This window comes from the organism of the source record quoted next, unplaced genomic scaffold (assembly GCF_019419815.1).
Source record: "Pyrus x bretschneideri cultivar Hongxiangsu unplaced genomic scaffold, Pyrus_bretschneideri_v1 Contig2, whole genome shotgun sequence".
Taxonomy (NCBI): domain Eukaryota; kingdom Viridiplantae; phylum Streptophyta; class Magnoliopsida; order Rosales; family Rosaceae; genus Pyrus; species Pyrus x bretschneideri.
This window is the reverse complement of record NW_025999501.1, coordinates 3,141,808-3,213,896: the sequence shown is the minus strand read 5'-3', so window position 1 is coordinate 3,213,896 and position 72,089 is coordinate 3,141,808. Positions and strand designations below refer to the sequence as shown.

General features: G+C 39.9%; 3 protein-coding genes across 3 annotated transcripts; all 3 read right to left on the bottom strand.

Moving 5' to 3' along the window:
* Positions 1 to 8,065: 8,065 nt before the first annotated feature.
* On the bottom strand, positions 8,066 to 8,623 carry LOC125476685. Its single transcript, XM_048583020.1, has one exon. It carries the CDS (start codon positions 8,621 to 8,623, stop codon positions 8,066 to 8,068), a length of 558 nt encoding a protein of 185 aa, XP_048438977.1.
* Positions 8,624 to 21,129: 12,506 nt separating this feature from the next.
* Positions 21,130 to 26,214, bottom strand: LOC125476684 (the record flags this gene model as incomplete). Its single annotated transcript, XM_048583019.1, has 3 exons — positions 21,130 to 23,003; positions 23,478 to 24,834; positions 25,723 to 26,214. Coding segments are annotated over 3 exons (3,723 nt in total), but the record flags the coding sequence as incomplete, so codon positions are not given.
* Positions 26,215 to 37,511: 11,297 nt separating this feature from the next.
* Positions 37,512 to 45,175, bottom strand: LOC125476683 (the record flags this gene model as incomplete). The annotated part of the gene is made up of 4 exons (XM_048583018.1): positions 37,512 to 37,716; positions 40,296 to 41,964; positions 42,439 to 43,795; positions 44,684 to 45,175. Coding segments are annotated over 4 exons (3,723 nt in total), but the record flags the coding sequence as incomplete, so codon positions are not given.
* Between the last annotated feature and the right edge of the window lie 26,914 nt (positions 45,176 to 72,089).

Below are 72,089 nucleotides of genomic sequence, written 5' to 3'. Positions count from 1 at the left end.
GTTCGCATCACTAAATGCAAGGAAATAAGCTATCAAAGTCGCATAAATATGCTTCTATTAGCGGCCGAGGAAGGAACATGTCTCGGTCTTCGAGTTTTAAAGCCTGAAGACAAGGTTGCTAGTTCTGCGAAGTTCAATATCAAATTCAGCTTTCAATGTGCTGAATGTAGTAACCTGTAACACTTCACTTCACCAAGAAGGCTAATGAGATGACCTCTGCCAATAAAAATTTGCAAATCCTTCTCGACCGAGACTTAGATAGATAACAAGTCAGCCTCAACGCAGTGTTGTGTATCCAAACTGAAGGTGCTCCGTATACGGCTAATTCTACGATAACAGTATTGTTTATCCAAACTGAAGGTGTCACTGGTTGCCTACACAGTGCTTTGTATCCAAATTGAAGGTGTGTTGGCAGAAAAAGAAATAAAAATCTCAAGGTTGTTGAGAGATTTCGTGTAGAGTGAGAGTTTGCGCAGGGCATTTTGTGTGTTCAATTGGAGGGCTTTTAGAATGATGCATCCCTTTCTTATTTATAGCAGCCAATCTCGTCACGGACGAGCCATAACTATACTCGGATTAAGATTCTTTATCCTAATCCAACCAACTCTTGGCCAATCCTTCCTCGATTAGGACATTGAATCAAACTCTTTATCCGGCCACATTCATTTCTTAAATCCTAGCATCCTCATCCCATTGAGACTCCTTATCATGCTAGGGTTCGACTTTCCATCAGTTCTCCTCATACTAGGACTTGGCCAATCTCATTTGAACAGCCTAGTAGAATTCGCGATAATTCTAGAACCATACTGCCAGGCCGAGAACAACTCCTAACTCGGCCCACACCAATATTTTGGGCCTAAACATTGCCCCCTCGCTTCTGAGGTCTTTGGCTTGAAACCATTTGGTTGGGTTTCAACCTTGAAGAAGTGAAATCAAACCTTAACTTATCTTTGGAAGACTACGAAAAGTCCCGAGTATCCCATCACTGAGGTGCATTTATAAAGCATGATTGCATGATCTTAATTCCTGCCATGTGGCGACTCCTAAGCCTACTTGTCTGCCATCAATAATGACCCTTGAAACGTGCTACCATCGAAACATTTCTTCACTATTAAATCCGTCGTCACACGTAAACGTGCACCCTCAATCCGCGAGTTTTTCGTTCTCTTTGCCTGGATTTTTTGAATTCTCATCATGATTATAAAATCCACCGGTTGTTTTTACCTTTCCAAAAACCGTTGATCTTCCACCGAAACATATATAAATACTCTGTTATCCTCTACTCAAAACTTTTACGCTTTTAGAAATCCTGAACCCTTCTTGCCCTTTTGCCTTCGATCCTAGAAAACCCAAAAACTCTCAACCTAGAAACTCTTCGAGTCTTCATCAATGGCTTCTTTCATTTCCAAGCTTTCTGACGAGTGTAACAAATGCCAGGGCTTCATTGATCGAAGCGCCATCAAGACTCTGCGCTTAGAAGGTGATTTGACCGCCTCCTACCAGATCTTGGGTCCACTTTTCAAGGACTTCATGCCATCGTCCATCACCATCCTCCTCAAGGTTCAAGCCCCAAAGAGCCTGGCCTTCGACCACCATAGCCTAGGCAGCTTGGGTCGAACAGATGGAAAAAATCTTTGCCCAAGAATGAAAGACTCGTAGTATCTATGATGCCATTAAACTCTTAACCATGGAAATTGAATTGGAAAAAGAGCTTTTCATGGTAGCTTTGAGCTTCTGGTGCTCGGCCACCAACACTATGCTTCTTCACCTTGGCCCTATCGACCTCACTATCCTTAACGTCTCAGCCATCCTTGGGACCTCCCTTTCTGGCCTCCCAGTTGATGCTGCCCTTTCTGGGTACCCGTCTAATCTTTGACCTCAAAGCATTATACGACGAATGGGTTGTCGAGGTGCTGAGGAAAGAAGGTTAAGAACCTTTGAGAGAAGAAATTTAGAAGCTACATAAGAACTTCTTCAACTACAATACCCTCATCCTTCATTTTGTTGGCCGAGAGGAATAAAACCTTTGGAGGAAGCACAAACCCTTCCAACTTTACTCGTATAATAAATTTATTTGTTGTACCAAGTGGAACAAGTGGTTGGTCGAGAATATGCCGGTGGTTGAAACTCTGGCAAGTGGTCATACCTTGGCTCTTAGTTCGGCTGTCCTCGCCAACCTTTTACACTGCCTGGCCGAAACGACCGTCAACAAAATTCATCCGCACTAGAACGGCCCTTTCTGGGTTTTCCAATTCTGGCTGCAGGTCTATTTTGCCGCCCTTCAACCAAAACTCCTTAACTTCCAATCCACTGAAATGCTCGGTCTTCAGTTTCTCGACCGATACCTCCTCACTAAGTCGAAGAAGCGTCCAAATTCTTCTTCGACTTAGAAGACTTATCTGATGACGAATTTCTAATATGTCGTCGTCAAAAGTGCCCTTCTTCTGTTAGGCTTCCATCGTCAGTGTGGAGTGAAACTGAAGATGCTGATCTTCGCCAAAGTTGGGGGTCGTTCGTGTTAACATGCGACCTTCCCTTCGGCTGTGATACTCGTTGAGTGAACTGGGAAGTCTATTATCCTCATTTCACTGCTAGGCAACTCGGTTACCTCCAAGGTTGCCCGATGCCTCTACTCACTTCCCGTTCCCTCCTAAGCTGATGATGCCTCTTTAGTTTTTCAGAAAGAGAATGAAAGGAGGCAGCACATGAATTTTAAGAGAGGTGCAAAAAATTTCGTCTCCGACCTATTGTCCCTAAAACCCTTAGTACCGACACCTTCACCGAGATAGCTTAAGGTATTTGTCTGCATCTATTGTTTCACTTTGGCAGTTTGTTTAAACTCTTTTCTGATCTGATTTGATTTTAGCTTTTTAGACGGTCATGCAACCAGACCCTCTCGTTGGTCAGGCACCTGAGGTTCATCCTGCTCACTGATAGGAGCATATTTAGGCGACTTACTTAGCTTGTTTTCGTGCATCTATGTTGGTAATTCATAGTTATTTTAGTCCTTTATGCTTCTTTTGTGTGTTTTCAGGTTCTAAGGGCTTAGGGAGCAAGAAAGTGCATTTTTAGGCTATTTGGAGCATTTTTGGGCATGGATTGGATAGCTTATTCATGGAGCAAAGAGGATGGACGAAATTGAAGCCTTGTATGCTCTTTTGGGACATCAAACAAAGGGCCTAGCCCAATCAAACAAATCCTTTGAGCCATGGAAAACCTCTCGCCCAATCAAACATATTATGCCATGCAAACCAACCTATTTTAGGCCCATTCTATGTACTTAAACCCTAGCCCTTTAAACTAGCCTTATTATCACTTATCATACCATTCACTTATCACTCACCACATATCATTCATTTATCACTTAACATATCATTCATTCATCTCCTTATCATAACCATACACTCATCTACTTATCATAACCATACATCTATCACTTATCACTTATCACAACAACAATCTTCCACATGCACTCCCATCCTTTTTCCCTTAAACATTTCCAACCACATTCTTCCACTTCCCACTTCATCATTACACCACCTAATTCACATGCAAAACCACCATTAACACACATGCACCCTTTATTCTTCATCATTGCAACCATTGCACATTTCACACAAACAAACACCCCATGCCATGCATCTCCACAATCTCATTCATCAACCCACATGCACTTTAATCATTCAAACATGTAGCCACATAATAATTCACCCACCATTCATTCTTTATTCCACATACACTCATCATCCCACAAACTAGCTAACCCTACATGCATTATTTATTAACTCTTCATCATGCATCAACATTTTAAATCATCAAAAACCAACTCCTTTGCCGTGCATTCCCATTTCCTTTCCAACATCTCACATGCATTTCCACCTTCCTACTTCATCATTTCACCACATTCTCCCTCTTTAATTCACATGCCTTCATTCATTCTTTATTCCACTTACACTCATCATCACAAACACCTTAAACAAATAGCCATTTACACCTCCACTCCTCCTATAAATACCCTTGCATTCCCATCATTCATATCATCTCATTCACAACACAATAAACCACAAACACTTCCATTTCCTTCTCCTAGCCGTGAGTCTCCCTTAGAATCCAAAAACCATCTTTCATTTCCATCCACTTCCATAATTCCACACTTCCATCCCCCCAACCAACTATCCCTAGACCTTATGCTACAACGAAGAGGAAGATAAGAGGGCCTAAACGTTCATACAATTCAAGTTTGAGTTGTTGGAATGTTTAGGCGTTTCTTTGATTTCAATGCTTAATTTCAATTCTCTTTGTTTTGTACGTATGAGGAACTAAACCCCCCTTAGCTAGGGGGTGATTCGAAATATATGTTTATGCTTGCAATATGATTTGAGTACTTCTAATTACGTTTCATAAGTTGTGAATTCAATTTGTTTAACTATTTGATTGATAACCTATTTATGTATGTTTATTGAGAGTCGACGCTTAATTTTCATGCATGAATTTGACGCTAGAATATAAGTGAGTTTCACGTAATAGTTATGAACTTATATTCACAAGTAGTGGAGGTTGCTTATAAACAATCGCGTTAAACATATTCTTGGCATAAGTTTCATGCAATCATAGTAACGAATGCCTCGTCAACACTTATAGTTTTCATGTTGCTTAATGATTCTTGCTTGTATCTCTATTATGCAATTCATGTAGGGAACTTGTGAGGAATGCTTTGGGTTGTCGTATGCAATCATCCAATTCATTAACTTAAGGAAAACTTGACGGTTAATTTAAGCGGACCTAATTACCCCGGGGCGTTGAGAATTCATAGTTTATTGAAAAGCAATTGGAAATCTTTTTATTATGCAAGTGTAACATGTGTGGAGATGAACCCCTTAGCTAGCAATCCCATCTATTCATTTCCGTCACATTCATCTTTATAATCTGTTTTTATTTCCAAGTTCCCATTTTAGTTTAAATTCGTCCAAATCCAATCCCCCTTTATTTTGTTTAAGTTTTAGTCTTAATCTTTCTTACTTTTAGTTTTGCATTCTTCAAGTTTAGTTTAGTGTTTTATATTGTTTTTACGTTTTTGAGTCAGTTTCCAAGAGGTTAACAATCCCTCCTAATCCCCGGTCCAGAACGATCCCTACTTATACTTATACTACAATTGATAAAAAGAGGGTTTAATTTGTGCGCGTATAATTCTCGCATCACTCACCACATTATGGTCGAGCCAACCGTTGCTTTGGTAGTCAAGTAACCTACAGTTCCAGGGCCGACCGTTGCCCCTGTCTTGGATGAAGTGGCCACCTTAGCCGAGAAAATTCTCCCCCCCCCCCACATCCAAAACCAATGGTCATTCTGGAGGAAGAGGTATGATTATTTTTCTGAATATATTTTTTTAAATTAAATTCCGGAGGCTAATTTCTCTCATTTCAGGACGACGACAGCGAAGAAATCCTGCTAATGAGTCATCCTCGACCAACTAACCCCCCAACCACTAATCCGTCACTTCTGATGGAAATGACTAACGAGGTCAATCCTCTTGTAATCGATCGCGGAAAAGGGCCTTTTCTCGAGCCTGAAGTGACAGCGGAGACACCAATCCATCCGCAGGATCAAGACCTTAGCATTCCTCCTCAAGAAGTTACTTTGGCTTTTGTAAGACTCAATTCCTTTCTCTCATTACTTTTTACTATTAAAATTCTAAACCAAAAAATATTAAATGCCAGGTGCTTGATTATTAATTTCACCAAAAATTTTATGCGCTGAAGGGTGTTATCTACAGTTCCTGGCCACCTTAGTGGCCGTCGAAGGTAGATAACCTTCATTGGCCGCATGAACTGAGAAGTAGTCTTAAACACTAGGCTCGGCCATTAAGCTCTCTGGGTTCAAGCAGTGATCTCTCCTCTCGGTAGGTCTAAAACAAATTTTCTCGTGACTATTCTTTACGATTTTTCTTTTGCCTAAAATTTTTTTTTTATGTGTAACCTTCATGGAAAGTTAAGCTCGATGTTCTCCTTTCGAATACTTCTGGAGTAACCAGGTTATCTGCCGCGTTGGCCGAGTTGCAGGAACTCCTATTCCTTTTTGCCTCATTAGTCCTTCGATGTAAAGGCCTCGACTCTATAGGAGAGTGCCTAAACGATCTTGCAGCTAGTGGTTTGCTGAGTACCGAAAATGTCCGTCCATTTATCCAATCTTCTGGAACGGACTCGGCAATACTTTACTATTTTTGAACAGGCTATTCGGGCCGAGGACGACCTAAAAGTTGCAATGATTGCTCATAAAACTAGTCGGCTGGAGGTTAAGGCCATAAAAGCAAAGAAAACGCGGTTGGCCGACATTGATTATCAAATTGCCGAATTTCAACGTCAAATTTCTGAGCTTCAACGGCAAAGGTCGGCTGTCGCGTCAGAACTTGAAAAGGATTTTGAAGTGCATAAGGCTCGTCTAACAGACTTCGCAGCTAGCGTAAAGTAGATCTAGCAACTTCAGCTTAATAAAAGGACGAGGCAGGCTAAAATCAGAATGGGTGAAGTAATATGGTTGGAATTGAAGGCCACTTTTGAAGCTTTCCTTCCTTCGACCCCTTAGGATTTTGGCCTTATGAATCTTTTGTAACTTTACTTGTACGCCCTTTTTCAAGATTAATGAGATGATCTTTTATTCTCGCATTTCCCAAGTGACTGGATAGTATTTCTTTAAAAAATTTCCGTTGATCGGCAATTTGTGAATCAAACCAGTCTGATCCTTAAGGTATGCCCCCTTACCAAGAACTTTGTGAACGATGAACAGTCCTTCCTAATTCGGTGACCATTTGCCGAACCTGGGGTTTCTAATTCCTACAGGTAGCACAGTTTGCCAAACCAATTCTCCCTCTCCGAACATTTTTTGTCAGACTCGCTGATTGTAGGCTCGCTGGACAATTTTCTCCTGTGCCACCAATAAATTATACATGTTAAGCCTAATTTCTTCCAAGTCTTCTAACTCTTGTCTCATGGCCTGATTGTACTCAGCACTTAGTAAACTACTTTGTTCAATTACTCGCAACAAGTTTATACTTAGCTCGACCAGTAACATCGTGTCATGTCCATAGGTTAATGTGTATGAAGTCGTTCCGGTGGCTGATCGAAATGAAGTTTAATAAGCCCATAACGCTGCGTTTAACTTTAAATGCCACATACCATGCCTTTCTTTTAGCATTTTTTCGATAATACTGATCAAAGCTTTATTACTTGCTTCGGCTTGTCCATTAGTCTGTGGGTAATAAGGCGCAGACTGCTCGAGTTGAATTTTTAGATTTGTCTTATACTCCTTAAACCTATCGGATGTAAAGATCGTACCATTATCTGTTATTATTGTTTATGGTACGCCGAATTTGGTCACGACGTTCTCTTCTACAAAATTACAACTTCTATAGAAGTTAAATCAGCATATGACTTGGCTTTGACCCATTTGGTGAAGTAGTCTATTGCGGCGAGTATCTATGCATACTTTGCTGACCCAAAAGACGGTATAACTTTGTCGATTACATTCATGGCCTATCCTTTGAGTAACCATGGTTTGGTGACCAAATGAGTGATTCTACCGGGACTCTCTGTATAGGCCCATGAATTTGACATTGTACACATCCTCGTGTGAACTCAATACAATCCTTCAATATACTCGGCCAGAAATAACCGTGTCGACAAAGTAACCATCGTATATTTCGTCCGGAGTGATGAGCCCCGCAGATTCTTTCATGAACCTTTGTGATTGCTAGAGCAGCCTTCTGCGGGCCGAGGCATAGTAACAATAAACCATCATCGCCTTTGCGATACAACTTATTTTCGTATGTTACATAATTCGTGGCATGAACCCTTATTTTACGATCATGTTTGCCATTATGATTGTCGAGATACCGTATAATTGATTTTCTCCAGTCATCTCGTATTACCTCGACTGCGCAAACCTTTATAGGGTCATTCCGCTCTAACAACGAGGGTAAGGCCATGACTCGTGTACGAACCAAGCAATCGCGTTGGAGAACTTGGTGATTAACCAAGGTTAGTTGTGCTCATCGTGACATAGGTATTTCTCAGCCTACTTTGGCCCCTAGGAGTTGCGCTCCGGAAGCTATTTGAGTTAATTCAACCACGTCAGTGTTTCGAGCGCGTGAAATATGTTTGAAAGTAACGCCGTCGAAAGACTCGGTCAAATAGTTGGCCACCTTGCGATAGTGCGCCAGAGTGCAACTTATGCAACGATAAGTCCCATTAAGTTGGTTCATCACAAGTTCGGAATCTTTGAGAATAAGGACACGAGTTACTCGCAAATCGTGTAGGACACCGAGGCCGATGATAAGGGCTTCATATCCAGCCTGATTATTACTACAGTTGAAATCAAGCTTGAGAGAAAAATACCAACGGTTGTGATTTAGGGATTGAATAATGATCCCTACACCAGCTGAGACCAAAGTATTAAAGCCATCAAAGTACATCGTCCAGTAATTGTCACGTGTTTCTACCATGCCGATTTCAACATCATTGCCCCCAAAACCGTATGGTGAGGGATGTTGAGCCAAGAAATCTGCCAACGCTTGGCCTTTGATAGCTTTCTGGGGCACATACTGTAAACTAAATTCAGACAGTGCCATAGTTCATTTTTCGATTCGGCCTTTTGCTATCGGCCGAGTAACCATATAACGAATGACATCGGTCTAGGAAATGACCTAAGTGACCGATGGGAGCATGCAATGTCTAAGTTTTGATGTGGTGAAAACTAAGGCTAGGCAGAGCTTCTCAACGACAGAATAATTAATCTCCGGTGGATTGAGATTTCGATTAAGATAAAAAAATGGCTTATTCTCGCCCAGCATCATTTTCTTGTGCAAGGAGGCATCCGATGGATTCTTTGGCCGCTGAGATGTACAGTTTGAGAGGTCTGCCACATCGTGGTGGGACAAGGACAGGTGGAGTCAGACCTTGATCTGGGTAAACGCTTCTTAGTGTTCTGCACTTATTCGAAGATGTCAGAATCCTTAAGTTTCAAGAGCGTGGAGAAGGCTTTCATTTTTCCCGCCGAATTGGCAACGAATCGTCGGAGGAAGTTAATCTTGCCTAGCAATGACTGTAGTTGTTTCTTAGTCATCGGGGGTGGAGCATTGATGATTGTTGGAGCCTTATTTTCATCTACCTCAATACCACGATGATGTACAAGGAATCCTAAAAAATTCTGATAGGTCGAAAGCACATTTGGCGGAATTCATTTTAAGGTTGTGTTGGCGCATACGTAGGAAAGCCTAACGAAGATCATCCAAATGTGTCTGCCAATGTTGTGATTTGATTACAACATCATAAATGTATACTTCGATGGTAGTACCAAGCAAATCATGGAAAATAGTATTCATGGCTCGTTGGTATGTGGCACTGGCATTCTTGAGGCCGAATGGCATGACGACCCATTCATATGTGCCAATTGCCCTCGGGTAATGGAAAACGGTCTTATCAACATCAGCCTCGGCGATGAAAATTTGGTTATAACCAGCATGTCCGTCCATAAAGGATAAGATCTCGTGATTGGCTACTGTGTCAATTAACAAATATGAAATTGGCATTGGATATTCATCTTTGGGAGTTGCAAGGTTCAAATTTCTAAAATCGATGTAGATATGTAAGGCACCATTTTTCTTTAAAACTGGGATGATGTTTGCCAACCATTCGACGTATTAAGCTGTCCGAATAAACCCAGCCTTTAAAAGTCGAATGAGTTCATCTATTATGCTGAGCTGTACTTCGGTTGAGAAATGTTGAGGTGGTTGGTGAAATGGTTTACACCCAAGTTTAATACGTAATTCATGTTTGACTAGTGTTCGATCTAAATCAGGCATCTCATGGTAACTCCAAGCAAAACAATCCTTAAATTCTTTGAGCAAATTACAAAGCTCGGTTTTTACATGTTGGGGTAACAAAGCACTAACGAATAAAGGTCGTGGGTCTTCGATCGTTCTAACAAAGGATCTTTGACTTGACTTGAGGTTGATTATCCTCGAGCTCGCCTGGTGCAACCTAAACTTTGTCTAGTGAGAGTACTAGGCCGTTGTCTTGTTCAGCCAAAAATTCGACTAGATTTATGCTCAAATTTGGTTGCTTGGAAATAACATACCAATGGGCCAGCAGTTGTTCCATGGTAAATGAAACCACGGCCCGGTGTCTGCCCTGGCTGTCTTCAGATATCAGTGTTTGTGATCAGATCGACCAACCTAAGTCCCGTCGAATCCTAATGGACAGTCTCGGTGCCTACCTTGATTGCTTTCTGTATCGAAATTTTAGTCGGTCGTCCTTCCTCGTGCAAACCCTGTAGGGTAATATAACTGACGTGATTATCATAATACCGTTCCTAAATCATATTGGCTTCAAACGGCTGATTGTCAGCCAAATGAACCACAATTGATTTGCCGTCCCAAAAGATAAGAACGTGATATAATGAAGAGGTAATGCAACTTGTTTGATGGATCTAATCTCGACCGAGCAATGCATTATATTCGATCTTAGAGCTGACGATAAAGAAGGTGGTCATGTGATTGTGACCTGCGACACTTACCTCCAAAGGAAACACTTATTTGGTCTGGAATTTGTCACCAACAAAGCTGTTCATGGTTATTCTTGATGGAATGAGTTCGTTGCTAGATCGTCGTAGTGCCTTCATGATGGATACGAGTATGACATTGACCGTAGCCCTACAATCGAGAAAGGTTTTGGAGATTGGATAGCCTTCTATATGAGCCATAACATACAACGGCTTCAAATGTTGAAGATTAACCGAAGAAGAGTGGGGAAATAGTACGGCTATAGCTGCTTTAAGTTTTTTATCTTTAGGCGTGCCCATCTTTTTCGGTGGCGATGAAATCAACTTGTGTTACTTCCTCGGCAACTACGTCCCCATCCAAGAAATTTGGTTGGTGTGTGGTTAGTTGAAATTCAGCAGGTAGAACATGGACCATGCTTATTTCCATATTTTCAAGGACTGAAGGGCCTATTGGGTCTTGGTCATCGTCCTCCGAGTTGTCGAGTGTAGTATCATGCTATGGAGCATCATCGACCTGATCATTTTTTCCAGTATTGAGTACTTGCTTTTGTGGCATATCGACCGGACCTATTTCATTCTGGCTGTCGTCCTCGAGCTCGTTCGTTGATGAGGTCTGATTTTGTCCCTGCAATGTTTTACAGAGTCGTTCTTCATAGGCAATTCAGGCATCATTTGTGTCTAAGTAGGCATCCAATCGCGCCACACGATTCTTCTCATCGACCATAAGGCCAAAGAAAGATATGGCTGAAAGACTTCAAAATAATGTCGTAAATACTAAAGGTCTTCAAAGGAAAAAGGGAGGTCGGCAGTGTCTATGTCTGTGTTCTGGTCAACCTCAAAGCCGAGGACCTCACGTGTTATAAACTAGCACACAAATTAAACCCTCTTATTGAGAATTGTAGTAAAGGTGTAAGTAGGGATCGTTCTAGGCCGGGGAATAGAAGGGATTGCTAATCTACTTTAAACTGACTTAAGAACTCAAAACTCAACTTAAAAACAGAAAACTAGACTCTAAGACTTTTAACTAGATTTATATGACTCAAAATAAGCTAATCAAACTCAAAACTGCATAAAACAATAAAAAAGACTCAAAACAGACATTAGGACTTACTTTGGACGAAAATTGAATTAATTTTGACTCAAAACACTAAAAAAACACAAGTTTAGACAGATTCTAACTCATTTAACACAACAAAGTAAATGGGATTAGGTTTTTGACGAATTTAAAGTAAAAACAAACAAACTGTAGAAAGTAAGTAAATTGATACGAATTTGGGTGAATTGATGGGTGAGTGGCTAGCTAGAGGGTTCTTCTCTACATATGACACATATGCATGCAAATCGATTTCCAATTATTATTCCAATAAACCATGAATCTCAACACCCCAGATTAACCATGAACATAACTAATTAACCCTTAGATTTTCCTTAAGTCATTGAATTGGATGGAATATGCATCGGCAATCCATATTATTCTTCAATAGTTCCCTACATGAACAGCATAATAGAGATACAATCAAAGATTTTTAAGCTTTATGAAAATCATAAGCATTGACAAGGCATTCGTAACTATGAACAACATGATACTCATGCCAGGAATTTACTTAACACGATCGTGATTCGCGACCTCCACTACTTGCAAATATAAGTTCAAAACGATTAGGTAAAAATCCCTTATATTTTAGCATCAAATTCATGCATGCAAACTAAGTATGCATCCTTAATCATCATACAGGAATAAGTTATCAATCAAGCAGTTACGCAAATCACATTCATGTTTTACGAAACAATAATTGGATGAAATCAATTCATATTACATATATGTTCATGGCTTTGAATTCTCCTTTAGCCAAAATGAAATCATTTCCTCATGTTCACAATCAGACAAAGAAAACTTAGATTAAACACTGAAAACAAAAGATTGAATACACCTAAAAACGTTCCAACAATCCAATCTTGAATGGCAGGCACGAGTCCAAGGGTCTTCCTTCCTTTCTCTTTGCAAATCTGAGGCACAAGGTGTGTGTGTATGATATTGGGTTATGATGGATAGGTGGTTTGAAATTTAGTGATGGAAGGATGAATGTATGGTGTAGATGTGTGTGTGGAAGGGATGAATGGTTGAATGGTGAAGGGATTCTCCTTTGTTCTTGCGGCAGAAACATATATATCGAGGGAGAAAAGGGTAAGGCATTAATTAAATGCTTTTGGGAAAGAATTGGACTCCAAATACTCAACGAAAAAGGGTAATTAAATTCAGAATCCGAGAGAGACAAGGGTAAGTGATATGTGGCAGGAATTGAAGGAGAAGAAGGGGAAATGTGTTGCCTTGCACGACAAGGAAAATGATATGGTTTTTGCTTTAAGGAAAGGAAAGGGAAAATAAAGGTGTGGCATCCCTCTTATAAAAGGATTAGGCCTTCTAGAGCATATATTTAAGTATCCTAATGTGATTTTGAATCCTCTTGGCAGCTGGGACATAAGTAGGGAAAGATTAGGATTGACTAAGTCAAAATAAGGAAGTTTGACTTATGTTTCCTTCTTTCTTGCTGATTGCTTGTCTTCCAATTCTTGATTTAATTTCTTCAACTCTTTAGCATATTCCTAGCCCTTCTTGAACTTCAATTTCTTCCATCCACCTTGCTCCAAGCATGTGCTATCCATTCCAAGCCCAAAACTGCTCTAAAATGCTGCAACTTAGCTTTTCTTGCCACTTTAGCCCTTTGAACCTACAAACACACGAAAATAGCTTAATTACTATAATAAATAGAAACTAACTCACTAAATGCAAGAAATTAAACTAACAAAGTCTCATAAATATGCTCCTATCAAATTCCCCCACACTTAGCTTTTGCTAGTTCTCGAGCAAAACAAAACAAACAAAACACAATCTAGACCTTGCAACTATTGCCTCATGGATTTCCAATGAACATGACATATTAAAAATCACTACTCCCATAGATTTTAGTTCTCTTTACACTTGAGCAAACACTTAACCATAGTCACCACTCACTAGCTCGCATTTAATCAATTAAAACAACATTTTGAATGTAGTAACATGCCTTAGAGAATTCCCTCAATTCCTCACCGGATATACTCTTTATTTTCACACCGATTTTTTGACTACAGTCCCTACACTAAGTATATGTGAGAAGATTGATGTAAACATGTAGACTAGCACTCACATATGTTATAACAAAGAAAGCAATTTGTGGAATTATTAATATGATATGTATATGATCTCACGAACGGAATGCCACTACTTAGAAGCGAGAACCAGGGATTCCATATGCTCATACCAATTTCAAACTCCACATATTGAAACACATAATAATCAAGATAGAAGTCTAAGGGTTGTAACGGGGCTAAGGTAATGGCTATGAAATAAAGGTAAAGGATAAACAAAGGTTCTTAAAGCAATAGGAAGCAAAATAATGAAATAAACACTTAGAATCCACCTTAGAAATCAACTTTTAACACTCATGGGAGATTCACACAACACTTAGGGCCATATTCAAACTTTTGGACCCATTCTTCAATAACCAACACTTGTGAGTTCATTCTCACTTATTTCTCAACTCCTTTCTTTTCTTTTTTTTTTTCTTTTTTTTTTTTTTTTACTTTGTTCTTTTCCTTCCCCCACACTTGTTTTTCTGCCAAATGTAGATCAAAAGGTATTCCTTCTAAGTCATGCTTCGCTATCCTTTAAGAACAAGGGTATGGATAGTCCTATTCTAAGCTAGGTAAGGATAATGTGGCTAACAAAGAAAATAGGCTAAATAAGGCTCAAAGGGGTTAAACTTACAATACAAATGCAAAGGGACAAGGGTTTTTGGCTCTGGTTTAACTAAAAAACTTCATCTTATTGTATGTTATGCAATCAATATCATACTTTGAATGAAATGGCATGAGTTCTAGTATTTGGAACTATAATGATGAAAACGCATTCTAAGTAGCAACCAAGCAAAGAAATAATGAGATCATGCAATGACTTTAGAAAACAAGAATTCACAAATTAATAAGTCTCCAAACAACGTTTACACTCAAGTTTCTCGGGCTTGTAGCGTTAGATTGAGTTCATTCCTTCAAGCATGTTACAAAAACTGATTTTTTCCTTTGTGATTACATGTGAATTCGTAAACGACAACTACAACTAAGCATAAACCAAAGAGCAAATCAAACTTCCATCCATGTTTGTAACTTTCTTTAACAGCCATGTAGGTAAAAACCAAATCCTCATCATTGTGTTGGAAGGTACCCTAAGACACAAACAAACAAACAAACAAAACTTTTTTTTTTTTTAATTTTCGTATTTCCCTTTCAAAACACACTAAAACACTTCAAAACGCACTAAAAACACTTAAAAACAGTGACAAACAACATTTGAAGTGATAGGTGATAAAATTTGATGAAAATTCATAAAATTTGACAAAAATTCATTAAAAGCACTTTGTTTACCCCCTCCCCCCCCCCCCCCCCCACACACACACACACATAAACCAAACATTGTCCTCAATGTTTCAAACATAGACTCACACACAAACAAGCAAACAACACAACTAACAAACATAACTATCATGGCAAAGTAAAAGCAACAAAGAGTAGGGTTTAGGAACGCAAATCTAGTTGTGGAGCTGGAAGTTTGATGCGAAAATTATATGCACACAAATTAAACCCTCTTTTTGTCAATTGTAGTATAAGTATAAGTAGGGATCGTTCTGGACCGGGGATTAGGAGGGATTGCTAAGACCTTGTAAACTGATTCAAAAACGTAAAAACAAGATAAAACACTAAACTAGACTCAAAGAATGTGAAACTAAACGTTAAAACATTAAGACAAACCAAAAGACTCAAAACTAATTTTGGACGAATTTAAGATTATGGCTTGATTCAAAATACTTTAAAACACAAACTAAACAGATTCTAAGCACTAAAGAACAAGAAAGTAAAAAGGGGGGGAAAAGTTTTGATTTGACGAAATTTGAAATAACAAAACAAGTTAATAAACTGAGCGGAATGTAAATATGAAATTGTGATGGAATGAATGGAATGAAGGCTAGCTAAGGGGTTTTTCTCCACACATGTTATACTTGCATACAAGATTGATTCTCAGTTGGTCTTTCGATAAATTATGATACTCAACACTCCGGATTAATTAGGTCCGCTTAAATTAACCGTCAAGTTTTCCTTAAGTTAATGAATTGGATGGGTTTGCGCAACGCAATTCACAACATTCTCCAAAAGTCCTTTACGTGAACAGCACAATAAAGATACAATCAAAGATCATTAAGCATTATGAAAACTATAAGTGTTGACGAGGCATTCGTTACTATGATGAGCATGAAACTCGTGCCAAGAATATGTTTAACACGATTGTTTATAAGCAACCTCCACTACTTGTGAATATAAGTTCATAACGATTAGGTGAAATTCACTTATATTCTAGCGTCATATTTATGCATGAAAATTAAGCGCGCATTCTTAATAAACATTCATAAATAAGCTATCAATCAAACGGTTAAACAAATTGAATCCACAACTTATGAAATTCCAACGAAAGTTAATCAATTCATATTGCAAATATAAACATAGTGTCGAATCACCCCCTACCTAAAGGGGGTTTAGTTCCTCATAACCTTGAAATCAAAGAAGCACCTAAACATTCCAACAACTCAAAGCTTGAATTGTATGAACGTTTAAGCACTCTTCTCTTCCATACATACAAAACAAAGAGAATTAAAATGAAACTTTGAAATCAAAGAAACACCTAAACATTCCAACAACTCAAAACTTGAATTGTATGAACGTTTAGGCACTCTTCTCTTCCTCGTTGTTGTAGCAAAAGGTTTAAGGGATGTTGTTGGTGTGTTGAATGGTTTGGAGAATTTATGGAAATGGAAGAAATGGAGGAGAAATGGAAGGGAAACTCACGGCCAAAGGGGGAAGAATGGATGATTTTGAAGAGTGTTGTGTTGTGAATGAGATGAAGAATGCCTTGAATGATGAGAGTGCAAGGGTATTTATAGGAGTAGTGGAGGGAACATATAGGGAGAGAATGGATGGGAGAGCATGTGAATGATAGCTAGGAGAATGATTAAAGGGGTGTGAATGGTTGGAAATGCATGTGGGTGAATTGGTGGTGCAATGATGAAAAGTGAATAAATAATGCATGTAGGGTTAGCTAGGTTGGCTTTGTTTGGGTGCATGTGAGTTAAAGAGGGAGAATGTGGTGAAATGATGAAGTAGGAAGGTGGAAATGCATGTGAGATGTTGGAAAGGAAATGGGAATATGAGTGCATGTGGGTGAATGATTTGTGGTGCAATGATGAAGAGTGAATAAAGAATGCATGTAGGGTTAGCTAGGAAAGTGGGAATGTGGTTGAATGATTAAAGGGACATGCATGTGGCTTGTTTGATTGCTTGGTGAGATGATGCATGCTTGTAGTTTAGGGTGTTGAATATGGATTTGCATGGCATTTGAATTGATTGTGGGCTTTGGAATTGGAAGGAAATGCATGGCAAAGGGCTTGGTTTAAGAGAGAATGGGCTAGGCCCTTTGTTTTATGTCCAAAGTGAATACAAGGCCTTCAAATTCGTCCAACATTTTGGCTCCAATCATATGCCATCCATTCCAAGCCCAATTTTGCTCCAAAATGCTCCAAAATGCATCTTTTTTCTTCCTTAAGCCCTTAGAACCTGAAAACACACAAAAGAAGCATAAAGGACTAAAATAACTAGAGAAACATAACGTAAATGCACGAGAACAAGCCATTTAAGTCGCATGAATATGCTCCTATCAAACTCCCCCACACTTATCTTTTGCTAGTCCTCGAGCAAAACAGAAAGAAAAACAAAACAAGTAAAACACACCTAAACCTTCCAACAACCGTCTTAGGGATTTCCAATGCACATGACAAGTTAAAAATCATCATTCCCACAGATTTTAGTCATCTTCACACTTAAGTACATTCTTAATCATAGTCACCATATACTAGTTCACAATTAAGCATTTAAAACCATGTTTTGAATGTAGTAACATGCCTTAGAGAATTTGCTCAATTCCTTACAAGATATGCACTCGATTTTCACTCAGAATTTCTAACTACACACCCTAATCTAGTCATATGTGAGAAGATTGATGTAAACATGAAAACGACACTCACATATATGTATCACAAAGAACGCAATTTCTGGAGTTAATAATCAAGTTTAGATATGATCTCATGAATGGAATGCTACTACTTAGACGCGAGAACCAGTGACACCATATGCTCATACCAAGTTCAAACTCCACAAATTGAAACACATAACACTCAAGATTGAAGTCACGGGTTGTAATGGGGCTTGGGGTGTGTGGATAACAAAGAAGGGATATGGAAAACAAAGGTTCTTAAAGAAATAGTGAGCAAGACAATTGAATCAACTTAGAATTCACTTTTGAATGAAAACTCAACTTTGGAACAAAAAGGGAGACAATTTAGGGCCAGAATTGGTGTTTTGAGCCCTTTCTTCAATCACTCATTCTTTCATTTTTCAAGCTCTTTTTTTTTTTTTTTTTTTTTTTTTTTCTTTCTTTCTTTTCTGTTTGAAACTCAAAACATACTTAAGAACAAACATTCCTTCCCCCACACTTATTTTCTTGCATAATGTAACTCAAAAGGAATTCATTTAAGTTATGCTCACTATCTTTTAAGAACAAGGGTGTGGATTGTCCTAAACTAGGCTAGGTGAGGATAATGTGGGTTGACAAAGAATAAAGGCTAAACAAAACTCAACGGGGGTAAAACTTACAACATATACGAAATATGGGAAGTGAGGTTATTTGGCTATGGTGGCAATTACACAACTTCATCTTGAATATGTTATGTAAATCAATAACATGCTTTGAATGAAATGGGCATGAGTTCTAGCATTTGGAACTATATGATGAAACGCCTTCTAAGTAGTAACCAAGCAAAGAATAATGAGATCATGCAACAACTTTGGAAAACAAGAAATCACAGATTATACTCTCCAAAGAACGTTATAGGCTCAAGTCTCTCAGGGTTGTAGCGTTTGTTTGAGTTCCTTCCTTCAAGCATGTTACATAACTAATTTTTTTTTTTTTCTTTTATGATTACATGTGAAGTCATACATTATAACCATAACCAAGCATATACCAAGAGTAAATCAAACTTTTCTCCATGTTTATAACTCTTTTCAACAGTCATGCAATTAGAAACCAAATCCTTATCATTGTGTTGGAAGGTGACCTACGACACAAAAACGACTCAAAACACTCTTTTTAGGCTTTTCAAAACATGTTTTTCAAATTTTTAAGTGATTTTCGAAATTTTAAGTCAAAACACACTAAACACACTTAAAAACAGCAAGAAACAACATTTGAGGTTTATGGTGGATAAAACCCTACGAATTTGCATCAAAACACTTTAATAACTCCCCCACACTTAAATCAAACATTGTCCTCAATGTTAAAAACCACACTAAACACAAACAAACATATAAACAGCAATTAAACATACTAAACATGGCTGAATGTATCTAACAAAGAGAAGAGTTTAGAAATGCAAATCTGGTTGTGGAGTGTTCGTTCCATCTTCTCCTTGATCATTGCAGTGAGGCTTGGATCTTTGTGATTCCACAGGCTTACTCTTGAACTGCGTTGTTCCCATCGTTGATTTTCCTTTGTGCTACTCTTGAACTGGGCAGCAGGCTTCCTTTGGTCTCCCCCGAAGGTCTGAGCTTTCTCCTCTTAACTGTTTCCTTGTTCAATCTCTCCAATTCGTATTGAAGAGGGTTAGAGGATAGCTCAGCAAAGCTAGGTAAGCAACCAGGGAATAGAGTCCAGATAGACTCCAAGTGCCGGCTGATTGCTTATTTCACTTTGCCATGCAAGTAATATCAAGGACAAAGGAAAAGACAGGGAAAACGCATGATATGAGATACCTTTGCTTTTGCCCTTGATGATATGAGATACCTTTGCTTTTGAAGAAGCGGTGAATGAATCAGCACATGTATGTGTTGTGCTGCTTCCTCCTGGATCATCTGTACTCCAGGCATCTGGTATCATCTTTGGGAAAGAAGAGAGAATGGAGTATCTCGAAAGGCTTTGCTGGGAGTGCACCCTCAGAGGTGAGAAAGAGTTGGGCATTTTCTTCAGTTCTGTCTTGCCAAAAAAAAAATGAAGGTCGACATATATAGGGAATTCAATAGCAAGTGGTGATACTGTGCTTTTACCGTTGTCGACAAACATTTTGATCCCGCAAATCCGGCTTTTTGGAATAGTGACGACTCCTCGATCTTTGAAGACGTCTCTTCGATAAAGCTGCACGCGCTTTCTGAAAAGCAGAGAAAGCGTCGCCGAACTTTGCGCCTGTCGGCTAAAGACGTGTAGCTGCGATGATGGCCTCCACGTGTTGAACGCGTTTTCTGAAAAGCTGAGGGAGCGTCGCCGAACTTTGCACCTCAAATTCTGGCTTTTTGAATCGGTGGACGCGTTGCCTTGGCTTTTTATAGAGCTATCGATCACCGCCAACTTACACACTCTGAAGATTTCCCATTCTGAAAAAATTGGTTCCGGCCTTTCGAAAATTTACTCCGTCCACCCCTTCTTTTTGAACACTTTTGAAAAATGGCAAACCCATCGAACCTTAGCTTAGAATTGAGTCTCCGCAGTGATTCGGGCGTGCCGCAACAAGATAACGTATGGCGCCCTTCTTTCTTATCTTCTGACGGTCCTCTTACAGTTGAAGACTCCGTGATGCAGGACGCCACAACAGCTACGATAGTAGCTCGGAACCTCCTCACTCCCAGAGATAGTCAGCTGCTTTCAGGACGGTCCGATCAGTTGGCCGTTCAAGAGTCCCTGGCTCTCAGCGTGCAGTGCGCAGGCTCTGTGTCCAACATGGGCCAACGCCTCCTTGCTCGCTCCCGTCAGGTTGAATCTTTGATGGCGGAGGTTGAGATCCTGAAACAAGAGATCAAACAACTTAAGTATGAGAATAGAACTTTGCATGTGCTTGCCAATAACTATTCGTCGGGCATGAAGAGGAAGCTTGATGAGATGCTGGAATCTCAAGGTCGGATGCAAAGTGACCGTCAACGGCTTGCGTCTTTCTTCCAGGGGCACCTCTTTCCTGGGTCATCCAGCGTTCCGCCAAGTATTGGGGCCTGGAATGCTCTATATCCTATGCCTCCCGCTCCTATGCCTTCTGCTCCGATGCCTCTTGCTCCGATGCCTCCTGCTTCGATGCCTTCCGCTTCTAGAGTTTTGCCTCGTGGCGGGTCTTCACGCAAACAAAAACAAAAACAACCTTTGTGAAGCTCCATTTGTTAGATACATTTGTAATTTCTCGAAAATTAATGAAAAAGCTTTGTTTTATTCACTGTATTGGGTTGCCTCCCAAGTAGCGCTTTCTTTTACGTCTTGCAGCCGGACGGTACCTCCATTTAAGCTTGACTAGGTTCCACGGCATGGAGGGGTACCTCCTCCACGACATGCTCCTCAAACATCTCGTAATAGGGCTTCAATCGATGCCCATTCACTTTGAATTCTTGCTGCGTCCTTGAACTTTTGATTTGTACTGCACCATGAGAGAAAACATTAGTGACAATAAAAGGGCCAACCCACTTTGAACGTAACTTACCGGGGAATAATCGAAGACGAGAGTTGAATAACAACACTTTCTGCCCAATTGAGAAGGTTTTGCCTCTAATCATCTTGTCATGGACGGCCTTGGTCTTCTCCTTGTAAATCCGGGCATTCTCATATGCTTCATGCCTAATCTCTTCAAGCTCGCTCAATTGTAGCTTCCTATGGTTTCCAGCCGCGTCCACATCCATATTGAAGGTCTTGACCGCCCAATGTGCCTTGTGCTCAAGCTCTACGGGTAGATGGCACGGCTTGCCATAGACTAGCCGAAATGGGGACATACCAATGGGCGTTTTGTACGCCGTTCGATAGGCCCATAGTGCATCCTCCAAGCGCAAGCTCCAATCTTTTCTATTCGGTCCAACGGTCTTTTCCAGGATTTGCTTGATTTCTCGATTTGAAACTTCGGCTTGGCCACTGGTTTGGGGGTGATAAGGTGTGGAAACCTTATGCATCACGTTGTACTTCTTGAGCAATGCTATAATGGTGCGGTTGCAAAAATGAGTCCCACCATCGCTTATGAGCACTCGAGGCATCCCAAATCTAGAGAAAATGTTAGATTTCACAAAGTCTGCAACAACTCTAGAATCGTTAGTTCGGGTGGCTTTAGCTTCCACCCACTTTGACACATAATCAACGGCAAGTAAAATGTACGTAAAACCAAAAGACATAGGGAATGGACCCATAAAATCAATACCCCAAACATCAAAGATTTCAACAACAAGGATTGGGGTTTGCGGCATTTGGTCTCTTTGGCCTATACTTCCGGTCTTTTGACATCTATCACATGTTAAGCAAAAAGCCCTAGCATCTCTAAACAATGTAGGCCAATAAAAACCACTCTCAAGAACCTTAAACGCGGTGCGTTGTGTGCCAAAGTGTCCACCACATGCATATGTATGGCAAAAACTCAAAATGGAATTAAATTCAGATTCATGAACACAACGACGCACAATCTGATCAGGGCATATTTTCCACAAATAAGGGTCATCCCAAACATAAAAACGTGCATCCTTTTTTAATTTATCACGTTGAGCCTTGCTTAAGGTGTTAGGAACTTGCTTAGACACCAGAAAATTAACCAAATCAGCATACCAAGGCTCACTTACGTGGATAGACATTAATTGCTCATCGGGAAAGGTTTCAGAAATTGGCGCTACTTCCTCATGTACCATTCGACTTAGGTGGTCAGCCACCACATTCTCCACGCCTTTCTTATCCCGAATCTCAATGTCAAACTCTTGTAGAAGCAACATCCATCGAATCAATCTAGGCTTGGCCTCCTTTTTCGTGAGCAAATATTTGAGAGCTGCATGATCAGTAAAAATAACAACTTTAGTACCAAGTAAGTAAGATCGGAACTTATCTAATGCAAAAACCACAGCAAGTAATTCTTTCTCAGTGGTTGAATAATTTAATTGAGCATCATTTAGTGTCCTAGAAGCATAATAGATCACGTGGGGTTGCTTGTTCTTTCGCTGTCCCAAAACAGCACCAATGGCATAGTCCGACGCATCACACATTAACTCGAATGGAAGGCTCCAATCTGGAGGTGTGATAATAGGAGCCGAAGTGAGAGCTTCCTTCAAGTGCTTGAATGCCGTGGAGCATGCTTCATCAAACTCGAAAACCACCTCTTTTTGAAGTAACCGGCATAGTGGCTGTGCAATCTTGGAGAAATCCTTAATGAAACGCCTATAAAAACCTGCGTGGCCAAGAAACGAACGAACCTCTCTAACCGAAGTTGGAGAGGGTAAGTGGCGAACAAGGTCTACCTTCGATTTATCTACTTCAATGCCTTTTTCAGAAATGATATGGCCTAGAACAATACCTTGCTTAACCATGAAGTGGCATTTTTCCCAATTAAGTACAAGATTCGTTTCAACACAACGTTTCAAGATTAAAGTCAGATTATTCAAGCAATGATCAAATGAATTGCCAAACACGCTAAAATCATCCATGAATATCTCAATAATCTTCTCCACATAATCAGAGAATATACTCACCATGCATCGTTGAAACGTCGCCGGAGCATTGCACAAGCCAAATGGCATGCGTCTATATGCAAAAGTGCCAAAGGGGCACGTAAATGTTGTCTTCTCTTGGTCCTCTGGAGCGATCACAATCTGGTTATATCCGGAATATCCATCAAGAAAGCAATAAAATTCATAACCGGCTAACCTTTCCAACATTTGGTCGAGGAATGGTAATGGAAAGTGATCCTTCCTTGTCATGGCATTTAACTTCCTGTAATCAATGCAAACACGCCAACCAGTCACAACACGAGTGGGGACAAGCTCTTGTTCTTCATTCTTCACCACTGTGACGCCAGACTTCTTTGGAACAACCTGCACAGGTGACACCCAACGACTATCAGAAATAGGATATATAACACCACAATCAAGTAATTTTATAACCTCCTTTTTCACTACTTCCATCATAGGTGGATTAAGGCGACGTTGAGCTTCACGAGATGGCTTGGCTTCCTCCTCCAAAAGGATGCGATGCATGCACGTGGTGGGACTAATGCCTTTGATATCCGCCAAAGTCCATCCAATGGCAGATTTGTGCTCTTTTAACACCCTTATCAACTTGTCTTCTTCTTGAGCCGTGAGTAAGTTTGAAATGATGACGGGTAGCGTTTGATCTTGGCCCAAGAACACATACTTCAAGTGACTAGGTAATGGCTTTAACTCAAGTGTAGGTGGCTGCTCAGTTGATGGAAGTAACTTGTTAGTCAAAACCGAATCTAAAAGTGAGATTGGAGACTTACCAGAGTGGAAGGGCAATGACTCGAGGGCAGCGACCATTTCAAGTACTTCATCACAAGGGGGTACGGTAATATGGTCAGATTGCATGCCGTGGGTTAAGGCTACTTCAAGTACATCTTCGTTCATTTGATCCAAATGCACCTGTGCCAAAGAATCAACAATATCAATAGCAAAACAAGAATGGTCCTCAATTGGATGTTTAATGGTTTCAGAAAGATTAAAATGAATAATGTCCCCATCAAACTCCATGGTCAATGTTCCCGTATACACATCAATCTTTGTTCTTGCTGTTTTCATGAAGGGACGGCCTAGCAAGATTGGCAATGATGGAGCATGGCTTGAATCCTCCATGTCTAAAACATAGAAATCTGCGGGGAAAATAAGGTGATTGACCTGCACTAAAACATCCTCAAGGACTCCCTTGGGATAAGCGTTAGAACGATCGGCCAATTGAATTATAACGCCATCTTGTTTTAACTCGCCAAGGTTCATTGATGCATAAATGGAATAAGGCATGACATTTATGGATGCACCTAAATCAAGCATGGCATGTTCAAAACGATTATGTCCAATCAAACAAGGAATCGTGAAACTACCGGGGTCTTTGCACTTGGTAGGTAGTTTACGTTGCAAAACAGCGGACACATTCTCGCTTACCTTAACTACCTCTTTGTTTGCCCTTCTTCTCTTTGTATTGCATAGGTCCTTGAGGAATTTAGCATACTTTGGAACCTGTTTGATTGCATCGAGAAGCGGTATGTTCACTTGCACCTTCCGGAACGTTTCAAGAATGTCCTTCTCGCTTTCTTCCTTTTTTTCTTGCATGAACCTGCGAGGAAAAGGTACATTGGGCAGATTAGGACGTGAAGTACATGAATTTGAACTTAAATCACCTGATTTGGCCGAGTTAGGGTAATTGGAGGCCTGCGGCATTGGGTTTTTCACTCTTTCCGTGGGTGAGCTAGACACTTCCTTAGGTTGTGTCGTCTCTTCATCTACTTCCTGGGCAGATTTGGAATTGTTTGGCTCGGTCCCAACTTCTTTTCCACTCCTTAGGGTGATGGCCTTGGCGGATTCGAATCCTCCCTTTGGATTGACTGTGGTTGAGCTAGGAAGCTTTCCTTTATCTCTAATCTGTCCAAGGAACTCAGAAATCTGCCCCATTTGTTTCTTCATATCCATCATCTCCTTCTCGTTATTTTCTATCCGGTTGTTTTGATTTTGCAACCCCTGCGAAATAGAGGTTAGTAATTGCATAGCTTGATTACTTTCCAAGGACGTACCTGAATGAGATGATGTCGAAGGTTGTTGGGATTGTTGGGGTGCATACGGCTTGGAATAAAACCCAGGGGGGTTTGGCCTAAATCCTCCTTGTTGGGCAGCTTGTTGTGGCTCCCTCCATTTGAAGTTTGGATGGTCCCTCCATCCGGCATTGTAAGTGTTCGAGTATGGGTTGTGTTGATTTTGTCCTTGGAACCCAATTGCATTGGCAGATTCCCACCCACCATTCTCGATTAGTTGAGGGCACTTGTCGGATGGATGCCCTTGAATTGAGCACACGCCACAAACTTGGTGTTCTTGTGCTTTTGGACCATTCACAACCTGAGAAACAAGAGAAGTAAGATTAGCAAGTTGTGATTGAATTTCAGAAATAGCACTCACCTCATTTACACTTTGTTGCCGTGGGGCTTCCCTTTGGCCCACTCCTTCATATTGTTGAGCGTTGAGTGCTCGGTTGGCTATGAGAATCTTGGCATCCCTTGGTGTTTTGTCCACCAATGCTCCTCCCGCTGAGGCATCAAGCATTTGACGTTCGATAGGAAGGAGGCCCTCATAGAAATATTGAAGGAGAAGTTCCTCCTTCATTTGATGTTGAGGACATGAAGCTACAAGGCCCTTGAAGCGCTCATGATAAGCCGGGAATGTCTCACCATAATTCTGTTGAATACCACTAATTTTCTTCCGTAGGAGAATCACTCTTGAAGTAGGGAAGAATTTCTCCAAGAAAGCACGCTTCATACTCTCCCACGAAGTCACCGTTCCTGGGGCTAGTTCGTAGAGCCAATCTTTGGCCTTGTCCATAAGTGAAAATGGAAAAGCCTTCATCTTCAATATACTCCCATCCACAGTGACGGGGGTCATGCTCGAACAAACCACCTCGAACTCCTTCAAGTGTTTGTTGGGGTCTTCCATAGACAAGCCATGGAACTTCGGAATATGGTGTAACAAACTGGATTTGAGTTCAAACACCTCAGTCGTCCCCTCTGCAGCCGTGGGGTATTGGATACAAAGAGGCAATGCATTATCCAAACCCGAGGCCGAAAGCTCCTTGATGGTTCTATTATCTGCTGCCATGGCTTGTTCTTCTTCAAAAATTTGGTCAGTGGGCTTTTCTTCTACACCTACTTCGTCCTCTTCAAGCCCAGGTTGTGGTGGAGGTTGTGGTGGCTCTTGTTGACTCCTCGTTCTCCTCAAAGTGCGTTCAAAATCACCGTCAAAGTCGGAGATGTTCTCTATAATAGGCCGAGAGCTACGAGTCATACACAGTACCTGAAAAACAAGAAAACAAACAAACTAAGAATCTGAAATAAGAATGCACGAAAAACAAACAAAAAAAAAAATAAAAATAAAAATAAAAATAAAGAAAAGGGACTAGCAAAGTTGCTAATCCCCGGCAACGGCGCCAAAATTTGATGCGAAAATTATATGCACACAAATTAAACCCTCTTTTTGTCAATTGTAGTATAAGTATAAGTAGGGATCGTTCTGGACCGGGGATTAGGAGGGATTGCTAAGACCTTGTAAACTGATTCAAAAACGTAAAAACAAGATAAAACACTAAACTAGACTCAAAGAATGTGAAACTAAACGTTAAAACATTAAGACAAACCAAAAGACTCAAAACTAATTTTGGACGAATTTAAGATTATGGCTTGATTCAAAATACTTTAAAACACAAACTAAACAGATTCTAAGCACTAAAGAACAAGAAAGTAAAAAGGGGGGGAAAAGTTTTGATTTGACGAAATTTGAAATAACAAAACAAGTTAATAAACTGAGCGGAATGTAAATATGAAATTGTGATGGAATGAATGGAATGAAGGCTAGCTAAGGGGTTTTTCTCCACACATGTTATACTTGCATACAAGATTGATTCTCAGTTGGTCTTTCGATAAATTATGATACTCAACACTCCGGATTAATTAGGTCCGCTTAAATTAACCGTCAAGTTTTCCTTAAGTTAATGAATTGGATGGGTTTGCGCAACGCAATTCACAACATTCTCCAAAAGTCCTTTACGTGAACAGCACAATAAAGATACAATCAAAGATCATTAAGCATTATGAAAACTATAAGTGTTGACGAGGCATTCGTTACTATGATGAGCATGAAACTCGTGCCAAGAATATGTTTAACACGATTGTTTATAAGCAACCTCCACTACTTGTGAATATAAGTTCATAACGATTAGGTGAAATTCACTTATATTCTAGCGTCATATTTATGCATGAAAATTAAGCGCGCATTCTTAATAAACATTCATAAATAAGCTATCAATCAAACGGTTAAACAAATTGAATCCACAACTTATGAAATTCCAACGAAAGTTAATCAATTCATATTGCAAATATAAACATAGTGTCGAATCACCCCCTACCTAAAGGGGGTTTAGTTCCTCATAACCTTGAAATCAAAGAAGCACCTAAACATTCCAACAACTCAAAGCTTGAATTGTATGAACGTTTAAGCACTCTTCTCTTCCATACATACAAAACAAAGAGAATTAAAATGAAACTTTGAAATCAAAGAAACACCTAAACATTCCAACAACTCAAAACTTGAATTGTATGAACGTTTAGGCACTCTTCTCTTCCTCGTTGTTGTAGCAAAAGGTTTAAGGGATGTTGTTGGTGTGTTGAATGGTTTGGAGAATTTATGGAAATGGAAGAAATGGAGGAGAAATGGAAGGGAAACTCACGGCCAAAGGGGGAAGAATGGATGATTTTGAAGAGTGTTGTGTTGTGAATGAGATGAAGAATGCCTTGAATGATGAGAGTGCAAGGGTATTTATAGGAGTAGTGGAGGGAACATATAGGGAGAGAATGGATGGGAGAGCATGTGAATGATAGCTAGGAGAATGATTAAAGGGGTGTGAATGGTTGGAAATGCATGTGGGTGAATTGGTGGTGCAATGATGAAAAGTGAATAAATAATGCATGTAGGGTTAGCTAGGTTGGCTTTGTTTGGGTGCATGTGAGTTAAAGAGGGAGAATGTGGTGAAATGATGAAGTAGGAAGGTGGAAATGCATGTGAGATGTTGGAAAGGAAATGGGAATATGAGTGCATGTGGGTGAATGATTTGTGGTGCAATGATGAAGAGTGAATAAAGAATGCATGTAGGGTTAGCTAGGAAAGTGGGAATGTGGTTGAATGATTAAAGGGACATGCATGTGGCTTGTTTGATTGCTTGGTGAGATGATGCATGCTTGTAGTTTAGGGTGTTGAATATGGATTTGCATGGCATTTGAATTGATTGTGGGCTTTGGAATTGGAAGGAAATGCATGGCAAAGGGCTTGGTTTAAGAGAGAATGGGCTAGGCCCTTTGTTTTATGTCCAAAGTGAATACAAGGCCTTCAAATTCGTCCAACATTTTGGCTCCAATCATATGCCATCCATTCCAAGCCCAATTTTGCTCCAAAATGCTCCAAAATGCATCTTTTTTCTTCCTTAAGCCCTTAGAACCTGAAAACACACAAAAGAAGCATAAAGGACTAAAATAACTAGAGAAACATAACGTAAATGCACGAGAACAAGCCATTTAAGTCGCATGAATATGCTCCTATCAAAGTTCCTAGGTCTTCTTTATTCAAATGCATGGGCTGCCTCCCAAGAAGCGCTTGCTTTAACTTCTTCTAGCCGAACGATGCCTCCTTTTAAGCTTCACTAGAGTCCACGGCATGAAGGGGTATTTCCTCCACCACATGCTCCTCAAAAAGGTCATAGTAAGGCTTCAAACGGTGCCCATTCACCTTGAATTCTTGTTCAGTCTTTAAACTTTGAATTTGGATTGCACCATAAGGAAAAACATTAGTAACAACAAAAGGACCAATCCATTTAGAACGTAACTTACCGGGAAACAATCGAAGGCGGGAGTTGAAAAGTAACACTTTCTGCCCAATTGAGAATGTCTTGCTACGAATCATCTTGTCATGGAATGCCTTTGTTTTTTCCTTGTAAATTCGAGCAGTCTCATAAGCTTCATGCCTAATCTCTTCGAGTTCATTTAATTGAAGCTTCCTCTGCATTCCAGCCGCATCTATGTACATGTTGAATGTTTTGACAGCCCAATGCGTCTTGTGCTCTAATTCCACGGGAAGATGGCATGGTTTGCCATAGATAAGGCGAAATGGGGACATTCCAATGGGTGTTTTGTAGGCCGTATGATATGCCCACAGTGCATCATCCAAACACAAGTTCCAATCCTTTCTTGTTGGCCCAACGGTTTTCTCCAAAATTTGCTTGATTTCTCTATTTGGAACCTCGGCTTGCCCATTTGTTTGAGGATGATAAAGTGTTGAAACCTTATGCATGACATTATACTTCTTAAGCAGCGCCTCAATGGTTCGATTACAAAAATGGGAACCCCCATCACTAATTAGAACTCTTGGCATCCCAAATCTGGAAAAGATATTAATTTTAACAAAATCTGCAACCACTTTAGAATCGTTAGTATGGGTGGCTTTTGCTTCCAACAATTTTGACACATAATCAAATGCAAGCAAAATATAATTGAAACCATGTGAGGGAGGAAAAAGACCTATGAAATCAATGCCCCACACATCAAAAATTTTGACAAAGAGAATGGATGTTTGCAGCATTTGGTCTCTTGGACCTATGTTTCCTGTTCGTTGGCAACGATCACATGTTATGCAAAAAGCTCTAGCATCCTTAAATAAAGTAGGCCAAAAAAATCCACATTCAAGAACCTTAAGTGCTGTCTTTGGGTGCCAAAATGACTCCCACATGCATAAGTGTGACAGAAAGTTAAAATTGAATGAAATTCGGATTCATGCACACACCTACATAGAATCTGATCAGGGCAATATTTCCACAAGTATGGGTCATCCCAGACATAAAACCGTGCATCTTTTTTGAGACTGCTCGAATTTTCACAAGGGGGCCAAAGGGATCCCACGGCAAAGGAAAGGATGGTGCATGTGGGCTGATTTGTTTGTTGAAGAAGCATGTGTTTGGGAAGCTTTCTTGCTCATTTTCTGGATGTAATGATGAAAAGTTTAATAAATAATGCATGTAGGTGGCTGAAATGATGAAGAATGAGTGGTGGAAATGCAAGGGAAAGCTAGAAATACATGTGAAGATGCTGGAATTTCACAAGGTGAAGTGCACGGCAATGATGTTTGTTTGTTGGTGAAAATGTGTTGGTTGCATGTTTGTGGATGAATGGGGTGTAAAGGTGGCTGCAAGGTTGAATGATTAAATGTGCATGTGGGTTGAAATGCAAGGTGAATGAATAATGAATGCATGTGTTGATGAAATTACATTTGGAAAGCTGAAATGTGGAGGGGATGCACGACATGGATGTTTTGGTGTGTGAATGGTTATTGTTTTGCAAGTGAAGTGTGTTGTGAATGTATGTGGGTTAAATGATTAAAGGGGGTGGAAGATGGATGAATGATGGATGAATGGAATGAAATGTGTATGCACGGTTTTGGTATGGAGAAAGGGGTGAATGTGCATGTGGGAGATGGAATGGAATGTATGTGAATTATGTTGGGAAAGCTATGAATGTGCATGGCACAAAGGTGTGGATGATTTATGAATGCATGTGGGTTAAATGATTTGTGGTGCAATGATGAAGAGTGAATAAAGAATGCATGTAGGGTTAGCTAGGAAAGTGGGAATGTGGTTGAATGATTAAAGTGACATGCATGTGGCTTGTTTGATTGCTTGGTGAGATGATGCATGCTTGCAGTTTAGGGTGTTGAATATGGATTTGCATGGCTTTTGAATTGATTGTGGGCTTTGGAATTGGAAGGAAATGCATGGCAAAGGGCTTGGTTTAAGAGAGAATGGGCTAGGCCCTTTGTTTTATGTCCAAAGTGAATACAAGGCCTTCAAATTCGTCCAACATTTTGGCTCCAATCATATGCCATCCATTCCAAGCCCAATTTTGCTCCAAAATGCTCCAAAATGCATCTTTTTTCTTCCTTAAGCCCTTAGAACCTGAAAACACACAAAAGAAGCATAAAGGACTAAAATAACTAGAGAAACATAACGTAAATGCACGAGAACAAGCCATTTAAGTCGCATGAATATGCTCCTATCAAACTCCCCCACACTTATCTTTTGCTAGTCCTCGAGCAAAACAGAAAGAAAAGCAAAACAAGTAAAACACACCTAAACCTTCCAACAACAGTCTTAGGGATTTCCAATATACATGACAAGTTAAAAATCATCATTCCCACAGATTTTAGTCATCTTCACACTTAAGTACATTCTTAAACATAGTCACCATATACTAGTTCACAATTAGGCATTTAAAACCATGTTTTGAATGTAGTAACATGCCTTAGAGAATTTGCTCAATTCCTTACAAGATATGCACTCGATTTTCACTCAAAATTTCTAACTACACACCCTAATCTAGTCATATGTGAGAAGATTGATGTAAACATGAAAACGACACTCACATATATGTATCACAAAGAACGCAATTTCTGGAGTTAATAATCAAGTTTAGATATGATCTCATGAATGGAATGCTACTACTTAGACGCGAGAACCAGTGACACCATATGCTCATACCAAGTTCAAACTCCACAAATTGAAACACATAACACTCAAGATTGAAGTCACGGGTTGTAATGGGGCTTGGGGTGTGTGGATAACAAAGAAGGGATATGGAAAACAAAGGTTCTTAAAGAAATAGTGAGCAAGGCAATTGAATCAACTTAGAATTCACTTTTGAATGAAAACTCAACTTTGGAACAAAAAGGGAGACAATTTAGGGCCAGAATTGGTGTTTTGAGCCCTTTCTTCAATCACTCATTCTTTCATTTTTCAAGCTCTTTTTTTTTTTTTTTTTTCTTTCTTTCTTTTCTGTTTTTCTTTTTTTTTTTTAAAACTCAAAACATACTTAAGAACAAGCATTCCTTCCCCCACACTCATTTTCTTGCATAATGTAACTCAAAAGGAATTCATTTAAGTTATGCTCACTATCTTTTAAGAACAAGGGTGTGGATTGTCCTAAACTAGGCTAGGTGAGGATAATGTGGGTTGACAAAGAATAAAAGGCTAAACAAAGCTCAACGGGGGTAAAACTTACAACATATACGAAATATGGGAAGTGAGGTTATTTGGCTATGGTGGCAATTACACAACTTCATCTTGAATATGTTATGTAAATCAATAACATGCTTTGAATGAAATGGGCATGAGTTCTAGCATTTGGAACTTATATGATGAAACGCCTTCTAAGTAGTAACCAAGCAAAGAATAATGAGATCATGCAACAACCTTGGAAAACAAGAAATCACAGATTATACTCTCCAAAGAACGTTATAGGCTCAAGTCTCTCAGGGTTGTAGCGTTTGTTTGAGTTCCTTCCTTCAAGCATGTTACATAACTAAATTTTTTTTTTTTTTTTCTTTTTTTTCTTTCTTTTATGATTACATGTGAAGTCATACATTATAACCATGACCAAGCATATACCAATAGTAAATCAAACTTTTCTCCATGTTTATAACTCTTTTCAACAGTCATGCAATTAGAAACCAAATCCTTATCATTGTGTTGGAAGGTGACCTACGACACAAAAACGACTCAAAACACTCTTTTTAGGCTTTTCAAAACATGTTTTTCAACTTTTTATGTGATTTTCGAATTTTTAAGTCAAAACACACTAAACACACTTAAAAACAGCAAGAAACAACATTTGAAGTTTATGGTGGATAAAACCCTACGAATTTGCATCAAAACACTTTAATTAACTCCCCCACACTTAAATCAAACATTGTCCTCAATGTTAAAAACCACACTAAACACAAACAAACATATAAACAGCAATTAAACATACTAAACATGGCAGAATGTATCTAACAAAGAGAAGAGTTTAGAAATGCAAATCTGGTTGTGGAGTGTTCGTTCCATCTTCTCCTTGATCATTGCAGTGAGGCTTGGATCTTTGTGATTCCACAGGCTTACTCTTGAACTGTGCTGCTCCCATCGTTGATTTTCCTTTGTGCTACTCTTGAACTGGGCAGCAGGCTTCCTTTGGTCTCTCCCGAAGGTCTGAGCTTCCTCCTCTTATCTGTTTCTTTGTTCAATCTCTCCAATTCGTAATGAAGAGGGTTAGAGGATAGCTCAGCAAAGCTAGGTAAGCAACCAGGGAATAGAGTCCATATAGACTCCAAGTGCCGGCTGATTGCTTCGTTCACTTTGCCATGCAAATAATATCAAGGACAAAGGAAAAGACAGGGAAAGAGCATGATATGAGATACCTTTGCTTTTGCCCTTGATGATATGAGATACCTTTGCTTTTGAAGAAGCGATGAATGAATCAGCACATGTATTTGTTGTGCTGCTTCCTCCTAGATCATCTGTACTCCAGGCATCTGGTATCATCTTTGGGGAAGAAGAGAGAATGGAGTATCTCGAAAGGCCTTGCTGGGAGTGCACCCTCAGAGGTGAGAAAGAGTTGGGCATTTTCTTCAGTTCTGTCTTGCCAAAAAAAATTGAAGGTCGACATGTATAGGGAATTCAATAGCAAGTGGTGGTACTGTTCTTTTACCGTTGTCAACAAACGTTTTGATCCCGCAAATCCGGCTTTTTGGAATAGTGACGACTCTTCGATCTTTGAAGACGCCTCTTTGATTTCTGAGCAGTCGCCCCTTCGATTTCTGAACGACGCCCTTCGCTTTCTGAACGACACGTAGTAGCGCGGATTGATAGGAGCATATTCATGCGACTTAATTAGCTTGTTCTCGTGCATTTATGTTGTGTTTACTTAGTTGTTTTAGTGTTTAAGGCCACTTTTGTGTATTTTCAGATTATAAGGCCAAAGTGTGCAAGAAGATGCAAAATGGAGTCTTTTGGAGCGAAAGAGGAACGAATGAGTTGAAGACTTGAAGAAACGACAAAAGCCTACTCCAACGATGAATTCTTACCAAAACGAGGAATCCTACTCAAACAAGGTTTCCTATTTTAGGAAAGTTAACCCTAAGTTTCCTGTTTTGGTAACCTTTCCTAAACTTAAACGTCCGTATTTTCTAGCCACTTTATAGGCCTCGTATGCACTTTAGGACACAAAACCAAGGCCCTAGCCCTATTTCCCTTCCTAGCCGCACCTTTATATTTATGTTTTAATTTCCTATTTTCGTAAGCCTTTGATTTAATTTTAAATAAGCTAGGGTTAATTTTCTGAAACCCTACACATTTTTACAACCTAGCCGCACCTAATATTCACCCTAATTCTCCCATATTCATCCATCCGCAGCCACCTGCACCCATTTTGCATCTCTGCCCGTGGCCCCCCCCATTAATTCCACCCTAATTTCATTCTAAGCCGTCACCCCCCATTGATTCATGCATTTATTTTATTCAGCCATTAACATTTTATTCAGCCAAAACCATTCACACCCTTATTCCTCCATATTAAAAACCTAAAACAATTAAAAACCACCCATAAAAAAAATCTGCCGCAACATCCCACAATTCCCATTATTGCCGTGGGATCCCATATTGATTCCAGCCCCTTCCATTCCATAACCTAATTCATCCCATTTTTATTAAATCTGCCGCAGCCACCAATTCCTTCCCATCATTCCAAAACAGCCACCATATTCCAATATCCCACCAAGCCGTGCCTTTTCAATTCCAGCCGCAAGCCACTTCCACAGATTTTCATAACCTGCCGCAGCCTTCCACCACATTCTCCCTCCATTCCACACCTCCTCCATCACTCCACCACCTTGCCGCACCACCACACTACCTTAAACCCATTCCCAAACCAGAAAATCAACTAAAAACACCATTTAACCTCACTGTCGCAGCAAGGAGAAGAGGAAAGAGGAGCTTCGACACGCAGAAATTCAAGTGGATTCATTGGGCGTTCTAGGTGTAATCCATCCTTTGTTCTTTATGTTTAAATTCAATTGTATTTTTCTTGTTGTGAACATGAGAGGCTAAATCCCCCTAGTTAGCTAGGGGGTGATTCGAAACCATGTTTATGCTTGCAATATGAATTGATTACTTTTGGTTGGAATTTCATGAATGTTGGATTCAATTCGTTTAACTGTTTGATTGATAACTTGTTTGTGTATGTTTATTGAGAGTGCACGCTTAATGTTCATACATGAATTTGACGCTAGAATATAAGTGAGTTTCACCTAATAGTTATGAACTTATATTCACAAGTAGTGGAGGTTGCTTATAAACAATCGCGTTAAATGAATTCTTGGCACTAGTTTCATGCTCATCATAGTAACGAATGCCTCGTCGACACTTATAGTTTTCATGATGCTTAATGATCTTTGATTGTATCTTTATTGTGCTTTTCACGTAAAGGACTTTTGGAGAATGTTTTGAATTGCGTTGCGCTAACCCATCCAATTCACTAACTTAAGGAAAACTTGACGGTTAATTTAAGCGGACCTAATTAACTCGGGGTGTTGAGTTTCATAATTTATCGAAAGACCAACTGAAAATCAAAGTGTATGCAAGTGTGACATGTGTGGAGAAGAACCTTCTAGCTAGCATTCATTCCATATTTTCATCACATTCATTTTTACATTCTGCCTTTAAATTACAATCGTTGCATTTAGTTTAATTTCGTCAAAACCTCAATCCTCCTTTACTTTAGTGTCCAATTTAGTTAGAAAGTGTCTTAGTTTGTGTTTATAAGCGTTTTGTATTCTTTGAGTCTTTTGATTTGTTTGAGTGTTTTATTGTTTAGCTTTGCATTCTTTGAGTCTAGTTTAGTGTTTTTAACGTTTGTTTTACGTTTTTTAGTCAGTTTCCAAGTGATTTAGTAATCCCTCCTAATCCCCGGTCTAGAACGATCCCTACTTGCATCTTTACTACAATTGTCACAAGAGGGTTTTAATTTGTGTGCTTACTTAGTTCGCATCACGGATGCGGCTCTGTCTGAGATCTTTTGACACGTGGCACGCGTTTTCTGCAAAGCCGGGAGTTTTCGACAAATATGCACACGCTTTCTGGAAAGCCGGGAGCTTTCGGCTTTGTCTCCCACATTTGTCGGCTAAAGTGTGCAGCTGATTTCTTGCCTTCCACGCGTCTTCTGAAAAGCTGGGATTGCGTCTGACGAGCTGGTGATCTTTACGCCGGAAATTCCGGTTCTGAAGAGTGGTGTCTCTTCATTCTAAATTGGTGAACGCCTCTCCTTTAATAGAGGTGATTGATCACCTCTAGCATGCACACTTGAAAATTGCCCAGAAATCGTCTCCGGCCCGTTTGAAAATCTACTCCGTCCACCCTTTCTCTTTTTACTTCGTGAACAATGGCTAGCTCATCCAACCCATCAAACCTTTGCTTAGATTTGAGTCTAAGCAGTGATCCGGTCGCGTCTCATCAGGGTAAGGTATGGTGCCCGTCTTTCTTATCTTCCCATGGCCCTCTTACAGATGAGGACTCTGTGATGACGGATCCCACAACAGCTACGATAGTGGCTCGGAACCTCCTCACTCCCAAAGACAGTCAGCTGCTTTCAGGACGGTCCGATGAGTTGGCCGTTCAAGAATCCCTGGCTCTGAGTGTTCAGTGCACTGGCTCTGTGTCCAACATGGGCCAACGCCTTCTTGCTCGCTCCCGACAGGTTGAATCCTTGATGGCGGAGGTGGAGAGTCTTAAGCAGGAGATCAAACAGCTTAAGTACGAGAACCGAAGTTTGCACGTGCTTGCCAACAATTATTCAACAGGCATGAAGAGGAAGCTGGATGAGCTTGATGACCGTCAACGGCTTGCAGCTTTCTTCCAGAGGCATCTCTTTCCTGGGTCATCCAGCGTTCCACCAAGGTTTGGGGCCTTGAATGATCTATCTTTGGTGCCTCTTGCTCCAATGCCTTCTGCTCCGATGCCTCTTGCTCCAATGCCTTCTGCTCCGAGACCTCCTGTTCCGATGCCTCTTGTTCCGAGAGTGTTGCCACGTAGTGGGGCCTCAAGTACACAACCTTTGTGAAGACTCCATCTTTCTGCCATGTTTTTATACAATTGTAATTTCTCAAAAATTAATGAACAAGCTTTTTTTTTTTTTTTTTTTTTTTTTTTTTCACAATCACTCGGAAATCAATGAACAAGGTTTATTCACTGTATTGGGTTGCCTCCCAAGTAGCGCTTTCTTTTACGTCTTGCAGCCGGACGGTACCTCCGTTTAAGCTTGACTAGGTTCCACGGCATGGAGGGGTACCTCCTCCACGACATGCTCCTCAAACGTCTCGTAATAGGGCTTCAATCGATGCCCATTCACTTTGAATTCTTGCTGCGTCCTTGAACTTTTGATTTGTACTGCACCATGAGAGAAAACATTAGTGACAATAAAAGGGCCAACCCACTTTGAACGTAACTTACCGGGGAATAATCGAAGACGAGAATTGAATAACAACACTTTCTGCCCAATTGAGAAAGTTTTGCCTCTAATCATCTTGTCATGGACGGCCTTGGTCTTCTCCTTGTAAATCCGGGCATTCTCATACGCTTCATGCCTGATGCGAGAATTATACGCGCACAAATTAAACCCTCTTTTTGACAATTGTAGTATGGATGTAAGTAGGAATCGTTCTGGACCGGGGATTAGGAGGGCTTGCTAAAACCTTCTAAATTGACTTAAGAACGTAAAAACAATATAAAACACAAAACTAGACTCAAAGAATGCAAAACTAAAATTTAAAACATTAAGACAAACCAAAAGACTCAAAACTAATTTTGGACGAATTTAAGATTATGACTTGATTCAAAATACTTTAAAACACAAACTAAACAGATCCGAAGCACTAAAGAACAGAAAGAAAAGGGGGGGGGGAAGAGTTTTGATTTGACGAAAATTGAAATAACAAAACAAGTTAATAAACTGAGCGAAATGTAAATATGAAATTGTGATGGAATGAATGGAATGAAGGCTAGCTAAGGGGTTCTTCTCCACACATGTTATACTTGCATACAAGATTGATTCTCAGTTGGTCTTTCGATAAATTATGAAACTCAACACTCCGGATTAATTAGGTCCGCTTAAATTAACCGTCAAGTTTTCCTTAAGTTAATGAATTGGATGGGCTTGCGCAACGCAATTCACAACATTCTCCAAAAGTCCTTTACGTGAACAGCACAATAAAGATACAATCAAAGATCATTAAGCATTATGAAAACTATAAGTGTTGACGAGGCTTTCGTTACTATGATGAGCATGAAACTCGTGCCAAGAATATGTTTAACACGATTGTTTATAAGCAACCTCCACTACTTGTGAATATAAGTTCATAACGATTAGGTGAAATTCACTTATATTCTAGCGTCATATTTATGCATGAAAATTAAGCGCGCATTCTTAATAAACATTCATAAATAAGCTATCAATCAAACGGTTAAACAAATTGAATCCACAACTTATGAAATTCCAACGAAAGTTAATCAATTCATATTGCAAATATAAACATAGTTTCGAATCACCCCCTACCTAAAGGGGGTTTAGTTCCTCATAACCTTGAAATCAAAGAAACACCTAAACATTCCAACAACTCAAAACTTGAATTGTATGAACGTTTAAGCACTCTTCTCTTCCATACATACAAAACAAAGAGAATTAAAATGAAACTTTGAAATCAAAGAAACACCTAAACATTCCAACAACTCAACTTGAATTGTATGAACGTTTAAGCACTCTTCTCTTCCTCGTTGTTGTAGCACAAGGTTTAAGGATAGGTTGTGTGATGGTATGAAGTGTTTTGGAGGGATGGGAAGTGGTTGGATAGTGGCTGCAATGGAGGAGAAAAACTGCACAGAAATGGAAGGAGATGCACGGCAAGGGTTTGGGAAATGGTGTGTTTTTGTATGAAATGAGGAATGCCTTGAATGATGAGAATGCAAGGGCTTTTATAGGAGAATGAAGGTGTGAATGGCTGTTTGTTTAAGCATGCAAGTGGCTAATTAATGATGAACAAACAGCTAAGAAAGCATATGCAAGCTGGAATTGCACAAGGGGGCCAAAGGGAACCCACGGCAAAGGAGTTTTTGGTGCATGTGTTGGCTGTTTTGTGTGTTGGTTAAAGCTTGTGAAAGCATGTGCAATGTATGGTGGATGAATGAGATTGCATGTGGCTTTATGGTGGAATGTTTAAAGGGTGCATGTGAGTGGATATGTGGCTGAAAATGCAAGTGCAACAACAAAGAAGAAAACTGAAAATGCATAAGGTGTACACGGCAAGGGTTGTTGTTTGTGTTGGAATTGCATGTGAAATGTATGTGTTGATGAATGGGATTGTGGAAAGGCAAGGGTGAATGATTATGTGGCTGAAATAAAGAATGCAAAGTGAATGAATAATGAAATAGGAAAGTATGAACAAGGTGGAAATGCATGTGAAATGTAAAGGGAAAGCTGAAATTGTGATGGAGAGCCACGGCATTGATTGGATTTGTGGTGGGTGGATGAAAGAATAATGTCAAGGTGTGGGGTTGTTAAAGGGGTTGAGTGTGTTGGAAATGCATGTGATGCATGGCAAGGTTGGAGAAAAGGTGTGATAAGTGATAAGTGAATGGTTTGTGGTGAGTGATAAATGAATGATATGTTGAGTGATAAGTAAATGGTAGTGATAAGTGAGTGGTTTGATAAGTGAGTGATAAATGAATGATATGCTAAGTGATAAATGAATGATATGTTGAGTGATAAGTAAATGGTAGTGATAAGTGAGTGAGTGTATGGTTTAAAATGGGAAACAAGGCCCTTCCTTGCATGGCAAGGAAGGGAAACACCAAGGGACACACGGCAAGGGTAACAATGTTGGAAGGGACATTGTTTTGTGACCTAGAATAGGTAGGATTCCTTGATATTGTTCAAACAAAAGGTCTTTAGGTCTTCAATTTCGTCCATTCCTTTTGCTCCGAGCATATGCTATCCATTCCAAGCCCAATTTTGCTCCAAAATGCTCCAAAATGCATCTTTTTGCTTCCTTAGCCATATGAACCTAAAAACACACGAAAATGGCTTAAACTACTAAAACAAATATGAATTAACAACATAGATGCACGAAAACAAGCTAAGTAAGTCACCTAAATATGCTCCTATCAATGCCTAATCTCTTCAAGCTCGCTCAATTGTAGCTTCCTATGGTTTCCAGCCGCGTCCACATCCATATTGAAGGTCTTGACCGCCCAATGTGCCTTGTGCTCAAGCTCTATGGGTAGATGGCACGGCTTGCCATAGACTAGCCGAAATGGGGACATACCAATGGGCGTTTTGTACGCCGTTCGATAGGCCCATAGTGCATCCTCCAAGCGCAAGCTCCAATCTTTTCTATTCGGCCCAACGGTCTTTTCCAGGATTTGCTTGATTTCTCGATTTGAAACTTCGGCTTGGCCACTGGTTTGGGGGTGATAAGGTGTGGAAACCTTATGCATCACGTTGTACTTCTTGAGCAATGCTATAATGGTGCGGTTGCAAAAATGAGTCCCACCATCGCTTATGAGCACTCGAGGCATCCCAAATCTAGAGAAAATGTTAGATTTTACAAAGTCTGCAACAACTCTAGAATCGTTAGTTCGGGTGGCTTTAGCTTCCACCCACTTTGACACATAATCAACGGCAAGTAAAATGTACGTAAAACCAAAAGACATAGGGAATGGACCCATAAAATCAATACCCCAAACATCAAAGATTTCAACAACAAGGATTGGGGTTTGCGGCATTTGGTGTCTTTGGCCTATACTTCCAGTCTTTTGACATCTATCACATGTTAAGCAAAAAGCCCTAGCATCTCTAAACAATGTAGGCCAATAAAAACCACTCTCAAGAACCTTAAACGCGGTGCGTTGTGTGCCAAAGTGTCCACCACATGCATATGTATGGCAAAAACTCAAAATGGAATTAAATTCAGATTCATGAACACAACGACGCACAATCTGATCAGGGCATATTTTCCACAAATAAGGGTCATCCCAAACATAAAAACGTGCATCCTTTTTTAATTTATCACGTTGAGCCTTGCTTAAGGTGTTAGGAACTTGCTTAGACACCAGAAAATTAACCAAATCAGCATACCAAGGCTCACTTACCTGGATAGACATTAATTGCTCATCGGGAAAGGTTTCAGAAATTCGCGCTACTTCCTCATGTACCATTCGACTTAGGTGGTCAGCCACCACATTCTCCACGCCTTTCTTATCCCGAATCTCAATGTCAAACTCTTGTAGAAGCAACATCCATCGAATCAATCTAGGCTTGGCCTCCTTTTTCGTGAGAAAATATTTGAGAGCTGCATGATCAGTAAAAATAACAACTTTAGTACCAAGTAAGTAAGGTCGGAACTTATCTAATGCAAAAACCACAGCAAGTAATTCTTTCTCAGTGGTTGAATAATTTAATTGAGCATCATTTAGTGTCCTAGAAGCATAATAGATAACGTGGGGTTGCTTGTTCTTTCGCTGTCCCAAAACAGCACCAATGGCATAGTCCGACGCATCACACATTAACTCGAATGGAAGGCTCCAATCTGGAGGTGTGATAATAGGAGCCGAAGTGAGAGCTTCCTTCAAGTGCTTGAATGCCGTGGAGCATGCTTCATCAAACTCGAAAACCACCTCTTTTTGAAGCAACCAGCATAGTGGCTGTGCAATCTTGGAGAAATCCTTAATGAAACGCCTATAAAAACCTGCGTGGCCAAGAAACGAACGAACCTCTCTAACCGAAGTTGGAGAGGGTAAGTGGCGAACAAGGTCTACCTTAGATTTATCTACTTCAATGCCTTTTTCAGAAATGATATGGCCTAGAACAATACCTTGCTTAACCATGAAGTGGCATTTTTCCCAATTAAGTACAAGATTCGTTTCAACGCAACGTTTCAAGATTAAAGTCAGATTATTCAAGCAATGATCAAATGAATTGCCAAACACGCTAAAATCATCCATGAATATCTCAATAATCTTTTCCACATAATCAGAGAATATACTCACCATGCATCGTTGAAACGTTGCCGGAGCATTGCACAAGCCAAATGGCATGCGTCTATATGCAAAAGTGCCAAAGGGGCACGTAAATGTTGTCTTCTCTTGGTCCTCCGGAGCGATCACAATCTGGTTATATCCGGAATATCCATCAAGAAAGCAATAAAATTCATAACCGGCTAACCTTTCCAACATTTGGTCGAGGAATGGTAATGGAAAGTGATCCTTTCTTGTCATGGCATTTAACTTCCTGTAATCAATGCAAACACGCCAACCAGTCACAACACGAGTGGGGACAAGCTCTTGTTCTTCATTCTTCACCACTGTGACACCAGACTTCTTTGGAACAACCTGGACAGGTGACACCCAACGACTATCAGAAATAGGATACATAACACCACAATCAAGTAATTTTATAACCTCCTTTTTCACTACTTCCATCATAGGTGGATTAAGGCGACGTTGAGCTTCACGAGATGGCTTGGCTTCCTCCTCCAAAAGGATGCGATGCATGCACGTGGTGGGACTAATGCCTTTGATATCCGCCAAAGTCCATCCAATGGCAGATTTGTGCTCTTTTAACACCCTTATCAACTTGTCTTCTTCTTGAGCCGTGATTAAGTTTGAAATGATGACGGGTAGCGTTTGATCTTGGCCTAAGAACACATACTTCAAGTGACTAGGTAATGGCTTTAACTCAAGTGTAGGTGGCTGCTCAGTAGATGGAAGTAACTTGTTAGTCAAAATTGAATCTAAAAGTGAGATTGGAGACTTACCAGAGTGGAAGGGCAATGACTCGAGGGCAGCGACCATTTCAAGTACTTCATCACAAGGGGGTACGGCAATATGGTCAGATTGCATGCCGTGGGTTAAGGCTACTTCAAGTGCATCTTCGTTCATTTGATCCAAATGCACCTGTGCCAAAGAATCAACAATATCAATAGCAAAACAAGAATGGTCCTCAATTGGATGTTTAATGGTTTCAGAAAGATTAAAATGAATAATGTCCCCATCAAACTCCATGGTCAATGTTCCCGTATACACATCAATCTTTGTTCTTGCTGTTTTCATGAAGGGACGGCCTAGCAAGATTGGTAATGATGGAGCATGGCTTGAATCCTCCATGTCTAAAACATAGAAATCTGCGGGGAAAATAAGGTGATTGACCTGCACTAAAACATCCTCAAGGACTCCCTTGGGATAAGCGTTAGAACGATCGGCCAATTGAATTATAACGCCATCTTGTTTTAACTCGCCAAGGTTCATTGATGCATAAATGGAATAAGGCATGACATTTATGGATGCACCTAAATCAAGCATGGCATGTTCAAAACGATTATGTCCAATCAAACAAGGAATCGTGAAACTACCGGGGTCTTTGCACTTGGTAGGTAGTTTACGTTGCAAAACAGCGGACACGTTCTCGCTTACCTTAACTACCTCTTTGTTTGCCCTTCTTCTCTTTGCATTGCATAGGTCCTTGAGGAATTTGGCATACTTTGGAACCTGTTTGATTGCATCGAGAAGCGGTATGTTCACTTGCACTTTCCGGAACGTTTCAAGAATATCCTTCTCGCTTTCTTCCTTTTTTTCTTGCATGAACCTGCGAGGAAAAGGTACATTGGGCAGATTAGGACGTGAAGTACATGAATTTGAACTTAAATTACCTGATTTGGGCGAGTTAGGGTGATTGGAGGCCTACGGCATTGGGTTTTTCACTCTTTCCGTGGGTGAGCTAGACACTTCCTTAGGTTGTGTCGTCTCTTCATCTACTTCCTGGGCAGATTTGGAATTGTTTGGCTCGGTCCCAACTTCTTTTCCACTCCTTAGGGTGATGGCCTTGGCGGATTCGAATCCTCCCTTTGGATTGACTGTGGTTGAGCTAGGAAGCTTTCCTTTATCTCTAATCTGTCCAAGGAACTCAGAAATCTGCCCCATTTGTTTCTTCATATCCATCATCTCCTTCTCGTTATTTTCTATCCGGTTGTTTTGATTTTGCAACCCCTGCGAAATAGAGGTTAGTAATTGCATAGCTTGATTACTTTCCAAGGACGTACCTGAATGAGATGATGTCGAAGGTTGTTGGGATTGTTGGGGTGCATACGGCTTGGAATAAAAACCAGGGGGGTTTGGCCTAAATCCTCCTTGTTGGGCAGCTTGTTGTGGCTCCCTCCATTTGAAGTTTGGATGGTCCCTCCATCCGGCATTGTAAGTGTTCGAGTATGGGTTGTTGTGATTTTGTCCTTGGAAACCAATTGCATTGGCAGATTCCCACCCACCATTCTCGATTAGTTGAGGGCACTTGTCGGATGGATGCCCTTGAATTGAGCACACGCCACAAACTTGGTGTTCTTGTGCTTTTGGACCAATCACAACCTGAGAAACAAGAGAAGTAAGATTAGCAAGTTGTGATTGAATTTCAGAAATAGCACTCACCTCATTTACACTTTGTTGCCGTGGGGCTTCCCTTTGGCCCACTCCTTCATATTGTTGAGCGTTGAGTGCTCGGTTGGCTATGAGAATCTTGGCATCCCTTGGTGTTTTGTCCACCAATGCTCCTCCCGCTGAGGCATCAAGCATTTGACGTTCGATAGGAATGAGGCCCTCATAGAAATATTGAAGGAGAAGTTCCTCCTTCATTTGATGTTGAGGACATGAAGCTACAAGGCCCTTGAAGCGCTCATGATAAGCCGGGAATGTCTCACCATAATTCTGTTGAATACCACTAATTTTCTTCCGTAGGAGAATCACTCTTGAAGTAGGGAAGAATTTCTCCAAGAAAGCACGCTTCATACTCTCCCACGAAGTCACCGTTCCTGGGGCTAGTTCGTAGAGCCAATCTTTGGCCTTGTCCATAAGTGAAAATGGAAAAGCCTTCATCTTCAATATACTCCCATCCACAGTGACGGGGGTCATGCTCGAACAAACCACCTCGAACTCCTTCAAGTGTTTGTTGGGGTCTTCCATAGACAAGCCATGGAACTTCGGAATATGGTGTAACAAACTGGATTTGAGTTCAAACACCTCAGTCGTCCCCTCTGCAGCCGTGGGGTATTGGATACAAAGAGGCAATGCATTATCCAAACCCGAGGCCGAAAGCTCCTTGATGGTTCTATTATCTACTGCCATGGCTTGTTCTTCTTCAAAAATTTGGTCAGTGGGCTTTTCTTCTACACCTACTTCGTCCTCTTCAAGCCCAGGTTGTGGTGGAGGTTGTGGTGGCTCTTGTTGACTCCTCGTTCTCCTCAAAGTGCGTTCAAAATCACCGTCAAAGTCGAAGATGTTCTCTATAATAGGCCGAGAGCTACGAGTCATACACAGTACCTGAAAAACAAGAAAACAAACAAACTAAGAATCTGAAATAAGAATGCACGAAAAACAAAAACAAACGAAAATAAAAATAAAGAAAAGGGACTAGCAAAGTTGCTAATCCCCGGCAACGGCGCCAAAATTTGATGCGAGAATTATACGCGCACAAATTAAACCCTCTTTTTGATAATTGTAGTATGGATGTAAGTAGGGATCGTTCTGGACCGGGGATTAGGAGGGCTTGCTAAAACCTTCTAAATTGACTTAAGAACGTAAAAACAATATAAAACACTCAACTAGACTCAAAGAATGTGAAACTAAACGTTAAAACATTAAGACAAACCAAAAGACTCAAAACTAATTTTGGACGAATTTAAGATTATGGCTTGATTCAGAATACTTTAAAACACAAACTAAACAGATTCAAAGCACTAAAGAACAAGAAAGTAAAAGGGGAGGAAAAGTTTTGATTTGACGAAAATTGAAATAACAAAACAAGTTAATAAACTGAGCGGAATGTAAATATGAAATTGTGATGGAATGAATGGAATGAAGGCTAGCTAAGGGGTTCTTCTCCACACATGTTATACTTGCATACAAAATTAATTCTCAGTTGGTCTTTCGATAAATTATGAAACTCAACACTCCGGATTAATTAGGTCCGCTTAAATTAACCGTCAAGTTTTCCTTAAGTTAATGAATTAGATGGGTTTGCGCAACGCAATTCACAACATTCTCCAAAAGTTCTTTACGTGAACAGCACAATAAAGATACAATCAAAGATCATTAAGCATTATGAAAACTATAAGTGTTGACGAGGCATTCGTTACTATGATGAGCATGAAACTTGTGCCAAGAATATGTTTAACACGATTGTTTATAAGCAACCTCCACTACTTGTGAATATAAGTTCATAACGATTAGGTGAAATTCACTTATATTCTAGCGTCATATTTATGCATGAAAATTAAGCGCACATTCTTAATAAACATTCATAAATAAGCTATCAATCAAATGGTTAAACAAATTGAATCCACAACTTATGAAATTCCAACGAAAGTTAATCAATTCATAAATATAAACATAGTTTCGAATCACCCCCTACCTAAAGGGGGTTTAGTTCCTCATAACTTTGAAATCAAAGAAACACCTAAACATTCCAACAACTCAAAACTTGAATTGTATGAACGTTTAAGCACTCTTCTCTTCCATACATACAAAACAAAGAGAATTAAAATGAAACTTTGAAATCAAAGAAACACCTAAACATTCCAACAACTCAAACTTGAATTGTATGAACGTTTAGGCACTCTTCTCTTCCTCGTTGTTGTAGCACAAGGTTTAAGGGATGTTGTTGGTGTGTTGAATGGATTGGGGAATTTATGGAAATGGAAGAAATGGAGGAGAAATGGAAGGGAAACTCACGGCCAAGGGGGAAGAATGGATGATTTTGAAGAGTGTTGTGTTGTGAAAATGAGGAATGCCTTGAATGATGAGAATGCAAGGTATTTATAGGAGTAGTGGAGGGAACATATGGCTGCAATGCATGTGATAAAAGACTAGGAAAGTGGGTGGAAAGCTGGAATTTTCACAAGGGGGCCAAAGGGATCCCACGGCAAAGGAAAGGATGGTGCATGTGGGCTGATTTGTTTGTTGAAGAAGCATGTGTTTGGGAAGCTTTCTTGCTCATTTTCTGGATGTAATGATGAAAAGTTTAATAAATAATGCATGTAGGTGGCTGAAATGATGAAGAATGAGTGGTGGAAATGCAAGGGAAAGCTAGAAATACATGTGAAGATGCTGGAATTTCACAAGGTGAAGTGCACGGCAATGATGTTTGTTTGTTGGTGAAAATGTGTTGGTTGCATGTTTGTGGATGAATGGGGTGTAAAGGTGGCTGCAAGGTTGAATGATTAAATGTGCATGTGGGTTGAAATGCAAGGTGAATGAATAATGAATGCATGTGTTGATGAAATTACATTTGGAAAGCTGAAATGTGGAGGGGATGCACGGCATGGATGTTTTGGTGTGTGAATGGTTATTGTTTTGCAAGTGAAGTGTGTTGTGAATGTATGTGGGTTAAATGATTAAAGGGGGTGGAAGATGGATGAATGATGGATGAATGGAATGAAATGTGTATGCACGGTTTTGGTATGGAGAAAGGGGTGAATGTGCATGTGGGAGATGGAATGGAATGTATGTGAATTATGTTGGGAAAGCTATGAATGTGCATGGCACAAAGGTGTGGATGATTTATGAATGCATGTGGGTTAAATGATTTGTGGTGCAATGATGAAGAGTGAATAAAGAATGCATGTAGGGTTAGCTAGGAAAGTGGGAATGTGGTTGAATGATTAAAGTGACATGCATGTGGCTTGTTTGATTGCTTGGTGAGATGATGCATGCTTGTAGTTTAGGGTGTTGAATATGGATTTGCATGGCTTTTGAATTGATTGTGGGCTTTGGAATTGGAAGGAAATGCATGGCAAAGGGCTTGGTTTAAGAGAGAATGGGCTAGGCCCTTTGTTTTATGTCCAAAGTGAATACAAGGCCTTCAAATTCGTCCAACATTTTGGCTCCAATCATATGCCATCCATTCCAAGCCCAATTTTGCTCCAAAATGCTCCAAAATGCATCTTTTTTCTTCCTTAAGCCCTTAGAACCTGAAAACACACAAAAGAAGCATAAAGGACTAAAATAACTAGAGAAACATAACGTAAATGCACGAGAACAAGCCATTTAAGTCGCATGAATATGCTCCTATCAATTACATAAACCAAATGGCATTCGACGATAAGCAAAAGTACGAAATGGACCAGTAAAAGTGGTATTTTCTTAATCATCTAGAGCTATAACAATCTGATTATATCCCGAATAACCATCAAGAAAATAATAAAAAGAGTGATCGGTTAACCTTTCAAGCATTTAGTCAAAGAACGGCAAAGTGAAGTGATCTTTCCTTATGGTGGCGTTAAGCTTCCTATAATCGATGCAAACTCTCCAACCTGTTTGTATACGGGTGGGCACAAGCTCATTCTCTTCATTCTTCACCACAGTGACTCCAGATTTCTTTAGAACAACTTAGATTGGTGGAACCCAACGACTATCCAAAATTGGATAAATCACTCTACATTCAAGAAGCTTGATAATCTCCTTCTTCACAACTTCCATATTGGAGGGTTGAGTCGATGTTAAGCCTCTTTAGTTGGTTTGGCCCCTTTCTCTAAAAGTATGCGATGTATGCATGTTGTGGGACTTATCCTCTTAATGTCGGCCAAAGTCCATCCAATGGCTGTTTTGTACTCCTTCAGCACCCGAACTAGTTTTTCCTCCTCCAATGCTGTGATTTGGTAATGGTTTAAGCTCGAGGGAGGGTGCCTGAATCACATGTTGTGGCAATGATTCAAGGGCAGCCACCATCTCCACTTCTGCACCATTGGGCACGGCAAAAGAACTCTCATTCTTGCCATGAGTGTGCATGATTTATGTACCTTGGTCTTTAAGCCTTATTCCTCTTGTAATGGTTGTTTCAAGGGCATCCTCATTGAGGTCATCAAGATATTCCTGCGCCAATGAATCGATTATTTCAATAGAAAAACAAGAATGATCATCAATAGGATACTTCATAGCTTCAAAAATGTTAAAATCAATAATCTCGCCATCAAATTCCATTGTTAACGTCCCCTTGAACACATCTACCTTGGTGCGGGCTGTTTTCATGAATGGTCTTCCAAGGAGGATCGACAAAGATGGAGAATTGGCCGAATCTTCTATACCAAGCACAAAGAAATCAGCCGGAAAGATTAAATGATTAACCTGCACCAAAACATCTTCCAAAACTCCTTTTGGATATGCATTAGAACGATGGTGCGTTACTAAGTTAGCACACAAATTAAAACCCTCTTGTGACAATTGTAGTATATGAATAAGTAGGGATCGTTCTAGACCGGGGATTAGGAGGGATTACTAAATCACTTGGAAACTGACTCAAAAACGTAAAACAAACGTTAAAAACACTAAACTAGACTCAAAGAATGCAAAGCTAAACAATAAAACACTAAAACAAATCAAAAGACTCAAAGAATACCAAACGCTTATAAACACAAACTAAGACACTTTCTAACTAAATTGGACACTAAAGTAAAGGGGGATTGAGGTTTTGACGAAATTAAACTAAATGCAACGATTGTAATTTAAAGGCAAAATTTAAAGATGAATGTGATGAAATATGGAATGAATGCTAGCTAGAAGGTTCTTCTCCACACATGTTACACTTGCATACAAAATGATTTTCAGTTGGTCTTTCGATAAATTATGAAACTCAACGCCCCAAGTTAACTGTGAATTGCACTAATTAACCATCAGTTTTTCCACAAGTTATTAAGTTGGATGATTGCATACGACAACCCAAAACATTCCCTACAAGTTCCCTACATGAATTGCATAGTAGAGAAACAAGCAAGAATCATTAAGTTCTATGAAAAACATAAGCATTGACGAAGCATTCGTTACTATGAATTGCATGAAACTTATGCTAAGAATTCATTCAACGCGATCGTTTTCAAGCGACCTTCACTACTTGTGATTATAAGATTGTAACTATTAGGTGAAACTCCCTCATAATCTAGCATCATATTCATGCATGAAAACTAAGCGTGCACTCTCAATCAACATACACAAATAAGCTATCAATCAAATAGATGAACGAATTGAATCCACAACTTATGAAATTCCAACCAAAAGTAATCAATTCATATTGCAAGCATAAACATGGTTTCGAATCACCCCCTAGCTAACTAGGGGGATTTAGCCTCTCATGTTCACAACAAGAAAAATAAAATTGAATTTAAACATAAAGAACAAAGGATGGATTACACCTAGAACGCCCAACGAATCCACTTGAATTTCTGCGCGTCTAGGTCCTCTTTCCTCTTCTCCTTGCTGCGGCAGTGAGGTTAAATGGATGATTTGGATGTTATTTTGGGTTGGGGATGGATTTAGGGAGGTGTAGTGGTGCGGCAATGGTGGGGAAGGTGTGGAAGAAGGTTAGAATGGCAGGGGAATTTGATGCGGCTGTTTGTGATACTTGGATGGTGTTGCGGCTGTTTGTTTTTAGCATGGAAGTATGGTGGCTGAATAATTTATTAATTGGAGAATTAGGGTGAATCCGGATTATGAAGAGAATGGGAAGATTTATATGGGAAGGAATGGATGGTGGCTGCGGCTTATATAAGAATTATGGAATGGAGGGGATATGCACGGCAGGTTGGAAAAAATGGGATGATGGCTTGCGGCTGCAAGGGTTTTTGGTTTCTGGGAAAGAATGGCTGAATATTGTATTAGGGGAGAATGGATACGGATGGAAGTGAATTAGGGTATCCCCGTGGCTGAATGATTTTGGGTGAATAATATGCATAGGTTTTGGTGGAATGAATCAAAAGTTGCGGCTGGAATCAATATGGGATCCCACGGCATAGAATTATGAGATATGGTGGATGTGTGGCTGATTAAAGAAAATCCAATCAAATGCTTTTGCGGCTGATGCAATAGGTTTTAAAATGTAGAATTATGCACGGGTCTTTAGGTGGAAATAAAGGGCATGCACGGATTGGGAATAAAATAAAATGGGATGGTGGCTGCAAGGTTTTGTGTGTGAAGGCCGAATAAAATGAATGGGAGAATAGAGAATAATGTGCGGCTAGGTTGTAAAAATATGTAGGGTTTTAGAAAATAAACCCTAGCTTATTTAAAATTAAATCAAAGGCTTACGAAAATAGGAAATTAAAACATAAATATAAAGGTGCGGCTAGGAAGGGAAATAGGGCTAGGGCCTTGGTTTTGTGTCCTAAAGTGCATACGAGGCCTATAAAGTGGCTAGAAAATATGGACGTTTAGAATTAGGAAAGGTTACCAAAACGGGAAACTTAGGGTCAACTTTCCTAAAATAGGAAGCCTTGTTTGAGTAGGATTCTTCGTTTTGGTAAGAATTCATCGTTGGCGTAGGAATTCGTCGTTTCTTCAAGTCTTCAACTCATTCATTCCTCTTTCGCTCCAAAAGACTCCAATTTGCATCTTCTTGCACACTTTGGCCTTATAATCTGAAAATACACAAAAGTGGCCTTAAACACTAAAACAACTAAGTAAACACAACATAAATGCACGAGAACAAGCTAATTAAGTCGCATGAATATGCTCCTATCAAATTCCCCCACACTTAACTTTTGCTAGTCCTCGAGCAAAACAAAACAACTGAAGTAAACAAAACGCAACAAAACAAACAAAACATAACCTAAACCTTCCAACGTTTGCCTCAAGGATTTCCAATGAAACATGACATGTCAAAGATCATTACGCACATAACTTTTAGTCTTACTTCCCCTTAAGCACATACTTAATCATAGTCACCATTCACTAGTTCGCATTTAATCAATTAAAACACATTTTGAATGTAGTAACATGCCTTAGAGAATTCCCTCAATTCCTCACTAGTTATGCACTCAATTTTCACTCAGATTTTCTGACTACACACCCTACACTAGTTATATGTGAGAAGATTGATGTAAACATGAAAGACTAGTACTCACATACGTTATAACAAAGAAAGCAATTTCTGGAGTAATTACACGTGTTTAGATATGATCTCATGAATGGAATGCTACTACTGAGATGCGAGAACCAGTGACACCATATGCTCATACCAAATTCAAACTCCACAATTGAAATGCACACCACTCAAGATAGAAGTCAAGGGTTGTAACGGGGCTTGGGGTTTTGGCTAACAAGGAAAGGTAGGGATAAACAAAAGTTCTTTAAGCAATAGTAAGTAAAGTAATGAAATTAAGACCTAGAATTCCCTTAGAATGCAAAAATCAACTTTCAGACAAATAGGGGAGATTCAAACAACTCTTAGGGCCTAATTCATTGTTTTGGGCCCTTACTTCAACAACCAATACTTTGAAACTCTTTTTTTTTACTTCTTTTCAACTCTTTTTCATTCTTTTTTTTTTTTCTTTTCTTTTCTTTTTTTTTTTTTTTTTTTTTTTTTTTTTTTTTTTTTTTTTTTTTTCTCGTGCCTATGGCACATAACTCACATCAATAATCCTTCCCCCACACTTATTTCCTGCAACACATTAATCAAAAGGAATTCATTGCTTACTATGCTTCAAGAACAAGGGTAAGGATGGTCCTAATCTAGGCTAGGTGAGGATAATGCGGGTTAACAAAGAATATGGGCTAACACGGCTCAATGGGGTTAAACTTAAACACAAAATGAGTGAAGGGCACATGGCTGTTTGGCTTTGATGGTGGTCACTACACAACTTCATCTTGAATATGTGGTATGCAAATCAATGACATGCTTTGAATGAAATGGGCATGAGTTCTAGCATTTGGAACTAAATGATGAAACGCCTTCTAAGTAGTAACCAAGCAAAGAATAATGAGATCATGCAACGACTTTAGAAAACAATATGCATAGATTATAACTCTCCAAATAACGTTTAGGCTCAAGTCTCACAGGGATGTAGCGTTTGTTTAAGTTCCTTCCTTCAAGCATGTTACAAAAACTGAATTTTTTCTTTTGTGATTACATGTGAATTCGTAAACTATAACTACAACTAAGCATAAACCAAAGAGTATATCAAACGTCCAACCATGTTGGTAACTTTCTTTAACCATCATGCAATTAAAACCAAATCCTCATCATTGCGTTGGAAGGTGACCTACGACACAAACAAACACACAAAAACAACTCTTTTTGGGTTTTTCAACACAATTTTTCAAATTTTTAAGGTATTTTCGGATTTTTAAGTCAACACACTCTAAAACACTCTAAAATAGCTTAAAAACACTTAAAAACAGTGGGAAACAAGTTTAGACATGCTAGGTGGTAAAACCCTACGAATTTCATGCACAAATATCTCAAAACAGAATGTTACCCCCCCACACTTAAACTAAACATTGTCCTCAATGTTTTAGACACAATTGAAAACATTAAACAAAACATACAGTAAACAACAAAGGAAAGGGTTTAGGGACGCAAATCTGAGTGTGGAGCGATTCCCAAGTTCTTCCTTTATTGATTGCATGGGTTGCCTCCCACGAAGCGCTTGCTTTAACGTCTTCCAGCCGGACGAAACTTTCTTTTAATCTCCACTAGGGCTCACGGCATAAAATGGATCCTTGAATGGAAGGTGATACTTGAAGTGAACCGGCATTGGTTTGAATTCTAGTGTAGGTGCCTGATTCATCAAAATCAGCCAGTTAGTATAAAATGTAATGGAATTTGGAGAAGATGACTTACTTGTTTTGTCCGACAAGAACTCAATGACAAACACCACTCCTTTGAAAGTTTCAGGGATATTGGACTTGGCCAGATTGCATGTGATGGTTATGACTTGTCCAATGTCATCAAATTCAACTTCTTTGGGTTTTGTGGTTTCAAATATGTCCTCTTTGATGCCTTCTACATCTTCTCCAGCCACTACCTTCTCTTGAATCATTCTTCTTGGTGTACAAAGTCCTTTGAAGAATTCAACACGATCTAAAACTTGTTGTGTTGCACCAAGAATTGGAATAGCATTCTGCACCTTTGGGAAGGCTTCCACGATGTCCTTTTTACTCTCTTCTTGGTTGGGAATCAAAAACCTGCTAGGAAAAGGGACATTGGGTGGAATAACATCAGAATAACATGAAATTGGGACGTCCTTACTTGTGGTGGGTGGTTTAGAGGGTTTAGGGGGCTGCGGCAAGGGTTGTTCTACCCTTGCCGTGTGCATGTCTTCTTCCTCCTCCTCAATTAGCAGCTCCTCATCCACTTCTTGGTCACGAAATTGTCCTACGAATTCCGCTATCTGCCCAATTTGCTTTTCTAAATGGTTCAACCTTTTGTCTCGATTTTGCATTGCTTCCTTTTGATTTTCTTGCCCCTGAGACAAATTGGTGAGTAACTTAATAAGCGTATCATTATACAAAGACGCACCTGAATTTGTTTGGGCAGGTTGTATATGAGGTTGTGGTGGCTGCATAGGGCTTGAATAGAACTCCTCATATGGCTGCCAATATCCTTCTTGTTGAGCCTCCTTGGCTTGATTTTGTGACCCCTGCACCAAAGAATTTAATTCATTAAGAATTTGATTATAATCTATTGACGAACTTGAATTTAATTGAGCATATTGCATATGAAGTTGTGGTGGCTGCATCGGTCTTGAATAGAACTCCTCATATGGCTGCCAATATGCTTCACGTTGAACTTGTTGAGCTTCCCACCACATAGAGTTTGAATGATCCCTCCAATCTCTTTGTGGACATTGATTGGCTTGAAATCCTTGCCTATATGAAGCACCAAATGTAGGGACACTCTGCATTGTGGTCCTTTCGGCATACGGCGATAATTGAGAAGTAAGATTTGCCAATTGAGCTTGAATGCTAGATAAATCCATATCTTACTTCTCTAGTACCTAAAATCAAAGAAAGAGAACTAAATCAAATATCAAAAGTAACAACAAACAAAGAAAACAACACTAAGTTAGAAACTAAAACGAAAACAACTAAACCAAAAAGAAAAGAACCAAGGGATTAGCAAAGTTGCTAATCCCCGGCAACGGCGCCAAAAATTTGGTGCGTTACTAAGTTAGCACACAAATTAAAACCCTCTTGTGACAATTGTAGTATATGAATAAGTAGGGATCGTTCTAGACCGGGGATTAGGAGGGATTACTAAATCACTTGGAAACTGACTCAAAAACGTAAAACAAACGTTAAAAACACTAAACTAGACTCAAAGAATGCAAAGCTAAACAATAAAACACTAAAACAAATCAAAAGACTCAAAGAATACCAAACGCTTATAAACACAAACTAAGACACTTTCTAACTAAATTGGACACTAAAGTAAAGGGGGATTGAGGTTTTGACGAAATTAAACTAAATGCAACGATTGTAATTTAAAGGCAAAATTTAAAGATGAATGTGATGAAATATGGAATGAATGCTAGCTAGAAGGTTCTTCTCCACACATGTTACACTTGCATACAAAATGATTTTCAGTTGGTCTTTCGATAAATTATGAAACTCAACGCCCCAAGTTAACTGTGAATTGCACTAATTAACCATCAGTTTTTCCACAAGTTATTAAGTTGGATGATTGCATACGACAACCCAAAACATTCCCTACAAGTTCCCTACATGAATTGCATAGTAGAGAAACAAGCAAGAATCATTAAGTTCTATGAAAAACATAAGCATTGACGAAGCATTCGTTACTATGAATTGCATGAAACTTATGCTAAGAATTCATTCAACGCGATCGTTTTCAAGCGACCTTCACTACTTGTGATTATAAGATTGTAACTATTAGGTGAAACTCCCTCATAATCTAGCATCATATTCATGCATGAAAACTAAGCGTGCACTCTCAATCAACATACACAAATAAGCTATCAATCAAATAGATGAACGAATTGAATCCACAACTTATGAAATTCCAACCAAAAGTAATCAATTCATATTGCAAGCATAAACATGGTTTCGAATCACCCCCTAGCTAACTAGGGGGATTTAGCCTCTCATGTTCACAACAAGAAAAATAAAATTGAATTTAAACATAAAGAACAAAGGATGGATTACACCTAGAACGCCCAACGAATCCACTTGAATTTCTGCGCGTCTAGGTCCTCTTTCCTCTTCTCCTTGCTGCGGCAGTGAGGTTAAATGGATGATTTGGATGTTATTTTGGGTTGGGGATGGATTTAGGGAGGTGTAGTGGTGCGGCAATGGTGGGGAAGGTGTGGAAGAAGGTTAGAATGGCAGGGGAATTTGATGCGGCTGTTTGTGATACTTGGATGGTGTTGCGGCTGTTTGTTTTTAGCATGGAAGTATGGTGGCTGAATAATTTATTAATTGGAGAATTAGGGTGAATCCGGATTATGAAGAGAATGGGAAGATTTATATGGGAAGGAATGGATGGTGGCTGCGGCTTATATAAGAATTATGGAATGGAGGGGATATGCACGGCAGGTTGGAAAAAATGGGATGATGGCTTGCGGCTGCAAGGGTTTTTGGTTTCTGGGAAAGAATGGCTGAATATTGTATTAGGGGAGAATGGATACGGATGGAAGTGAATTAGGGTATCCCCGTGGCTGAATGATTTTGGGTGAATAATATGCATAGGTTTTGGTGGAATGAATCAAAAGTTGCGGCTGGAATCAATATGGGATCCCACGGCATAGAATTATGAGATATGGTGGATGTGTGGCTGATTAAAGAAAATCCAATCAAATGCTTTTGCGGCTGATGCAATAGGTTTTAAAATGTAGAATTATGCACGGGTCTTTAGGTGGAAATAAAGGGCATGCACGGATTGGGAATAAAATAAAATGGGATGGTGGCTGCAAGGTTTTGTGTGTGAAGGCCGAATAAAATGAATGGGAGAATAGAGAATAATGTGCGGCTAGGTTGTAAAAATATGTAGGGTTTTAGAAAATAAACCCTAGCTTATTTAAAATTAAATCAAAGGCTTACGAAAATAGGAAATTAAAACATAAATATAAAGGTGCGGCTAGGAAGGGAAATAGGGCTAGGGCCTTGGTTTTGTGTCCTAAAGTGCATACGAGGCCTATAAAGTGGCTAGAAAATATGGACGTTTAGAATTAGGAAAGGTTACCAAAACGGGAAACTTAGGGTCAACTTTCCTAAAATAGGAAGCCTTGTTTGAGTAGGATTCTTCGTTTTGGTAAGAATTCATCGTTGGCGTAGGAATTCGTCGTTTCTTCAAGTCTTCAACTCATTCATTCCTCTTTCGCTCCAAAAGACTCCAATTTGCATCTTCTTGCACACTTTGGCCTTATAATCTGAAAATACACAAAAGTGGCCTTAAACACTAAAACAACTAAGTAAACACAACATAAATGCACGAGAACAAGCTAATTAAGTCGCATGAATATGCTCCTATCAAACGATCGGCTAATTGAATAATAACACCATCATTTTTCAGCTCTCCTAAGTTCATAGATGAATAAATAGAGTATGGCATGACATTAATGGATGCACCTAAGTCTAACATGGCATGTTCAAACTTAGTATTGCCAATAACATAAGGGATTGTGAAACTACCTGGATCTTTGCATTTAGGAGGTAATTTCCTTTGTAAAACCGCTGAAACATTCCCACTTACCCTTACCACTTCCTTATTCGAAATCCTCTTCCTTGTTGTGCAAAGTTCTTTCAAGAATTTGGCATACTTTGGAACTTGTTTGATTACATCAAGGAGTGGAATATTGACTTGTACCTTTCTCAATGTCTCAAGAATATCTTTGTCATTCTCTTCTTTCTTTGATTGCATGAATCTATGAGGGAAAGGTACATTGGGTGGAATAAGGTTAATAATAAGAGAATTTGGACCTAACTTACCTGTGGTGGATGAATTGGACGAATTGGGATCTCTAGATGGCTGTGGCAAGGGTGGTTCTACTCTTGCCGTGGCTTAGCCATGTTCCTCCTCTTCTTAAAGCACATTTTTGTCCTCCTTTTGGCTTGTTTTGGATGGTTGTGGGTCGGTTCCAACTTTCTTGCCACTTCTTAATGTAATAACCTTGGCAGTTTCAAATCCTCCCCTTGGATTCACAATGGTTGAACTAGGCAGTTTGCCTTGTTCTCTAAACTACCCCATGAACTCCAGTACTTGCCCTATTTGCTTCTTCAATTCATCCACCTCCTTAGCTTTATTTTGCATCTCTTTGGTTTGATTTTGTACTCCCTGCGTCAAAGAGGTGAGTAATTGAATAACTTTATCATTATCCAAAGACATACCTGAATTTGGTTGAACCGGGGGTGGTTGAGGTTGCATTGGTGCGTATGGCCTTTGAAAAATCCCAGGGGGTGGTGGATGAATGATGCGAGTTTTATACGCACACAAATTAAACCCTCTTTTTATCAATTGTAGTAAGTACGTAAGTAGGGATCGTTCTGGACCGGGGATTAGGAGGGCTTGTTAACCACTTGGATTTGACTTCAAAAACGTAAAAACAAGTTTAAAACACTATACTAAACTCGAAGAATGCAAAATTCAAAATAAGATGGATTAAGACTAAAACTTCAACGAAATAGGGGGAGATTGGATTTGGATGAATTTAAACTAAAATAATTACTTGGAAACAAAACAAATTGTAAATATGGATTGGACGGAAATGAATGGATGGGAAGCTAGCTAAGGGGTTCATCTCTATACATGTTATACTTGCATACAAAACGATTTCTAATTGCTTTTCAATAAACCATGAATTCTCAACACCCCGGGTTAATTAGGTTCGCTTAAATTAACCGTCAAGTTTTCCTTAAGTTAATGAATTGGATGATTGCATACGACAATCCAAAGCATTCCTCACAAGTTCCCTACATGAATTGCATAATAGAGATACAAGCAAGAATCATTAAGCAACATGAAAACTATAAGTGTTGACGAGGCATTCGTTACTATGATTGCATGAAACTTATGCCAAGAATTTGTTTAACGCGATTGTTTATAAGCAACCTCCACTACTTGTGAATATAAGTTCATAACTATTACGTGAAACTCACTTATATTCTAGCGTCATATTCATGCATGAAAATTAAGCGTTCATTCTCAATAAACATACATAAATAGGATATCAATCAAATAGTTAAACAAATTGAATTCACAACTTATGAAACGTAATTAAAAGTAATCAAAACATATTGCAAGCATAAACATATATTTCGAATCACCCCCTAGCTAAGGGGGGTTTAGTTCCTCATACTTACAAAACAAAGAGAATTGAAATTAAACATTGAAATCAAAGAAACGCTTAAACATTCCAACAACTCAAACTTGAATTGTATGAACGTTTAGGCACTCTTCTCTTCCTCGTTGTTGTAGCACAAGGTCTAAGGATAGGTTGTGTGATGGTGTGAAGTGTTTTGGAGGGATGGGAAATGGTTGGATAATGGCTGCAATGGAGGAGAAAAACTGCACAGAAATGGAAAGGTATGCACGGCAAGGGATGTGTGTTTGTGTTGTGTGTTGTGTTGTGAATGGAATGAATGAATGAATGAATGAATGCAAGGGTATTTATAGGAGTAATGGAGGGAACATGACAGCTAGGAGGTGGGTGGAAATGTGGCTGCATGTTTGGTGAATGATTATGAATGAATGCATGTGACTTGGCTAGGTTGGAAAGCTGGAAATCTGAAAATGCAAATGGAAATGCTGAAATGCAAAGGTGGCCACGGTTTTGAGTGTATTTTGTGTTGGAAATGCATGTGAATGCATGTGAATGTTGTTTGTGTGAAGTGTATGTGAAATAAAGGGTGAATGGTGGCTGAAATAATGATGGAAAACAGCTAGGAAAAGTATGGAATGCATGTGAATTGTAAAGGGAAAAGCTGGAAATGGCTAGGAAGGTCACGGCATGGGATGTTTTGGTGCATTGTGGCTGATTTGTTTGTTGGTTAAAGATGCATGTGGATGAATTATATAATGGGAAAGTATGTGATTGACAACTAAGATGGATGGTGGCTGCAATGATGAAGTGTGATGGCTGAAAATGGCAAGGGAAATGCATGTGTTTGGACGGCAAGGATGGTGTTTTGTGCATGTGGCTGCAATGGTGTGTAATGATGGAGGAATAAGTGCATGTGGTTGAATTGGTGGTGAATGTGCATGACAAAGAATGGATTTGGCTGCAATGGTGTGTAATTGGGCTAGGGTTTAAGTGCATGAAATGGACCCAAATTGCTCCCTCTTGCATGGCAATGAATGGTGTTTGTGTTAAGCCCATGGCAATGTGATTGTAATTGGGTTAGGGCCATTGTTTTGTGTCCTCAAGTGCATACAAGGCCTTCAATTTCATCTAACATTTGGGCTCCAAGAATAAGCTATCCATCCTTAGCCCAATAGTGCTCCAAAAAGGCCCCAAAACACTCCACAATGCATCCTTTCGTCAAACACGTCTTATAATCCTGAAAACACACAAAAGAAGCATAAAGAACTAAAATAACTAAAGAAACATAACGTAAATGTACGAGAACAAGCTAAGTAAGTCGCCTAAATATGCTCCTATCAAACTCCCCCACACTTAACTTTTGCTAGTCCTCAAGCAAAACAGAATAAAAACAAATAAACAAAACGACACTAAACACGTAAAACACAACCTAAACCTTCCAACAACCGTCTTAGGGATTTCCAATGCGCATGACATGTTAAAAATCATCATTCCCACAGATTTTAGTCATCTTCACACTTAAGTACATTCTTAATCAGAGTCACCACATACTATTTCACAATTAAGCATTTAAAACCATATTTTGAATGTAGTAACATGCCTTAGAGAATTTGCTCAATTCCTCACAAGATATGCACTCAATTTCACTCAGATTTTCTGACTACACACCTTACACTAAGTATATGTGAGAAGATTGATGTAAACATGAAAACGAACACTCACATATATGTATCACAAAGAACACAATTTCTGGAGTTAATAAGCATGTTTAGATATGATCTCATGAATGGAATGCTACTACTTAGACGCGAGAACCAGTGACACCATATGCTCATACCAAATTCAAACTCCACAATTGAAATGCACAACACTCAAGATAGAAGTCAAGGGTTGTAACGGGGCTTGGGATATTGGCTCACAAGGAAAGGTAGGGATAAACAAAAGTTCTTTAAACAATAGCAAGCAAAGTAATGAAATTAAGGCTTAGAATTCACTTGGCATGCAGAAATCAACTTTTAGACATAAGGGGGAGATTCAACAACTCTTAGGGCCTAATTTATTGTTTTGGGCCCTTACTTCAACCAACAATACTTTTGACCGTGCCTATGGCACATCAACTCACATAAACACTCTTTCCCCCACACTTATTTTCTGCAATACCTTAATCAAAAGGAATTCATTGCTTACTATGCTTCAAGAACAAGGGTAAGGACGGTCATATTCTAGGTTAGGTGAGGATAAAGTGGGTTAACAAAGAACATGGGCTAACACGGCTCAATGGGGTTAAACTTAAACACAAAATGAGTTAAGGGCACATGGCTTTTTGGCTTTGATGGTGGTCACTACACAACTTCATCTTGAATATGTGTTATGCAAATCAATAATATGCTTTGAATGAAATGGGCATGAGTTCTAGCATTTGGAACTATATGATGAAACGCCTTCTAAGTAGTAACCAAGCAAAGAATAATGAGATCATGCAACGACTTTAGAAAACAAGAAATCACAGATTATACTCTCCAAAGAACGTTATAGGCTCAAGTCTCTCAGGGTTGTAGCGTTTGTTTGAGTTCCTTCCTTCAAGCATGTTACAAAAACGAATTTTTCTTTTATGATTGCATGTGAAGTCATACATTATAACCATAACCAAGCATATACCAAGAGTAAATTAAACTTTTCTCTATGTTTATAACTCCTTTTAACAGTCATGCACTTACAAACCAAATTCTTATCATTGTGTTGGAAGGTACCCTAAGACACAAAAACGACTCAAAACACTCTTTTTAGGCTTTTCAAAACATGTTTTTCAAATTTTTATGTGATTTTCGAATTTTTAAGTCAAAACACACTAAACACACTTAAAAACAGCAAGAAACAACATTTGAAGTTATGGTGGATAAAACCCTACGAATTTGCATCAAAACACTTTAGTAACTCCCCCACACTTAAATCAAACATTGTCCTCAATGTTAAAAACCACACTAAACACAAACAAACATATAAACAGCAATTAAACATACTAAACATGGCAGAATGTATCTAACAAAGAGAAGAGTTTAGAAATGCAAATCTGGTTGTGGAGTGTTCGTTCCATCTTCTCCTTGGTGATTGCAGTGAGGCTTGGATCTTTGTGATTCCACAGGCTTACTCTTGAACTGCGCTGCTCCCATCGTTGATTTTCCTTTGTGCTACTCTTGAACTGGGCAGCAGGCTTCCTTTGGTCTCCCCCGAAGGTCTGAGCTTCCTCCTCTTATCTGTTTCTTTGTTCAATCTCTCCAATTCGTATTGAAGAGGGTTAGAGGATAGCTCAGCAAAGCTAGGTAAGCAACTAGGGAATAGAGTCCATATAGACTCCAAGTGCCGGCTGATTGCTTCTTTCACTTTGCCATGCAAATAATATCAAGGACAAAGGAAAAGACAGGGAAAGAGCATGATATGAGATACCTTTACTTTTGCCCTTGATGATATGAGATACCTTTGCTTTTGAAGAAGCGGTGAATGAATCAGCACATGTATTTGTGGTGCTGTTTCCTCCTGGGTCATCTGTACTGCAGGCATCTGGTATCATCTTTGGGGAAGAAGAAAGAATGGAGTATTTCGAAAGGCTTTGCTGGGAGTGCGCCCTCAGAGGTGAGGAAGAGTTGGGCATTTTCTTCAATTCTGTCTTGCCATAAAAGATGAAGGTCGACATATATAGGGAATTCAATAACAAGTGGTGATATTGTTCTTTTACCGTTGTCGACAAACATTTTGATCCCGCAAATCCGGCTTTTTGGAATAGTGACGACTCTTCGATCTTTGAAAACGCCTCTTCGATAAAGCTGCACGCGTTTTCTGAAAAGCAGATAAAGCGTCGCCGAACTTTGCGCTTGTCGGCTAAAGACGTGTAGTTGCGATGATGGCCTCCACGTGTTGAACGCGTTTTCTGAAAAGCAGATAAAGCGTCGCCGAACTTTGCGCTTGTCTTCCGGCTTTTTGAATCGGTGGACACGTTGCCTTGGCTTTTTATAGAGCTATCGATCACCGCCAACTTACACACTCTGAAGATTTGCCATTCTTGAAACTCGTCTCCGGCCCTTTGAAAATCTACTCCGTCCACCCCTTCTCTTTTAACTTCGTGAACAATGGCTAGCTCATCCAACCCATCGAACCTTTGCTTAGATTTGAGTCTAAACAGTGATCCGGTCGCGTCTCGTCAGGGTAAGGTATGGTGCCCGTCTTTCTTATCTTCCCATGGCCCTCTTACAGATGAGGACTCTGTGATGACGGATCCCACAACGACTACGATAGTGGCTCGGAACCTCCTCACTCCCAAAGACAGTCAGCTGCTTTCAGGACGGTCCGATGAGTTGGCCGTTCAAGAATCCCTGGCTCTGAGTGTTCAGTGTGCTGGCTCTGTGTCCAACATGGGCCAACGCCTTCTTGCTCGCTCCCGTCAGGTTGAGTCCTTGATGGCGGAGGTGGAGAGTCTTAAGCAGGAGATCAAACAGCTTAAGTACGAGAACCGAAGTTTGCACGTGCTTGCCAACAATTATTCGTCAGGCATAAAGAGGAAACTTGATGAGCTTGATGACCGTCAAAGGCTTGCAGCTTTCTTCCAGAGGCACCTCTTTCCTGGGTCATCCAGCGTTCCACCAAGGTTTGGGGCCTTGAATGATCTATCTTCGGTGCCTCCCGCTCCTATACTTTCCGCTCCGATGCCTCTTGCTCCAATGCCTTCTGCTCCGAGACCTCCTGCTCCGAGAGTGTTGCCATGTAGTGGGGCCTCACGTACACAACCCTTGTGAAGGCTCCATCTTTCTGCCATGTTTAGATACAATTGTAATTTCTCAAAAATTAATGAACAAGCTTTTTTTTTTTTTTTTTTTTTTTTTTTTGAATTGGATTACAATCACTCGGAAATCAATGAACAAGGTTTATTCACTGTATTGGGTTGCCTCCCAAGTAGCGCTTTCTTTTACGTCTTGCAGCCGGACGGTACCTCCGTTTAAGCTTGACTAGGTTCCACGGCATGGAGGGGTACCTCCTCCACGACATGCTCCTCAAACGTCTCGTAATAGGGCTTCAATCGATGCCCATTCACTTTGAATTCTTGCTGCGTCCTTGAACTTTTGATTTGTACTGCACCATGAGAGAAAACATTAGTGACAATAAAAGGGCCAACCCACTTTGAACGTAACTTACCGGGGAATAATCGAAGACGAGAATTGAATAACAACACTTTCTGCCCAATTGAGAAGGTTTTGCCTCTAATCATCTTGTCATGGACGGCCTTGGTCTTCTTCTTGTAAATCCGGGCATTCTCATACGCTTCATGCCTAATCTCTTCAAGCTCGCTCAATTGTAGCTTCCTATGGTTTCCAGCCGTGTCCACATCCATATTGAAGGTCTTGACCGCCCAATGTGCCTTGTGCTCAAGCTCTACGGGTAGATGTCACGGCTTGCCATAGACTAGCCGAAATGGGGACATACCAATGGGCGTTTTGTACGCCGTTCGATAGGCCCATAGTGCATCCTCCAAGCGCAAGCTCCAATCTTTTCTATTCGGCCCAACGGTCTTTTCCAGGATTTGCTTGATTTCTTGATTTGAAACTTCGGCTTGGCCACTGGTTTGGGGGTGATAAGGTGTGGAAATCTTATGCATCACGTTGTACTTCTTGAGCAATGCTATAATGGTGCGGTTGCAAAAATGAGTCCCACCATTGCTTATAAGCACTCGAGGCATCCCAAATCTAGAGAAAATGTTAGATTTTACAAAATCTGCAACAACTCTAGAATCGTTAGTTCGGGTGGCTTTAGCTTCCACCCACTTTGACACATAATCAACGGCAAGTAAAATGTACGTAAAACCAAAAGACATAGGGAATGGACCCATAAAATCAATACCCCAAACATCAAAGATTTCAACAACAAGGATTGGGGTTTGCGGCATTTGGTCTCTTTGGCCTATACTTCCGGTCTTTTGACATCTATCACATGTTAAGCAAAAAGCCCTAGCATCTCTAAACAATGTAGGCCAATAAAAACCACTCTCAAGAACCTTAAACGCGGTGCGTTGTGTGCCAAAGTGTCCACCACATGCATATGTATGGCAAAAACTCAAAATGGAATTAAATTCAGATTCATGAACACAACGACGCACAATCTGATCAGGGCATATTTTCCACAAATAAGGGTCGTCCCAAACATAAAAACGTGCATCCTTTTTTAATTTATCACGTTGAGCCTTGCTTAAGGTGTTAGGAACTTGCTTAGACACCAGAAAATTAACCAAATCAGCATACCAAGGCTCACTTACCTGGATAGACATTAATTGCTCATCGGGAAAGGTTTCAGAAATTGGCGCTACTTCCTCATGTACCATTCGACTTAGGTGGTCAGCCACCACGTTCTCACTCCCTTTCTTGTCTCGAATTTCAATATCAAACTCTTGGAGAAGAAGCATCCATCTAATTAGCCGTGGTTTAGCCTCCTTTTTAGTGAATAAGTACCTAAGAGCTGCATGGTCCGAAAATACAATCACTTTAGTGCCAAGTAAATATGAACGAAACTTATCTAAAGCAAACACAACGGCAAGAAGTTTTTTTTCCGTGGTAGAATAGTTTAGTTGAGCATCATTCAAGGTCCTAGAAGCATAGTAGATGGCGTGGGATTGCTTATTCTTCCTTTGACCCAAAACAGCCCCTATTGCATAATCGGATGCATCACACATGAGCTCGAAAGGCAACGTCTAATCAGGTGGAAGGATGATAGGTGCCGTGGTAAGCTTGTTCTTGAGACGCTTGAATGCCTTCTCACACTCCTTGTTAAACTCAAACGTCACTTCTTTTTGCAGGAGACGGCATAAGGGTTGTGCAATTTTGGAGAAATCCTTGATAAATCGCCTATAGAATCCTGCATGGCCAAGGAAAGAACGAACCTCTCTAACAGAAGTAGGAGAGGGTAAGTAATGTACAAGATCTATTTTAGACTTATCAACTTCAATTCCTTTTTCAGAGATGATATGACCCAAAACTATGCCTTGTTTAACCATAAAATGACATTTTTCCCAATTTAAAACAAGGTTAGTTTCCACGCATCTTTTCAGGATTAAAGTAAGATTATGCAAGCAATCATCAAATGAGTCCCCGAATACACTAAAATCATCCATAAATACTTCAATTATCTTTTCAACATAATCTGAGAATATACTTATCATGCATCGTTGAAAAGTGGCTGGTGCATTGCATAAACCAAATGGCATACGACGATATGCAAAAGTACCAAATGGACAAGTAAAGGTAGTCTTTTCTTGATCATTTGGTGCTATGACAATTTGATTATACCCCGAATAACCATCAAGAAAGCAATAAAAAGAATGACCGGCTAACCTTTCAAGCATTTGATCAATGAATGGCAAAGGGAAGTGATCTTTCCTTGTTGCAGTATTTAGCTTCCTGTAATCAATACAGACACGCCAACCTGTTTGGATACGGGTTGGCACAAGCTCTTGTTCTTCATGCTTCACCACCGTGACTCTGGACTTCTTCGGAACAACCTGCACAGGTGACACCCAACGACTATCAGAAATAGGATATATAACACCACAATCAAGCAATTTTATAACCTCCTTTTTCACTACTTCCAACATGGGTGGATTAAGGCGACGTTGAGCTTCACGAGATGGCTTGGCTCCCTCCTCCAAAAGGATGCGATGCATGCACGTGGTGGGACTAATGCCTTTGATATCCGCCAAGGTCCATCCAATGGCAGATTTGTGCTCCTTTAACACCCTTATCAACTTGTCTTCTGATAGGAGCATATTCATGCAACTTAAATGGCTTGTTCTCATGCATTTACGTTATGTTTCTTTAGTTATTTTAGTTCTTTATGCTTCTTTTGTGTGTTTTCAGGATTATAAGACGTGTTTGACGAAAGGATGCATTGTGGAGTGTTTTGGGCCCTTTTTGGAGCACTATGGGGCTAAGGATGGATAGCTTATTCTTGGAGCCCAAGTGATGGATAAAATGGAAGGCCTTGTATGCACTTGAGGACACAAAACAATGGCCCTAACCCAATTACAATCACATTGCCATGGGCTCAACACAAACACCATTCCTTGCCATGCAAGGGGGAGCAATTTGGGTCCATTTCATACACTTAAACCCTAGCCCAATTACACACCATTGCAGCCACCATTCATCCTAGTTGTCAATCACATACTTTCCCATTGTTTAATTCATCCACATGCATCTTTAACCAACAAACAAATCAGCCAATGCACCAACAAATCCCTTGCCGTGACCTTCCTAGCCATTTCCAGCTTTTCCCTTTCAATTCACATGCATTCCATACTTTTCTTAGCTGTTTTTCCATCATTATTTCAGCCACCATTCACCCTTTATTTCACATGCATCCACACACACTTCATTTCCAAATAACAATCATTTCAAATGCCATGCTTTCACATGCATTTACACCAACAAATCCCTTTGCCGTGGGCTCTCTATGCCCTTCCAGTTTTCCCTTTTATTTTCCAGCTTTCATTCTTCATCATTACAAGCACATTCACATGCATTTCCCACCTAACATTTCCCCCTTTAATGCGCATGAATGCCCTTCATAAATCAGCCATATTCACACACCTTTTCTTTTAACCATGCTGTGCAAATCACTAGACATTTCCAGCTTTCCAAATCAGCCACCTTCACATGCATTCACTCATAATCATTCACTCACATTGCAGCCACATTTCCACCCACCTTCTAGCTGTCATGTTCCCTCCATTCCTCCTATAAATACCCTTGCATTCATTCATCTCATGGATTCCTCATTTTTCATACACAAACACACCATTTCCCAAACATCCTTGCCGTGCATACTCCTCCCTTTCTGTGCAGTTTTTCTCCTCCATTGCAGCCACTATCCAACCACTTCCCATCCCTCCAAAACACTTCATACCATCACACAACCTATCCTTAAACCTTGTGCTACACAACGAGGAAGAGAAGAGTGCTTAAACGTTCATACAATTCAAGTTTTGAGTTGTTGGAATGTTTAGGTGTTTCTTTGATTTCAAAGTTTCATTTTAATTCTCTTTGTTTTGTATGTATGGAAGAGAAGAGTGCTTAAACGTTCATACAATTCAAGTTTTGAGTTGTTGGAATGTTTAGGTGTTTCTTTGATTTCAAAGTTATGAGGAACTAAACCCCCTTTAGGTAGGGGGTGATTCGAAACTATGTTTATATTTGCAATATGAATTGATTAACTTTCGTTGGAATTTCATAAGTTGTGGATTCAATTTGTTTAACCATTTAATTGATAGCTTATTTATGAATGTTTATTAAGAATGCGCGCTTAATTTTCATGCATAAATATGACGCTAGAATATAAGTGAATTTCACCTAATCGTTATGAACTTATATTCACAAGTAGTGGAGGTTGCTTATAAACAATCGTGTTAAACATATTCTTGGCACAAGTTTCATGCTCATCATAGTAACGAATGCCTCGTCAACACTTATAGTTTTCATAATGCTTAATGATCTTTGATTGTATCTTTATTGTGCTGTTCACGTAAAGGACTTTTGGAGAATGTTGTGAATTGCGTTGCGCAAACCCATCCAATTCATTAACTTAAGGAAAACTTGACGGTTAATTTAAGCGGACCTAATCAATCCGGAGTGTTGAGTTTCATAATTTATCGAAAGACCAACTGAGAATCAATCTTGTATGCAAGTATAACATGTGTGGAGAAGAACCCCTTAGCTAGCCTTCATTCCATTCATTCCATCACAATTTCATATTTACATTCCGCTCAGTTTATTAACTTGTTTTGTTATTTCAATTTTCGTCAAATCAAAACTTTTCCCCCCCCCTTTACCTTCTTGTTCTTTAGTGCTTAGAATCTGTTTAGTTTGTGTTTTTAAAGTATTTTGAATCAAGCCATAATCTTAAATTCGTCCAAAATTAGTTTTGAGTCTTTTTGTTTGTCTTAATGTTTTAAATTTTAGTTTTACATTCTTTGAGTCTAGTTTAGTGTTTTATATTGTTTTTACGTTCTTAAGTCAAGTTAGAAGGTTTTAGCAAGCCCTCCTAATCCCCGGTCCAGAACGATCCCTACTTACATCCATACTACAATTGTCAAAAAGAGGGTTTAATTTGTGCGCGTATAATTCTCGCATCAAATTTTGGCGCCGTTGCCGGGGATTAGCAACTTTGCTAGTCCCTTTTCTTTATTTTTATTTTCGTTTGTTTTTGTTTTTCGTGCATTCTTATTTCAGATTCTTAGTTTGTTTGTTTTCTTGTTTTTCAGGTACTGTGTATGACTCGTAGCTCTCGGCCTATTATAGAGAACATCTCCGACTTTGACGGTGATTTTGAACGCACTTTGAGGAGAACGAGGAGTCAACAAGAGCCACCACAACCTCCACCACAACCTGGGCTTGAAGAGGACGAAGTAGGTGTAGAAGAAAAGCCCACTGACCAAATTTTTGAAGAAGAACAAGCCATGGCAGCAGATAATAGAACCATCAAGGAGCTTTCGGCCTCGGGTTTGGATAATGCATTGCCTCTTTGTATCCAATACCCCACGGCTGCAGAGGGGACGACTGAGGTGTTTGAACTCAAATCCAGTTTGTTACACCATATTCCGAAGTTCCATGGCTTGTCTATGGAAGACCCCAACAAACACTTGAAGGAGTTCGAGGTGGTTTGTTCGAGCATGACCCCCGTCACTGTGGATGGGAGTATATTGAAGATGAAGGCTTTTCCATTTTCACTTATGGACAAGGCCAAAGATTGGCTCTACGAACTAGCCCCAGGAACGGTGACTTCGTGGGAGAGTATGAAGCGTGCTTTCTTGGAGAAATTCTTCCCTACTTCAAGAGTGATTCTCCTACGGAAGAAAATTAGTGGTATTCAACAGAATTATGGTGAGACATTCCCGGCTTATCATGAGCGCTTCAAGGGCCTTGTAGCTTCATGTCCTCAACATCAAATGAAGGAGGAACTTCTTCTTCAATATTTCTATGAGGGCCTCCTTCCTATCGAACGTCAAATGCTTGATGCCTCAGCGGGAGGAGCATTGGTGGACAAAACACCAAGGGATGCCAAGATTCTCATAGCAAACCGAGCACTCAACGCTCAACAATATGAAGGAGTGGGCCAAAGGGAAGCCCCACGGCAACAAAGTGTAAATGAGGTGAGTGCTATTTCTGAAATTCAATCACAACTTGCTAATCTTACTTCTCTTGTTTCTCAGGTTGTGAATGGTCCAAAAGCACAAGAACACCAAGTTTGTGGCGTGTGCTCAATTCAAGGGCATCCATCCGACAAGTGCCCTCAACTAATCGAGAATGGTGGGTGGGAATCTGCCAATGCAATTGGGTTCCAAGGACAAAATCAACACAACCCATACTCGAACACTTACAATGCCGGATGGAGGGACCATCCAAACTTCAAATGGAGGGAGCCACAACAAGCTGCCCAACAAGGAGGATTTAGGCCAAACCCCCCTGGTTTTTATTCCAAGCCGTATGCACCCCAACAATCCCAACAACCTTCGACATCATCTCATTCAGGTACGTCCTTGGAAAGTAATCAAGCTATGCAATTACTAACCTCTATTTCGCAGGGGTTGCAAAATCAAAACAACCGGATCGAAAATAACGAGAAGGAGATGATGGATATGAAGAAACAAATGGGGCAGATTTCTGAGTTCCTTGGACAAATTAGAGATAAAGGAAAGCTTCCTAGCTCAACCACAGTCAATCCAAAGGGAGGATTCGAATCCGCCAAGGCCATCACCCTAAGGAGTGGAAAAGAAGTTGGGACCCAGCCAAACAATCCCAAATCTACCCAGGAAGTAGATGAAGAGACGACACAACCTAAGGAAGTGTCTAGCTCACCCACGGAAAGAGAGAAAAACCCAATGCCGCAGGCCTCCAATCACCCTAACTCGGCCAAATCAGGTAATTTAAGTTCAAATTCATGTACTTCACGTCCTAATCTGCCCAATGTACCTTTTCCTCGCAGGTTCATGCAAGAAAAAAAGGAAGAAAGCGAGAAGGACATTCTTGAAACGTTCCGGAAGGTGCAAGTAAACATACCGCTTCTCGATGCAATCAAGCAGGTTCCAAAGTATGCTAAATTCCTCAAGGACCTATGCAATACAAAGAGAAGAAGGGCAAACAAAGAGGTAGTTAAGGTAAGCGAGAATGTGTCCGCTGTTTTGCAACGTAAACTACCTACCAAGTGCAAAGACCCCGGGTAGTTTCACGATTCCTTGTTTGATTGGACATAATCGTTTTGAACATGCCATGCTTGATTTAGGTGCATCCATAAATGTCATGCCTTATTCCATTTATGCATCAATGAACCTTGGCGAGTTAAAACAAGATGGCGTTATAATTCAATTGGCCGATCGTTCTAACGCTTATCCCAAGGGAGTCCTTGAGGATGTTTTAGTGCAGGTCAATCACCTTATTTTCCCCGCAGATTTCTATGTTTTAGACATGGAGGATTCAAGCCATGCTCCATCATTGCCAATCTTGCTAGGCCGTCCCTTCATGAAAACAGCAAGAACAAAGATTGATGTGTATACGGGAACATTGACCATGGAGTTTGATGGGGACATTATTCATTTTAACCTTTCTGAAACCATTAAACATCCAATTGAGGACCATTCTTGTTTTGCTATTGATATTGTTGATTCTTTGGCACAGGTACATTTGGATCAAATGAACGAAGATGCACTTAAAGTAGCCTTAACCCATGGCATGCAATCTAACCATATTGCCGTACCCCCTTGTGATGAAGTACTTGAAATGGTCGCTGCCCTCGAGTCATTGCCCTTACACTCTGGTAAGTCTCCAATCAACTGAGCAGCCACCTACACT

Coding starts and splice junctions, on each gene's coding strand:
- LOC125476685 (XM_048583020.1), bottom strand. CDS start 8,623: ATGGCACTGTCTGAATTTAGTTTACAGTATGTGCCCCAGAAAGCTATC.